Here is a 72,089-nt window from a genome sequence, read left to right as displayed (position 1 = left end):
AAGGCTTTGATACCACTAATGGGTTTTAGGCATAAGAACAATCCTATGTGCTCATACAAACCCTAATGCTTGGATCTAGGTTTCTCTATTATACATGCTTTGAATCCAAGACTAACAAACTTAAATCTAACATATTATAAACTGAATTAGGGTTTAGAGAATTACCTTTGATTGTTATATAGCAATAACAATCAATTCCTTGCTTGGATTGGCTTCAAAAGCTTAGTGCCTCAAATGTTGCACCTCTAATGGAGTCACAAACACCACTAAGCAACTTGGATGAAGAAGGAAGAGAGGGGAGGCACCAAAAACGGCTGGAAACCCTAATGGAAGTGTTGTCCATGTTTTTGGAGCCTAAGGGGTCCTTTATATACTTGTGTGGGCTGCTAGGGTTTCAGTCAAAACCCTAATGGACAGCTTAAACTCTAAGCAGCCCATGGAATCTTCTGGATAAGGCCATGGACGAAAATATGATGGGCTTCCATCATAATTTCGTTCACCCCTTGTTCCTTTAGTATTCCTTAGCCCAATAACTCAATTATCCAATAATTGCAGTCCAGTCCCCTAAGTTTAATTAATCTCTTTTAGCCACAAAATTAATTCTTAATTAATTCTTGACTAATATTAATTAAACAATATGATTTCTCTTTTAATATATTATTCTCATAATATATTAATAAATCATATTTAAACCTTTCTCTCCTTAATTCATCCTACAAATTGCTATGGTGAAGGCAACCCAAAAGGACCATGCTCATAATCGGGTCAAGTACATACCAAAACAGTTATGGACATAGACACTAATCCAACACTAACATCAATAAATTATGATTATAGTGTCTTGATTTTTAATTATACATTATAAAGAGTCGGTTAATATAGAGTCAATATTTTTGTATTCGTATCGTTTTTGAACTACAAAAACTATATTCAAATAATAAAAATGAAATGGAACATTTTTTTTGGTCCGGCAAATACAAATATACTAATCTACTCCTAAACTAACATCTAATTCCACCTATGTCCACGACGGGACTTGAACCCTCGACCTCAAAGAGGGAGGACACCATCTAATACCGCTGGGCTAGAAGCCCTTTGGTGAAATGGAACATATACAATGGTAATAATGCAAAAATGACCTTCAAATTTGGTCTGATACAAAAAAGTAGTCTAAAACTTATTTCTAAAAGCAACAAGAAATAACAACGATTTCAAAAAGAAATGAGAAATTGCAACGAACTTTTCAAAACCATCAAGAATGTATAATATATGATGATAATAATGCTAGAAAAACACCGAGTTTGGTCTCATGTGAAAAAAGTAATTTTATATGAAAGTAAGATTGTAGTAATACTAAAAGAACCTATATGTTTTTTATCTGATGCAAAAATGGTCGAAATATACTTCTAAATCGGAAAGAAATAGCAATTATGAACTTTTAATTCATCTTGAATAATCATTTAATAACTATATGTAAAAGATATAAATACTCAGCAGTTAAGACCATCGACCTTACTCAAACGTCCGCATACGTCTTGAAGTAAGCATTCTTTTGTCTATTATTTTATTATTATCATAAAATTAAAAAAAAAAAAGACATCATCATGTGTTTAAATTGTTTAATTTGTCTCATAATAACAAGTAAGTTGTGTGCCAATTATGTATTTTGACATTTTCAATGAGTCACAGGCAATATCTAAATCGAGCAAACATAAATGTTTTTATATTTATTTGTTAGAGGTTTTTTATATTTAATATTGTAAGGGGTTTATGTGGTTCCTTTCGAATAAACATAAATAAATTGATATTTTTTGAAATAAACAATTCTATTTTGCAATCTAACCATAAAATAACAATGTATTTTGAAAGTACATTGTCAATGTTGGATTATACTTGCGTAGACCCGTTTTCGCGTATGGTTAGCTATATATAGTTGTTTCCCATGCCACAAGTTAAAAAGGTTTGAAGATACTTTGTGACGAACAATGCCATTCAACTAATAAAACAAAAAATATTGTCTATGAAGAGGTCGTTCAACGATTATATATATTTACCAACTTTAATATACTTTTTACACATTTCAATAATACCAATAACCCTGATTTTCTTATAATTATTTTGCAATATCTATATACAATTATATTTTTTTATGCGCTCCCTGCGTTTAACGCGGGTCAAAATCTAGTAGTAATAACATAATCATTTTAAAAGGGATTATACACAAAAAAAAGTATAACATGGTATTTAAGAAAATGAGATAATAACGAAGCTATTTTTCATTTACTAAAATAGCCATTAATTTATAAACAATGTATTTTTGTAGTCATTATATTTGTTTCAAATTAGTTCTAGACAAAACTTCAAAAATGGTTCCTATGGTTTCCGAAAATATCAAGTTTAGTCCCTAAGTTCAAAAAACCTCACAGATGGTCCCTGTTGTTTCAAAACTTTTAACAAATGGTCATTTCGCTTAACTCCGTCAGCTTTCTACCGTTAAGTGAGGGGCATTTTCGTTATTTCAATACACAGGGACCATTTATGAGGTTTTCTCTATTTAATATATATATATATATATATATATATATATATATATATATATATATTTAATTAAAGGGCCCCACCCTCTCTCTCTCTCTCTCTCTCTCTCTCTCTCTCTCTCTCTCTCTCTCTCTCTCTCTCTCTCTCTCTCTCTCTCTCTCTCTCTCTCTCTCTCTCTCTCTCTCTCTCTCTCTCTCTCTCTCTCTCTCTCTCTCTCCGATCATACAACATCAACAACATTTCGCCTCATTCAGCCTTCTTCCTTCTTCTTCGTCTTCTTCTTCTCCCATACCAAAATCTCACTTCACCCTCCCCTGCAAACCCTACGTTTTTTCACCTATTCCCAAATACTAAAAACTCCAAATCGCTTCCAAGTCCATTGATGTCTCCAAATAAGACAAACCCATCTTAGATCCGCCAACAGAATCGGTAGAGGCCACAAAAGAATTCAATAAACGCATACTAGAAGAGAAATTCGCAATCCTAAACACCATAATTTTCGAGTGCCAATCGTGTGGATACTTGTACAAAGAAGCCGTCGGAGATCCATCATACCCGATAGCACCTGGTTTGTCGTTCGATAAATTGTCGAACGATTGGAGGTGTCCGACGTGTGGTGTGGCGTAGACGTTATTTCAGAGTAAGAGTGTTGGAGATTGCGAGGTTCGCTCAGAATTAACAGTTTGGTTTTGGGGTAACACGCTCACCTCTGGCCAGGAGGCGATTCTTATCTACAGTAGCCTTGTCTTCTTCTTCTTTGTATTGTTCTTGTCTGGTTATTTTCTTCAATGAAACACACATCTGGTGGTAACTGGTAATCGTATAGTTCTAAAGAATTTTTGTAATCTGTATACCCTTCTCATATAAGTTCTGAATCTATTGTTCAAAGGTAAATGCAAAATATTTTGAGTTTAGAAGGTGAATATATCATATATGTATATGTAAGTGATGTGGGTAGGATTTTTTGAGGTTTCTTGATGATTAATATGATTGTTGATATTGTTTTTCAATTTCTTGATTCAAGAATACGTATGATTGATATTAATGTAACAAACTATGTTTAGATAATAAAAATCTCCTCAAGCCACAAACACTTGCCTTTAATTGGATTGATTGGAGGGTTATGGTGAAAATAAACTAGAAATTGATTGGAGAGAGAGAGAGAGAGAGAGAGAGAGAGAGAGAGAGAGAGAGAGAGAGAGAGAGAGAGAGAGAGAGAGAGAGAGAGAGAGAGAGAGAGAGAGAGAGAGAGAGAGAGAGAGAGAGAGAGAGAGAGAGAGAGAGAGAGAGAGAGAGAGAGAGAGAGAGAGAGCCTTTAATTAAATAATTATATTTTTTTCTTTTTTTTAAATAGAGAAAACTTCATAAATGGTCCATGTGTATTAAAATGACGAAAATGCCCCTCACTTAACGTTAGAAAACTGACGGAGTTAGGCGGAAAGACCATTTGTTAAAAGTTTTGAAACCACAGGGACCATCTGTGAGGTTTTTTGAACTTAGAGACTAAACTTGATATTTTCGGAAACCACAGGGACCATTTTTGAAGTTTTGTCTTAGTTCTATGTAATATTAAAAATATATTTTCTAATATAAAATAATTCGACAAAATTTATATTTTAGAATAGATATTTATTTATAACAAAAGGTGCATTTCGTATTATAAATTTCGGTTTTTTAAGTTGTTTTAAAATTTCTATGTCTTTCTTTGAATTTTTTTTGTCTAATTCATGACTCAAATGATTTTGCAAGAGTTTTGTGGGTTTAAATTCGGTAAAATAAACAGTTTATAGACCTTGATGAAAGCTTTTTTTTCCAGGTCTTGGTGCAAAACGAAAGAAAATTTCAAATTTCAAATTAGTTCCGTTCATGTGGTCATTTTTGTCTACATCTTAACACCTCAAACTTGAATAGTGACCCCATTCAAATCTTACATATGTTGATCAACTATTTACAACTACATCCACGGAAAAAGGTTACAAATTACAATGTTTTTTAGGAACTGATATTTAATTTGTTCTTAAGTTACGCAATAAAAATTAAAAATCATATATCAGTATTAGTTTATAACCCTTGAAAACCACGATTGGTATGTTTAAAATTTTATATAGAAAAAAATAGTAAAAAAAAATGTGATGTATATGATATGAAAATTAAACGTGATGTATATGATATGACAATTAAATGGAGAATCAAGTAAATAAGGTAAATTGAATAATGTATCCCATAATTGTTGGGATACAAAGGGATACATTATAATCTAAGAGATTTTCTAGTATTTCTAAAAGATAGTGTTCAATAATTTCCAAGATGTTATGTTTTTGGGATAGGATTTAGTTGTTTAAAATTTTAAATCAAAGTTGATATGTCATATGTTAAAAAAAAAAAAATCGGCAACTGAAGAAAACATAGAAAAATGCCATATACGCTTACTAGAAAATAGACGTGTCATTTTTTTGGTTTTCTTTATTAAAGAGGTAGATTTCTATCTTCTATTAGTTTTAACTTTTCATCCCTAAACACTTGGAAATTCATCCCTTTCAACCTATACATTTTAATACAAGTATACAAGCACATGTTACAACTAAGTGATGCATAAACTTAGAGGGTCGGACAAGTTCAGTAAACCGCAGAACTCACACATTCTTGTGACATCACAGTGAAGGTAATGATGTAAAACAAGTTTTTAACCAAATAATATATATATATATATATATATATATATATATATATATATATATATATATATATATATATATATATATATATATATTACGAGTTTAAACGTGAAACCCTTGGGTAAACATGTACACATATGCACATGATTTAAACTTGCCTTCTAAGTAAAAAAGTAATACATATCTCACAAAACTTGAGGCATATATATACGTCACTTTTCCCAATACTAATGACACCTTTCCCCTTTCCTTTTTCTTTTTTTTATATAACATAAAACACATAATATAAAGAGATCCATAATCCATTTCCATCTTCACCCATCTTCGTGTGTCTGTGTGTGTTTTCAAAAAGAAGGCATATGGATAAAGACGAAGGTTGCTGTTACTTCCATCCCGATGAAGTTTTCGTGGGAGTTTGTCCTTTATGCTTATACGAGAGGCTTATTGTAGTAGCCACAAAACGATGCCGTCGGCTGCATCTTTACAGAAGTAGCAGCTGCAAGTCCTCAAAGCCTCGCATTATGTTTGCCATCGATTCTTTGATTCATCGGAAAACCAAGAAACAACTTCACAATCACGACGCATCTCCCACTCACGATGGTACATATTCATATTCTTTTAACTATATCTCGATTAATTCTTCTAACTTTATTTGAAAGTATTTTTTTTACATGTTTTAATCGAATTACGTATGATTTGGGTGACTAGCTAACCATGAATCATGATATTGAATATGGATTAATAAATGGACATACGTCAAAGAACATATATCGACTATGATTTGGTGAGTTGTTTTTTTGTAAAAAATTCAATAATTTATTTATTTCATATATTATATACTTTTTATGGGGAGAGTGGGTTATGATGAGTTTAGCAAGATCCAAGTTTCGTATCTTGTAAATCTCGTAATCCCAAGCGATGATTACTAGACAATATTGGCTTTTGACTCTTGGATTTTGTAGAAAGGAAATGATGACTAATTTGGATAAAGATTTTATAATATATATGGTTTAATTTTATTTGTTGTTATGTTAAAATCAGCATAATGTATTGTTTGTTTATATAATTTGATGCTAAGATCATGTTGATATAATTTTTATTTTATAAAAAATAATTTAAAGGCTCTATATATGGTTTCCGTATGGAAAAGTGAAGAAAGTAACCATACAAAGTATAGTAGGTGGGTGATGTGGGGTTTGTATTATTTAATTTGACATAATATGCTTGTTCTATTTTCTTTTTCTATAAAAAATAAAAGAGAAAGGAAAAACCAATAAAAATTAAAGAAAAATGAATGGAAGAAAAATTGAAAATACCATCTAAAAGGAGCTTTTTAAGAGTTTAATGAGTCAAATAAGCTTTTAAAATTTTAAAAAAGCTATTGTACAGCTTTTCTATACAATCAATACAATGGATCATAGATGTGACATCCAGATTTAAACCAAGACATTAATCTATGAAAATTTAGGAGTTTATTGTTAAGATAAGGATTCATTGAGAAAAAAAGAAAAGAGAAAGCACATGGAGTATGAGGGAGATAGGAGTTATGGGTGAAAAGGGATTAATGGGGTTGGCTGGTGGGTGCAAGTGAGGGTGGGGCTACTCTAGAGATCTATGTTTGGAGCTTTTGGCTTAAGGTAGTATGGGGTTTTTTATATCTTGTCCACAATTTATGTTTATTAATAAAAAATAACTTCCAATTTCATATAGTTTAAGTTGGGGGTGGTAAATTGGTAATTATAATTACTTCGTATTAAATGGGTTGAGTTTTATTTTATTTTATTTCTAGTAAGTATAGCTTTCTTATTGCGTATAATCATATAATCGTTTAAACTGTCTTTTACATGTATGTTGTTTGTTATTTGCAGATTCGTTTATATCAATAAGATTCGATGATAACAATGGTATGGGTGCATGGGAGAAGGGGAAATTAGAATGCAATGATAATCAAAAGAGTGTTGTGGAACATGCAAAGCCACAATGGCCGTCGATGAGATGGCGAAAACGGATTGGTCACGTTTTCCAGCTCATTACATGGAAAAAGTCGAATAGACATGTTGTCAAAGGTAATCAGTGGATAAGAAACATAACGAAGAGAAAGGCTAGCGATTGAATATCATCACCAAAGTAAATTACAAATACATCTTGCCTAGTTTTTTGTATTTCGATTATGTGTTGATGGAATTGTAATGACTTCTTAACCATGGTTTATATATGTCTTTTACAATATTATTATTCTCTTAAAACTTTTTGAAAACACTTTGTAAAATATAAAAATGTGATATTCTAGCCTCTATCTATGGGCAAGATTTGGTACTTCTGTGTTTTAGGGATTGTATGCCAAATTTTTACAAAATATTGTAATCACGACTTTCTTTTCTATTTAGGCATTTTCTTGAATTGTTATTAGGGCTTTATGTACATGTATTGAGAAGAGATTAATTTTGACTGATTTTTATTTCTTTTTGTTTTAACTAATCATATTATCACCCAAAACATAAGTCATGTTATGTAAATGTACTGACCATGTAATTCAGTTGCAATTATATTTAGAATTACTTAATATATCAATATGCAAGTACGTACGTCTTTTATAATTGGTCACCATTCCTACATGAATAACTACTTGATAATCTATAATATATCTTAATAACTAATAATATTTATTCAAATATTGCTATTAACATTATAATTTTTTATTTAATTAATAAAATAACTATTATTAAAGAATAATTAAATAAAAATAATATAATAACATAAATAAGTATTATACAAAAATGAGTCCAATAATGTGGCTTGATATTGCAAATTCGTTTTCACTAAATGAGAGGATTTTTGTAAGTGATAGTGGCATTTATATGTCATGTCACTTTACAAAAAACAAAAAAGAAATAACAAGCCGACGAAAATACTATTATTCATGTTGAACTTGTTGTGGGGGAATATAAATTACGGATGGAGTATAATCATTTCTCATAAAGTGATCTTTCATCGGTGCAAATATCCTTAACTTTTTGGAGCTCGATATTAATGAATGGAATTGCGATATATTCAAACATTTATATGATATTTCGGATACATCAACGATTTATATAAAATTTCAAATATTTTGGGTGTGTTTGGCAATAAATTTTTTAGACTTTTTAGTTTTTACTTTTAACATTTAAGGAATAAAAAAAATCGAATTAAACAAAAAAGTTTTGTTTAACGGTACGAGTTTTTAACTTTTATTTAAAAAAAAAAAATTATAATCCAAAGCTATTTCATATAACTTTTAAAAAATTTTAACTTTCATTTTTTTATGTAATCTTATACCTTTTGACCATATAGAAGCTAGATTTGTCACAGTTTTAGGGTTTGGCCTTATTAACAAATTTTATGTTAACTTATTAGTATACATATATCTAGGAATTGGTGTAACCTAATACATCAACAAGGCATTCGGGAGAAATAATAAATTTTATATCTTATGTTTGTCCGTAGATGCAACGGATCATTTTGATCATGTGAACCACGTAAATTGATTTTGTTCTAATTTCCGTTTTACATTGTTACTATGTGTGAATCGATAATCGTTTGATGCATAGGTGGAATCAGCCGTTTATTAGATTTGTTGTTTCAAAAAAAAAAAAAAAAAAAAAAAAAAAAAAAAAAAAAAAAAAACCTTCTTCGTATATTATTATTTTGATATTAAATAATAACACAATTTTATTCAAATTTTCTTTCAAACATTTATATTAATTATGTAAAATCTATGCACATATTCAAATACGTAAACAATCACATGTTTCATAATTTTATTTAACAGCGCTCAAATAAAACAATGAAGACAATGTGGTTGTTGTAATAATCCAAATGATATTATAAATCATAAATGAAACTTCTGGTTGTAATGGTGGCTATTGTCAAAAAGGACCAGGGTCCATGCTTGAAGAAAATGTGTATAATACTATGCAAATTCTAATAACATTGTAGAGATATGCAAAATTGATAAACTGATATATATTGCTAATTTTGAATAGGGGACCATAATGGTTATGAAAGTAGAAGAACAGCTAAATGTTTTAAATTTAAATTCTAGTGGGAAACGTTTGCTTCACATATTGAAAATCACAAAAAATAATTCGTGATATACATGATCATTTTTATGAATATTGGAAAATTGGTTATTTTGTCATATCACACCTTTCATTTTTTTTCTATTATTATGATTATTAACCCCAAAATGATTTGGGTTGGGCCTGATTTTAAACTAGTACATGTAGAAGACATAAAAGTATGTTGGTTAACTGTGCAATTCAAGGCACCTAATTAAAGTATTAAAATTTTTTAGAATTTTATGCAATTTGTAAAAAATATAACCCAAATTAATCAAAACAAACCACAAGATGTCTTTCTAAATTGACATAAATTGATTACATCAATTTTAAACTCAAAATAACTACTAAAGCTAGCTGACAAGGACGATGATGATTCTAGGTAACAATAGTGGTTCATGTATTATTTAAACTATTAATTAGCATGTAAAACAAAAGAAAGAAGCATAAATACAAAAAAGAAAAGAAGAAACAAAAGTTCTCAGAACCTGACGATACTGTACCTCAATGGCTTGATCACACTTGACTTAAGTGGGCAATTCAACACTTTATCCTTGATGTGTCTAATTATAATAACCAAACATGTACATAAAATAAATTAACATGTCAATCACTTGAAAGTGCCAAATGTCTATTCAAATACGTAAAACCTCTTAAATCGATTCATTAGAAAAAAAAAATTGTTATTGCAGTAATACCATCTTTGTAATCACACTTAAGATATTAATTATTAATTTATAAAATTATAAAAGAGCAATAGGGTGTTTCCGTGTTTGGAGATCAACCCAATCCATTTTTAACCCATATAAAATATTTATCGTATCGACTCAACCTATCCAGGGATTAGGGTAAAGATTGCTACCAACATAAAAACTAATATACACATATACATAATCTTGAAACTGATATCTTACTTATGGATTTTCATCAAGTTTACATGTGATATATTCTAAGCAATAATTAAGAAGGTACCAAAAGATTAGTTAGAAAATATATATATATATATATATATATATATATATATATATATATATATATATATATATATATATATATATATATATATATATATATATATATATTAGAGACCACATACCATGTGCAAAAGTAACCTAGTGGTGTCCTATCTCGTGGAGGAAGGTGCATGGATGTGTTTGAAGGTTATTTTGTCAACAAGGGTGTCCCTCCCTCCACCTAAGGGACCATTAGCCAAAAGGACCACATAAAGTTTTATATGCTCAAATGGAGGGAATAAGAAGTTGACAAGCCATGTGTACTCGTCCCCAACTTCCTTGACATTAGTCATGGCCGAACATATGTCCGACTCGGAGTGGTCCAAACATACAAGTTCCAAAAACTACTCGACATTTGGACCCGATGATTCTTAAAGTCGTGATATTTAAGGGAAATAGTTACGAGTGAAGATGAAGCAATTGGGGAGATAGCGACCCTGTCATTTCAAGATTAAAAACAAAGTAGTAATGACATTATTTGCATGCTATGCGTATTGAAACACTGTTTCTTATTTACAAAACATACTTAAATTTGGGTTTGAACTTTTGACCTCTTGCTTAATATACAGGGGTCAGGGGTGTTTGCATGTGTGGTTCAGACAAGTATATATAATAATATAGAATGTATATGTAAAGGGTAGTGTTTGGATGTGTTTCTATTGTTTGACATTGTACTAAAAAATAAGTTTTCAAGTGTTTGACAAATTTTGTTTTCTTAAGTAACTGATCGATCCATTGACCGAGGAAACATTGTTGTGAAGAAAAAAAAAAACCGGATAGTAAGGATTAAATTAGTAGGTTAAGTTTATTATTTTATAATAATTATTATTATATAATTTTAAATCGTATAAAACTGTCCTATATATTAATATTATTAAAACTAGTAAGATAAGAACATATTACTACAGATTCAAATATCAATAATCAAACAATTAATTTTAACGTACATACATCCAAATGCCTCAGTTTTTAGGCATTGACTAGTGGTACAAAAAAAAATATGTGTACATGTTAGTGATTTTAGTGTGATATTTTGTGTAAATGGAACTAACATGTAATCAAAAAAGTTTATTGTTTGGTGAATGTGGAATGCATTCATATATAAGATCGAATTAAACTCAAAGCAAAGGGGTATCCCAACTTTTTTGGGGCGGGTCGGGTTAGTTTTAACCTAAAATCGAACCCAAACCCATCGGTTTGGTGTTTCGGTTTTCAGTTTTTTCCCATTTTGGTTTTAAACTCAAACTTTAATTGAATCCTTAGCTAACTTCAAGTCTTGTTATATAAACATGAAGTTGAAGTATCTTTTGATAATTAATCGATGTGAGACTCAAAGTATATATCAAATGAAGTATGAGGATAACAAGTTTATATACCATGTGAAAATAATTGAGTTTACATGTGTTTGACGATTTGGGATGGAATAGATGTGAAAATAAAATAATAGAATAACTGGAAAAATAAAAGAAATGTAAACAAAGAATTTGTAAGGAGTGAGAATTGATTATAAGACCTTTGTTTCAATAAGTCAAAACCTTAACCAGTAGATTAGCTATTTGTTTGTGTTTATAAGTAAAGGGATGCATATATATATACACTACATAAAACAAAAATTTTCTAAAAAAACTACACTACCAAAAAAAAATTTGATGGATATCCCACCCCGGGATACCCCTTAGATCCGCCTGTGTTATAAGCCATTACGACAGAAAAGTGCGGGTCAAGGGGTCGCATCCCTTTGCAGGGTCCAAGGGACAGCACCCCTAATGGTGGTCCCGTTGATTTCCCTAACTAATTTATAAGATTAAACATTAATATGTCATGCATATATACAACTCCTCTTTTGAGTCGTATATAGAACCTTTCTCAGCTCTTTTTCTTTTTGAACGAACTCAAAATTCTCTGGTAATTTGACTTGTGTTTCTGTGCTTAGATACACAAATGTCCTTTAGATTATTCTAAACTTGATTTTCTATAACACAAACATATGATGAAATAATCAGTTCGGAGAATGAACTTATACATTATCATTCTATTATTTTTTTGTTTTGTTTTGAGTTTTGGCTCGCAGCATTATTATTATTATTATTATTATTATTATTATTATTATTATTATTATTATTATTATTATCCACAGGAAACTATTAGAAAAGGTTGAGAGGATGTTTATAATTTAATCATTATTTGACATTACAAAATAAATTTTCAATAATTATCTTAGTAATTCTTGAAATGGTAAACGAATCATTATAGTATAAGGGTTATATATGAAAAATATCTATATATTTTTATTTATTTATGTATTGTTATTGTTTACTTTTACATTTTAACTTTTGAACTGTGAATACATTTCACTTTAAAGAGTTTACCTAATTATTGTATTTTAGAATATATATATATATATATATATATATATATATATATATATATATATATATATATATATATATATATATATATATATATAGGAGACTTGGTTTACAAAATTCAACTAAAGTGAATTATTTTGCATGTTAATGATATTATTACGGTTAGATTTTTTTTAAAATAAATTAAGTAGAACACAAACTTAGAATTCTATAATAAAGAAATCATCTAAAGCTATCCAAAAAATATAATTGCTAGTTGAAAAATTAATTGATAAATTTTTTTTGATAAAATAATTAGTTGAAAAGCTATCTAAAAAATATAAAATTATATAAAAATACATTTATAAAAATGATTTGATATTATAAAATAAATACATAATATATTTCATTAAACTAAAATAAATGTGAAATGGCAATTTTCCAATATTTATGTTTAAGTTGAAGAAATAATATATATTTTAGTTAAAATGCAGAAAAACACAATCATTTATCTATTATCATTTTAAAAAACTCTTATATTTTGTTTATATATATATATATATATATATATATATATATATATATATATATATATATATATATAAACCATTATATTTTTATTTACCTTTAACATAAATAAAAATATTTGATTTTTTTTTAAATACCGGTTGCTTTGAGGCATAACATTTATCTTTTCCGTTTTTAACTTAACATGAAAAACAAAAATAATTGATCTTGTCTTTTGTTTAAGGTAAAACATTAATGAAAAACGTTTCCTCAACGGCCATTTTCTCAAACAAAAATAAATGATGTTATTTATTTATTTTTTTCTATGTCAACCTAAAATAAAAAAGATAAATATCATATCACAAACAAGTCGGTAATTTCTTAAAAAAAAGATATTTTGAGAAATCTTAAAATGTAACCGAAAATGTAAGGTTTTTTTTATAGATAAACAAAATTTAAAAGTTTTTTTTGAACATTTGTAGATAACTAGTTATATTTTTTTTTTTTTTCCATTTTTGCAATTTAATTTATTGCTTTAAATACAAAAGGTTTAAAGAAAAACGAATGCATCATATAAAAATATTGCGACGGTATCACACTTACTTTGATAATCCATTTTATTTTGATTTAACTTTCAAAATCTATATTATATTACTATAATTTTTTTTTTTAAAATCAATTAAGTGTGAAAATAATATATTGGTATTTATATTTTATGTTATTGAAATTTTATTTAAACTAAATGCTTTAGTTGTATTAAGGTTTATATACTGATGATATTATGAGAATTATAAGTGACATGTTTAATGCATCTAATTTTAAGAAAATATATAATTATTATATGATTTTAGAAATAATATAATATCACTACGGTATAAAAATTAAAAACTTATGTTTTGATATGGATTGAAAGATTAATAAAGTTTTTTTTATCATAACAATCACTTGAATTATAGTAAAAACCTAATTTGAGTAGCTTTAAAAAAATAGTTTATAAGTTATTTTTTAGGGAGAATTTCATATATGTCACTCTTAAACATCAAAATATCATATTTACCCAACTTAATTTCTAAATATCATATTTACCCTTAATAAAATTTCTAAATATCATATTTACCATTCATAAAATTTCAAAATATCATATATGTCTTTTTTAAACATCAAAATATCATATATGTCCTGCTTAAATATCAAAATATCGTATATGCACTTTTTAAAGATCAAATATCAATGATAATATCTAAAATATCTTTCATCTACAACATAATCAACAAAAAAAACTAAACAATCAAAATATACATTTCATAGAGAGGGTTGAAGATGAATATTTTTGTTTGTCAAGAGGACGACATTCCAACAATTTAGTAGTTCACATTTCATTATCATAGACTTAAGGATAATATCGTTAAATTTTTTAATTATTATAGTAATTTTAAGTTATAAAAATGATTATAAAATATTAAAAACATTATAAAAAGGATTTGGGCAAATATGATATTTTGAAGGTTTATGAAGGGTAAATATGATATTAAGAAATTAAGTTGGGCAAATATGATATTTTGAGGTTTAAGAGGGGCATATATGAAATTCTCCCTATTTTTTAAGTTACCAAAACATGACACATTAAAGCCTCGAAAAATAAGATAGATACAACGTGCCAAACATAACATAAAACAAAAACTTAGGACAAAGTATCTTATGCAACACCCCTAAAGTCAAATACTACAAATGAAAATGACAAATCACTATTTTCATGTCATATTGGAAAGGAAGTTTGAACTTAGGTCGTTATATGGTGGGGTTTGGATGGCTCGTCGTTTTATGATTGAAGATTCATTAAGTGCTTAACATGATTGGTTTTAATAGGGTTTAAAGAAATGTTTTTTATGATTGAAGATTTCATAAAGTGCTTAACATGATTGGTTTTAATAGGGTTTAAAGAAATATTTTTGATGTGGTTGTTATCGCTTCCTTATGGGTGTTGTGGTGCTTTCGCGATAACTTGGCTTTCAAAACCATGGTTGTCAAAATCGCGATCTTGAAAGTAGGATCGTGAAATTCTATGATCCTAGGTGTGAAAAACGATCAGGATCGTAAAAGTGTCGTATTTGGGGTAAGATCACATGTAGGATCGTAAGATTGTAGGTATGATCGTAGGATCGAGATCCGATCCGATCCTACCTTCCCTTGATTATTTATTTATTTATTTATTTTTGCCAAAGAAATTTTTTTACCACTTTATGTCTTTTACCTTTATCAATTTACCGTTTTTCATTTTGTGTTGTGACTTATGACTAATATTTTGAAGTTTTTATAACTTTTGAATGAAAAAAAAAATGAATGTTTGAAATATTTTTCATGTTTAAAAAATATAAATTAGAATTATATTTTATCTTGTGGGATCTTAGGATCCCAATCCCAATCTTGCAAACTCAAAAACGATCCTACATAGGATCTCGATCTTGACAACCTTGTTCAAAACGGTAATACCAAAGAAGTCAAAGCTTTTTGACAAAATTATCTCTCAATCAATTTTTGGATTTTTAATAGGAGAAACAAGTACAAAGTTAATTTGTTTAGTTGGTTGTATAACCCATGTCTAGCTATTTTTACTCGGTAATATGTCATTGTAAGCTTGTTGACAAAATTATCTCTCGATTGTTTTTTTAGATTTTTAATAGGAGAAACAAATACAAAGTTAATTGTTTGGTTGGTTGTCTAACTCATGTCTAGCAATTTCTACTTGGTAATATGACCTTGTAACTTGTTCATTTTACTAGCATCTTGCTAGTTTCAATAACATTCATTGTTAAAGAAAAAAAGTTAGTTACTTGAACTCTTATATGGTTAAATTTATAGTTATTCAGTTTCAATGCTCGATCTACTGTTGGCTATTGATTTTAATAAATTTTGTATTTCCTCTATCTATTTTAAATATTGACATGTGTCATATAAATATATTAAAATATTATTATTTTTATTAAATTTGATACATGTCATCATTTAAGATATATAGGAGCATCTGTAGGACGAAAATATGAATGGATATTTAATTTCTCTTTTTTTAATATATGTGCATAATGGTTGTCATTGATCTAAAATTGTATGATATTATCATAGGCTTCCATTATATATATATATATATATATATATATATATATATATATATATATGTGCATAATGGTTGTCATTGATCTAAAATTGTATGATATTATCATAGGCTTCCATTATATATAATCTAGGTGCGGCTTATGAACGGTACTCGAGTGAGTCGGGTACTGTTCATCGACTTAGCCTAAAGATACACACACTCATTGGCTTTCTTTCACATCATCGATCTAAGCCAATCTACTTCTTCCACACATTACCACCTTCGGCTTCTCACTTCCATTGAACCGTACTTATTTTTCCATCTACCTTGAACTCATTTCCCTCAAAGCGATCGAACCTATATGTCACGAAGAAAACGTTGACTTCCATTACCTTTCACTGTAGGCGTTTGCCCTCATCTTCTGCCCCAAATATTGCCATCGACTTCTCTAACCTTAAAACAACGATATCTCACCGGCTAAAAGGGATGAACGCATCCATCTCTACCAACAGATGGTTTCCACATTTCTTCCACCGCATCACTCCAAATTCTTCTTCACTATGCAAGTTTGTGAACCAATTTTCTATCGTCCATCGTTGTCTTTTCTAGGTTTATCTTCTAACTTTTCCGATGGGGAGAGCTACGATTCAAGTGGCAATCAATGCCTAAGGGTTCAAGTGGCGATCAAGGTCTGAGGGTGTTTCCTGATGGGTTTGTCAATCTGAACCCTTTTTTTGTTTTGGATTTTAGAATCAACAATCAAGGCACTACAATCAATCATTGACAAAATCAATATCATTGACAAAAGCAATAAGCCAATAACATTCAGGTCAGTAATGTCCTCCTTTTGCTTATATTATATTTTGTTCAAACTTCTTCACATAAGAACATCTATGAAGGATAACAACATAGCATCACTCCCATATGTCATTACACTGTGTTTGTGTATCTACTATGATGAAATATTTTGTAGTGCACTTCATATTAGCTTTGTCTGGAAGGCGTGTAATTTAGTCTTTTCCATAAAGTTCAATTATGTAACAACTTATTAGCCATATTCACAACATATTATCATCAAAGTTGAAACTACTCTCACTGAGCACCTACAACCATCTCAAGAACCAATTTAAATTCAAAGACATATAAACTATCAATATTATATTCTTAGTTTTCTTTCTTTGATGAAATTTCAGTTAAAACTACAAATCCAAATAAGTATTATGTTCGTCATAACATTGTCGTTGTGTTGCCTTACTCCTCTTGTGATGTTGTAGGTTTCTGTTTACCCTTTTACTTTATATATAAAAGCCTTTCTTTTCTTTTGCCTATATAATTATCCAATGTTTAATATAAACTCACTATGATATGTTTATAGTGACAATGCAAGATCAAAAGGAGGTACCCCCTTTATATACACTACAGGAAAAGTTTTTGCTTCAGAGTGCAGTTGCAAGTCCTAGAATTTCCCCTAAGGATACTAATACAGAAGTGGTAATTATGTAACTTAATCAGATTGTGTTCAAACTATTGACTCCATGAATGGAATTGAAAGTTGTACATTTATTTTGCAACAGCTTAGCAAGGACGTTGAGGAATGTAAATTCAAATACACAAATGACTGTGCTTTTGTGAGTTTTTTTAATGTGTTTTGGTGTTTCAGGTTGTGTTTGGTATGATGAAATGGAATGTTTCACTCCATTTGAAAAAATAAAAACCTTTTATCTTTTACCTATGGAATGGAATAGCCCATTCATGAATAAACATGATTCAACATTGTACTTGCATATAATATAAGAAAATCATATAAAAATTTATAGATTTCTTAAAGGTCAACCAAACATGATCACAAAATGTAATTACTCATTCCATTCCATCCAGCGACGTGGATAATATGTATATTTGTATTTTTAACTATTTTATGTAATTGACATAAAAATTTATCAATATTTTGTAGGTTCCATGAAGATTTGTTGAATCTAACGAGAAGTTATCAGATGTCATTTTCCAAGATACTTTATAAATTTTGTTATATATATTCTGGCTTTTCAAAATGATTAAATTTTATTTGTATGCTTCAAATATGCTTTTATTCAATGTTTAATTTTTCTATATTTTATTGTGATCTCCTTCTTACATTCACTTCATCCTTCATTGCCAGACAATGTCTCTTATATCTACACTGACCGAAGATAAGAATTCTACAATTCAACAAAAGAACCTTCATTGCCAGACAAGGTCTCTTATATCTATACTGACCGAAGAGAAGAATTATACAATTCAACAAAAGAACAGGGAAATCTATATTAGATCAAATGATTGGCTAATAATAGTGATTAGTACCCAAAAACTGTTGCAACCTATTAATATGATTTTATTACAATTATATGAAGATCTCTATTACATACAATCCATTGGCCCCTATTTCTATATGTTGGCATGCTTCTTTTTCTGTTGCTGCTTTCTCATGCTATATGCTTTCTCATACATAGCATGCAATTCACTTATATTGTTCTTTATAGAAAAAGAATTTGCTTCTTTTACCTATATAGGCACACTACAAATAAAACGACGTTTAGTGGCATAAAAAAGTGCCACTGAAAACAAAAAAAATGTCACTAAAGACCCCATTGGCAATAAGTGGCACAAACAAAAAATGTCGCTAGAAGCGTTCCCACTAAAGGCTTTTAGTGATACTTTTTCGCTGTGTCGCTGCAGACCTTTTAGGTTTTAATGACATTTTTTATGCCACTATAATACTTTTAGGTTTTTGTGGCACTTTTTTTATGCCATTATAACACTTTTGGTTTTGGTGGCATTTTTTTATGTCACTATATCATTGTTTAAATAAAAGCAATTTTTATGATTTTAGATTTTCTTTACCATAAAACATCTATATTTAAAAAATTAGGTTTTATTTTTTAAAAATTTAAATGTAATATAAAATAATAACAAACAATCAAGATAAAAAATGTAAAACACAAACATTATCTAAATTAAATTTTAACTTGTCTTACATAATCCTCTAATCTAATAAATAAGTAGAATTTGTACACGTGGCAGTCACATAGCACCCCCCCCCAATCGAATTTTCCCACTCTTTTTGATAATGTTAATTTCCGATATTGCCCTTCAAATAACACATCGATTGCTTAATTTCTAGACGTCATTTTGACTGTTTCCTGCAACATTCAAACAAATGGAAAGTAAATAATCATTATTTAATTGAAAACGATAAACGTATCTTTCAAATATATCATGCTTATCAATTCCTAAAAAATCGTAATTACCTAATCAATTTATCTTAAATACATTGTCACGGTTATTTTCATTCACAGCGAATCCAAAATTCAGAGAAAAAGAGAATGTATTATCAAATCTTCAAGTCGCCTTCTGTTATTGCTTTAAGGTATGCTATTAAATTATTTTCTTATGATTATTCAATGTGTTCATCTTGAAGTCGCCTTCTATTTGTTTCTATCTGAATCTATTTGTCACTGTTATCAAATCTTCAAGTCGCCTTCTGTTATTCTTTTACGTAGGCTATTAAAAAATTTTGTTATAATTATTGAATGTGTTCATCTTGAAGTCGCATTCTATATGTTTCTATCTGAATGTATTAGTCACTGTTAGTGTATGTACATATTTGCAATAGCGATGTAATAAATTGTTTATAGTCACTCTTTATGTCAATGGTTTAAACATTGTATATGTATCTGTTACCTTGTGTGTATATGTATATCTATTTGTTTGTGTGTGAATGTATTTGTCCTTATTTCTTTCTTCCCTGATTTCTAATCAGTCATGGCATGTCATTATTAATGAAATCAAAATTCTGGTATGCTTTGTTAATTTGATATACTGATTTATTCATCAAATTAATATATTTTGTTGTCATTCCTTGGGTTATTAATTTATATCTGGAAATGGATTCAATGACATCCAAACAGTCAACTTTTCTTATTAAGTCTGGAAATGGTGTACTCATGTTTTATAGTGTGTATATATACATCTATCTGTTTGTATGTTTGCTTATTAAGTTTGTTTCTTTTTTCCCTGTTTTCTAATGAGACATTTCTTTTATTTCCATCTTTATCTACAAATTATTCTTTTGAGCCACTGTACATTGTTTTTGAGAAAAAGAAGAGTTGAGAGGTCATCAGATTTACCCTTGATGAGTTCAAATCAGCCATGGCATGTCATTATTAATGAAATTGAAATTTGGGTATGCTTTGTTAATATGATATAGTTTATATCTCGAAATGGATTCAATAACATGCAAACATTGAAATTTTGCAAGAGTTTTGTATTAAATTTTTATCAAATTAATGAATTTCGGTGGAGTTATGTATTCACTTTTTATCAAATAACGAATGTTTACAATTATACGAAAGGATAGCCTTGATTGTATATACATGTACTTTGCATATTTCGATAAACAGAAAGTGAATGTATATGTAACAGTATGTGAAACGATAATATTTTCCATCTATATATGTGATGTAATATGTTTTTAATTTTTTGTGTTTAATACTAACTGTTTAATTATTAAAAGAATTAATACTAATTAATTTTTTTAAGTGTTTAAACAGTATCTATATATGTTATATAGTACATTGGTATTCAATCATATGCTTTCAATTTAAATGAAAAGTGCAAAATCGATATTAATTTCAATATGCTATCAATTGTTTGCAGGAAATAAATATAGGCAATAAACTATACCTAAAAAACATTGAACATATTGTTGATGATTCACATCTCAAACTACGGGTGTTAAAGATTTGAAATTTTATAAAAAATAACCATGTTTTATCGATTGAAATGATCGTCATGGACGAGGAGGTTGGTTAACTTTTTTTAAACCCACTAAAGATTACATATGTTTCAATGAATAATTTTTTTATTTGTTTTAACAGGGTACAAAATATCATTCTCGTGTTTTCAACCAAAATTTTTCCAAATTTCGTGACCTTTTAAAGGAAGGTGAAAGTTATATCATTTTAAAACCAAACATGGCGGCTGTTAGAAATGGTTTTAGTGTTACCAGTCAGAAACAAACCTTAACTTTGGATTGGAAACGTATTGTAAAAAATGTGATGATTTTTCGGGTCCAGTTAATGGTTTTGTGTTTATTCATTTTAACTCTATCATTGAACAGAAATGTCCAAGAGACTCATTCTTTGGTTAGTTGTTTAATTTTATTTCATTCACTTTTATTACTTGTGTAATTTATTATAAATGTTAATATGTTAGTATTTAACTTAATCTTATATATTATTTTTTATTAAAATTATGTAGATGTTATTGGGCAAATTGTCTCATTTCGGCCACTTGCGACAACCAATCCTAACCCATCAAGGCATTACATAAAGATGATTATTAGCAACTTACAGTGAGATGATACTTATTTCATTTATTTATTATTCTTAATCATATTTTTTCATACTATTTAAATTAATTTTTTATTTAGGCCTATACACCTCAATGTCACTATATTTGGAAGTCAGGCACACCAAGTGTCATAGTACCTGAAAAGTGACACCAAAGGTACTTGTGTTGTTGTAGTGATGCAGTTCGTGAAACTTAACGTTTGGGATGGTTTGTAGTTTATTGTCTAATCTGTTTTCCAATCTACTTTTATTAACTAATCTGTTTTTACAGGAATTTGTCAAGCCCAAAGTCATTTTGATGTAACCAAAATATTCATTAATTCTGACATTGTCGAAATTAATGAGCTTAAGAAAGAGTTAGTTTTTTTTATTTATTTAAACTTATTTATATTATTAATTTTATTTAAATGAATACAATTTCTTATATTTAATAAAATTATTTTAAACATTACAGACTGAAAGCTGATAATAATGGAGGTATGTTTGAAAAAATAAGATTTTAAATATCTTCATTTGTAGTTAAATACTTACCATTTATTGTGTAATTAAATACTTACAAATAAAAAAGTTACTAAAAAATACTATATAAGTTTTCTAACTTAATGATATATTATTTATTACATAATTAAATTTTAAATTCAAATTAACGTTAATACCTGTGGGTCCCATGGGTTTTCACCTAGTATTCTCAATATTTAAAACAAAAATATCTTCCATGAGGCTTAATAATTCTAAAATTTTGCTAGTAATTACTTAAAAAATAAAACTATCAAACTAAATACACTAACAATCTCAACACACATAAAGAATCATGCATCACTTGGCTATCCTAGTTGAAAGTACATCTCATTGTTATGATGACTTTCACTCACCTCATGAGCTGCCATGAAGAAAAAAAATATAATTTTGAATTTTTTTAATGTTATCTCTTCAATAAAACAGGAAAAAAGTTACAAAGAGCACTTTGTCCAACTATATTAGCATGACCGACATATTTGCAACAAATATAAATGATGTACATTAGGCTACAAGAAACTATGCATTAAATAAAGCTCTTCCATGAAAACTATCTTACCATAAACCATTTAAATACCAATATATTACCTTGACTAATAGGAAATTTTAGAGTTAAATCAATTACTTCACTAAAATTTTGAATAAAAAAACAAATAATTGGTCACAAAACAAAAACAAAATCCTAAATTACCTAACAATGACAAGAATTTGTATGTTTATTTGATAACAAATTGGGTCTAGTCCCAACCAACTTATTTATCTATATGAATTTGAGAGTGAGGACATGTTTTCTAAAAATGATTGTGAGTTGTGACTATTAACACCAAACAAATGGTAAATTGGTAAATTTTTCGTTTGGTCACTCAAAAGAACAGACCTGATGAAGATCATTTATGTAACAATTTCTGCAATATGGACGATTTATGTAATAGTATCCTCCCACAAGGGCCATTTATGTAATAGTTTTTGCCACAAGGACCATATATGTAATATATTCTACCGACAAAACTGCAAATTTGGTCCCTGTGGTATTCAAAAAACTTTGGATAGGGTCCAAAAAGTTTTCAACTTGCATGGATCGTCCAAAATCAAGAATTTACTGTGATTTTGGTCCAAAAAAACTTGAAAAGACGGTTTTGCCCTTTTATATTCTTTTTTGTATTTTTTATAATCATTCTAATACTTTTTAGTTTAAAAAAAAAGGAAAATAAAAAGAATTATCCCCCACCCCCACTTCTCTCTCTCTCTCTCTCTCTTGGTCGTGCTTTTTCTCAATTTGTTTTGATTCTCGTCAATATGAGCTTTCAAACAAGAACCAGTTGTGTAATGATTGTTAAAATCTGGAAGAAGTAAGAAAATCAAACCCAATTGTATGTCTGTTTTCGATTTTGATATGTTGTATGTGAAAAGGGTGATGTTTCTGGAAAAAGGTGTGGGTCGGAATCTAAGGGCAAAAAAATTGAAGAACAAGAAGTTCAAAAGTGAAGCCTACACTAAGATGAAGCATCCCACCATCTCCTATTTCTTTCCCCCATCATTTTTCATAAACCCATATCTACAAGCTTTTCTTTCAATTTGAATCTGCATTTGGATCGAGATCTGTAGGGTTGTGAGTTTTTCATCATCAATTTCTGGGTTTTGCATCATTGTTTGTGTGTTTATTGTGTTGTATGTGTATGAATGTGTTGAAGAAGATGAAGTGATTATTACAGGAACCCATAAACGATTATTACATCAACAGGGGTGAAGAAGGCTCTGTATCCAGAGACGGTTTTTCTTTAGAAAGAGGCGAGAGAAGAAACCCATAGCATATGGTCATCGATGACTACTTCATGAGTGTGTTCATGTATACGATAATATGTGTGAGAGAGAGAGAAGGGAGGGTGACTAGAAGCTCTGATTGTGATGAAGGGATTGTTCCGATGATGCTTAAGGTGTGATTAGGGCTTGGAAACCCTCAATTGGACCTTAATTCCTCACATTCGATGTCGTGTCCGTCATTAATAAACGTGGAAGGTAATATTATCATTTCCTGAAATCTCTCTTCTCTTCTTCTTGGTTGATTGCTCATGTACGACATCCTCCTCTAACTACATTTCTGGTTCTGAAGATGATGTTCTTGGGAAGAAGAGACATGTAAATGAAGAGAATATTAATAAAATGTTGGATTTCATTTTCACCACCACCGGTGATGATAAACAGCAGGCATGGACAAGTCTAATGCCCCGAAAGCCTACTTGTTCGTGTCCCTTTTCTCAAATCAAGATGACAGATGGTGTTTATGAAACTCATATGCAGGTGACCAAGGAGGTGTCGATATTTCCGATTCTAATTATATTATGATGATTCATGGTGCCATGGAAGCTTCAATGTTTCGTAAACAATGTGTATATGCAGTTTAAATTGCAGGTGAAGTGAGGTGAGGTGAGGAAGATGGGAAAAAGAGAGAGAGAGAGAGAGAGAGAGAGAGAGAGAGAGAGAGAGGGCACAGAGAGAGAGAGAGGGAGAACGGTGGGGGTAGGGGATAATTCTTTTTTTCTTTTTATTTTTAAAATAAAAAAGTCTTAGAATGATTATAAAAAATACAAAAATGAAAATAAAAGGGCAAAACCGTCTTTTCAAATTATTTTGGACCAAAATCACAATAAAATTCTTGATTTTGGACGACCCATGCAAGTTGAAACTTTTTGGACCCTATCCAAAGTTTTTTGAATACCACAGGGACCAAATTTTCAGTTTTGTCATATTCTACCACTGGAGCATTTATTTAACAAATTTTGCAACATGGACCGTTTATGTAATAGATTTTGCCATAGGGACCATTTATGTAACAATATCTTGATACAAGGATCATTTATGTAATAGTTTCTGCCATAGAGACCATTTATGTAACATATATTGCGACAATAAAAGATAATGAAGGAAAAATGTAAAAGAAGAATAAGAGAAAACAGACCTTCTGGTGGTGTCTTAGATTTAACAAGTCTTTTAAGTTATTTGTAGTCGCGACTCGAGAGGTGGTGAAAAATCAACCTCACAATCTGTCCCAACTATATAAATATAAAATTTATTACAAACCATCATGTGTTGGATTGAGTGTCTAAGCCCATAACTATAATTGGTATAAACTTGAATTGATTGTAGCACAGTCCTTTTGGGTTGCCCTCAAACCTAACAATTGGACAAAATGACTTTTAGAGAGAGATTAGTTTACTATGTGAATAATAAATTAAATAAATAGTTTATAAATGTATTATGAAAATAATATATTAATTAGAAATCATATTATTTAATTAATAATTAATCAAAAAGTAATTAGAGTTAATTTTGGGATTAATTTGATTAATTTAAAAGTGCAGGGACTGTTTAATATTTATTGAAAGTTGAAGGAAGAAGGCCCAAGCATCTCATTGGATGAGGTGTATGAAAATCACTTGGACAAGCCCAAGAGTTTTCGTCCAAACCCTTTGGATAAGGGGAATATGTTGCTTGGTCACCAAGCAATGGAATTTAGGGTTTCCTTCTTAAACCCTAGTTTTGGCACCAAGCTACCTTAGCCATATAAAGGTCATAGCCCTTCATAATTTCATGCACGCCTTACCTCAAGAAGACTTGGATGAATTTGGCTATCCCTTCTCCTCTCTCTATACTCATCCTCTTGCTAGCTTGGGTGTGATTCCATTAGAGGCACGACAATTGTGGTGCTTGCTTCCAAATGATCAACAAGAAGGTTTCTTTGCTATTTGCTACAATTACAATCAAGGTATGTAATCCTTAACCCTATTTTGGTCTTTTCAAAAATATTCTAGAGTTCTTAGGGTTTTCCTTTTGATGTTCATAGTAATAGATTCAAAAGAGAAAACATAAATCTTTAATAGGGTTGTATGCACACTTAAGAGTTTAAGTTTATTTGTTTTGCATAAAACCCATCAGTGGTATCAGAGTTTGGCATGTTTTCTATTGAATTTGCTATAATGGTTGAATTGATCAATTTGGGTTTATGGCAATTAAACCCTCTAGGCCAAGAATTTCAAATTAGGGTTTCTTGGGCCCTAAGTTTCGAAAAACTGTGTAGGGGTTGTTGTTGGATTAGTGTCTAATTCCATAACTATAATTGGTATGTACTTGACCCGATTGAGCATGGTCAAATTAGGTTGCATGGCATCGGAACAATTTGGATAGACTTTTGTGAGAAGAGGATATTTATGATTTATTAATATATTATAAGTTCTAATATATTAATATTATTTAATTAGTATTGATCAAGAATTAGTTTGGAATTAATTTTGTGATCAAAAGAGACTAATTAAATAAATGGGGATTGACTTGGTAAATCATTCATTCTTATAAAGTGGGCTTATGATCCATAGTTCTTCATGTTGGGCTAAACTCATGTGGTGACCCTTGGATACTCCATGGAGGTTAAAACCCATGGATCATGAGGAATATGGAAAGTCATGAGTTACATGGGGTAACCCTAATGTACACACTATATAAGAAGCCTCATAGCTCATGAAATTGGAACTAAGGAGTGACTAGTGATAGACACATGAGGACTAGCCGATTTTGAGTGTGAATAATCTTCTCTCAAGTTATTCCAATTGTTGGTGGTGCTGTGTGAATCATTTGAGGTGCAAGACTTGGGGCACTAAGCTCTTTAAGGTCCAAGGAATCAAGCTACAACAAAAGGTATGTCATTCAACTATATTTCATATTATATATACTCCATAATATGCTAGTTAGGATGATACCTTGGAAAAATTGATATTTGCATGTATAATCGAGAAAACATAGATCCAATGTATATAAGGTTGCATGTACACCGTAGGAGTGTTAGAATGTTCAAAACCCAACAGTTGTAACGCCTACCTTGCCTCCCAAGTAATTGATTTTAGGGCAAGGTTTCTTGATCCCTAAGTTTTCGATTTTAAGGTAAGGAATGAAACCCTTACCTTCCTCCCAAGCAAGCCATTTTTGAAAATGATATATGTGGTTAGGGTTTCCTAATTTTGGTAATTGTTAGTTTATCTAATTAAATAGGATGATTATAAAATTAGATAAATCCTACACCCTTTTTTTCGAAAATTAGGTGTGAGGATTAAATTAAATTATTTGATTAATTTAATTAGATAATTCTTACATGATTAATTCAATGTTTAATTAATAGATAATTATTTGGTTTATTTTAAATTTAAATTAATTATTTAATTTTCGAAATTTTAATATAAACCTAGTATTTTGAAAAGTTTTAAAATACAGCTTATACTATATGTAAAATTAGAAGTTTAATTATTACTATATGTATAAGATTAAGTTGGTCCTTCTTTTGTAACTGGGATGCCGATGATCACAAACGAGATGTGAATAACCATGCGAACTCGCTTGACAACCTCGATGCCATTTATCATCTCACATTGATGTGTCGGTTAACCACACGCGCTTCATCTACAATGATAATTTTTCGAGATGTCCATCGTATCTCTTTATAGTCCCTATTAGTGTGTCGGTTAACCATATACGCTGCACTAACGACATATAAAGTATGATGTGCATTTTTATGGATTAGCATACAAATTCATATTTTCCTAGAGTAACTAAGATTGAGATTTTAAATAAAAGGGTTTAGTTACTTTTAATATCATTATACTTTTAGTGATAATTAATTTATCCTATCAAACTCGTTCAGTTAACGACCCTCCACCATACAAGAGAGCGGTGGGTAATAATGGATACCCAATGACAGTCATTTTATAGGTCGCTTCCTTAAACTCCCCTTATAGTATGGCTTTGTGAATGAGGCGTACTAGCGGTTCGACTGACTTAGTCTTATACATATATTAATAATTAAACTTTTAATTTTACATATAGTATAAGGTGTATTTTAAAACTTTTCAAAATACTAGGTTTATATCAAAATTTTGAAAATTAAATAATTAATTTAAAATGGGTGTTGTTTTCCCAAGGGAGCAAGCCATTGATTTGGCACTCCTTTCACTTCCTAAGTCATATGATCAATTCATTGAGAATTTTCATATGAGGAATATCGACATGACCCTAATTGATCTGAACCAAATGTTGATTGTTGTTGAAGCATAAATTCTTAAGAGAACAAGCGAAGCAAAAGTGCTTGAAGGGTCTAATTCTAAAGTGTCCATGGACATTGACAATGGTGACAATGGTGGTCCAAAATAGATTTCTCTTCCCAATGGAAAGGGATCAGTCAAGGTCAAACTGTTTGATCGTATGATAAAAAGAAAGGCTAGTTCTAAGATAGTTCCATGTGTTAACCTGAAAGAATCCATATGTTTCTATTGCCAATTGAAAGGACATTGGTTACAAAGCTGCTCAAAGTACATGAAAGATCTCAGAGATAGTGAATTCAAGTTGTGTGACTCTACTTCAGGTATATCCATTATCTAACTCCATTGTCTTAACAAATTCCTATTCATAGACTCTTAATACATGATGTGATGATCACATTTAGATGTTGTTGTAGGATCTAAGAAGGAAGATTAAGAATAGTAAGCTAAATCTGATAGTGAGAAATGGACTTCAGTAGCATGGTTTGATGATCAGAATTTGGAGCTATTGCTTAGGAGTTGTGATAACTTAATAGATTGCTATTACTCTTCGGAGATGTCTCGAAACATAGTTTTCATTTTATGCATTGTAAGGACAAGTTCCGATTTTTCGTTTATTTTCAATAAAAGTGAAATTTTGGTTTATCTAGTTGGCTTACTTTATATTTTATTACAATGACATTTATGAAAGTGTAGGTTACATTTCTATTATATCGCTTATGGTAATGTCCTAATTAACTAAGTGATAAAGAATTCTCATCACCCAAATACACTTTAAATTGTGTGATGTATGGGAATCTTGATCATTGAAAAATTATGACTAATTCATTAATCACATATTTCTGTGAATCAAGTGAAAGACTAATGGATCTAGTACATGTTGATGTGGACTATTCAGATCCACCACAAAGGATGATAACTCTATTTGCTATGATTTACTTATGTTTCAGTAAATATGATTGTGTTTATAAGATTAAGCATAATTATGATACTTTGAAAAGATTCAAAGAGTAGTAAAACGAATTAGAAGAATCTATTAGGCAGAAAGATAAGAGTTTCTCCAATCTGAAAGGAAATGGGAGTACTTTAGTCATGTTTTATGATCATTTTAATGATTGTGGAACTATATTACAATTGATCCTCGAAGGACATCTTAGGGAAATTGTTTGAATAAGAAGAGGAATCAGATATTGTTGAAATGGTTCAATCAAGAGATGAGTTATACTTCGTTTCCAATCAAGTTTTAGAATCATACTCTAGTAACTACGAATCGTATCTTGAAACTTATTCATACTAAGTAGGTTTATAACACCTCATGAAATGTGGAGTAAATTTTTTTCTTACTCTAGCATATATAGAATTGGAGGTGTGATGTTTTTGTTAATCAAGAAACAAAGGATAAACTGAAACCTATTCCATGAAGTGTTTCTTGTCAGGAATCCACACTAACTTTTGAATATTTGTTTTAGCTCACCAAGGAATGTTCCTTAAGAGGGAAACTTATATGTCAATAATTTGGTGGAAGTCTTATTGATCATGAGAGTTTCAGGAGTCAGTCAATAATAATTATGTTTGTTATCACTAGCACACGACCTGAGGTTGATAACCTATCGTGTTCAGTTGACACATTCTTGTTTATGTGCACCTTCTAGTTGAGTTGGCAATGATTATGAGTTCTATGGTTCTCATTTGACTGCAAAAAGCAAATCACGTTGGTGAGTGAAAGTACATTGATCAATATGAGTGAACTACTTAACAACACGGAAACACTAATAGGCCCTTGTGCTACCAGAGGGCAAGAAATTAAGAATAAGCTAAGTTCAGTCCATCAAAGGAAAGCTAAAACCTTGTCTTATGATTTTAGGTTAGAAATAATAGATTCACATGGATGGGAACCAAGGTTGTAAAAATCGCTCGATGATAGCTCGACGATCGACTTGGGTTAAGGGATTAATCGGTCTTAATGGGGATTAATTGGGGACCATAGATTATTAATAAAATATTAAAATTAATCAAAGATTAATATATCTTAAGAAAAACAAGCATTTCAAACTTAAAAAATAAGAAAATTTGTAATTTGAAAATTTGAAAATTCGAAAATACGAACATTTTTAGTATAATATTTGAAATTTTAAAAATTTGAAGATTTTGGAGTAAAAAAAAAGTTGATATTTTGGATTTTTTCACTTTTTTGACTTTTGTTGACCGATTAATCCCGTCAAACCCGATTAATCTCTAATTTCCATCAAGCACCCCTAATCTTAGTCGGTTGGAGACCGTCAAACGATTAATCTCAATTTCTACCACCTTTATGCGAATGTATACACCATAAAATCTTGGTGGCAAAAGGTTTCGCTCTAATTTATGAGAATAATTATGAGAAAACACTTTCCCTAATAGATTTTAAAGATTTGATAAAGATCAACATGGTTAGTGGTTATGTTAATTGCGTTCTCAAATTCATAATATGATTACGACATCCCTCATCATAGTTTGAATTGTGATAAATAGCAAGGAGTTGTTTGAACTTTCAAGACATATATCTATAAGTTTGGAAAGGGTTTATGAGATGTCCCAAAAACACGGTCCAAAAATTTTGTTTTGAAAATTATTATAAAATCGTAAATCACCAATAATCATAAAGAAAACCATACATCATGTATCTCAAAACGTCGTATCAAATACTGTGACAGAACATATGATAAAATATCAGAGTCTCAAAACAATCCCATGATGAATACTGTGGTGTGTGTCATGTGATCACCCCGAGCCCTTCCCCTTGCTACCGGAGGTACCTGAAACCAAAAGTGAAGTTGTAAGCATTAAGCTTAGTGAGTCTCCCAAAACTACCACATACCATACAATAACACATATAACACATATTCGGCCTTGCCCACTACATCGGGCCTCGCCCGGCATTGGACCGAGGTCCGGGATAATTTAGGCCTCGCCCACTGCACCGGGCCTCGCCCGGCATCGGACCGAAGTTCGGAATACTTGGGCCCCACCCACTGCATCGGGCCCTGCCCGACATTGGACCATAATCCGAAACATATAACACATAACATAAATGTGCATAAATCACAAAGACATCAAGCATACATAACTACTTCTCGGGACCACCCCGGCATCGGACCGAAGTCCGGAAACATATAAACTGCATCGGGTTATCCCCGAAATACTGAAACTACATAAACGAGCCGACATTGGTGCCTTAGACTCGTTCCTACTGGAGGAAAAACTCACCTCATATGACTGACTGCTAAAAATTTGGGTAAGGAATCCCTGTCTGTTGCTCTGGTGACTTTCCGACTGTAAATTCCATAAGGAGACTTAGTCAAAAACTAAGTCAACTCGTCGAGTCCCTTAACAGACTTGCCGAGTTCTTCTTGTCATAAGGATCAGGACAACCCACTTCAACTCGTCGAGTCCTTTCCTGGACTTGCCGAGTTCCCCTGTCTGATTGAGCGATCTTAATAGATTAAGCCCCTATCTTCTGGATCCAAAGTCCTTAGTTCGTTTTCTCACTGGAATGGCCTTTCTAAGGGTAAAGTTTCCAACTTTACCCATTCATAACTCTTCTTAAAGGGTTTAGATAAAACCCTAATTCCTTTAGGACATGGATCTTGTCCAATAATCCATATAATCTCAAATCCACACATGCAAACCTAGATCTAGGGTCTAGCTATCAGATGATCACTAAAAGTCTCAAGCTTGCTTCCATGCATGGCATTTTTGGGCTCAAAAGGCCATAAATACTTATTTAGCACTTGCATGAGGACTTTAAGGGCATAAAGTTTGCACCTTTATGTCATCACGGCCTCTCAAGGCACTAGATCTGGAAGAGCAACTCATGGGTCAATCCTTACCTACAAGCAAGCAAATCTTGGACCAAAAACCCTCAAAAGAGGTCCTAAATAGATCTAAGAAGAGAATGATCAAGTTTGAGGCTTTATTACCAGAAAATGTAGCTAAAGGGATGAAACTTTTGGATCAACAGTCTTTCTCTTGAGTCCTCCAACTTCTTATTCTTCCACAAGCTTCAAAAGGCACAAATAACACTCAAAAGTGGCTCACACACTCAAAAAGCACTCTAGGGTTTCATAGTTGATGGTTTAGGACAAGGAGGCTGTAAATTAGGCTAAGGGGAAGAGGGGGATTAAGGTGTTTAAATAGGGTGCAAAACCCTGAAATTAGGGTTTCACCCTGACTAAGCTACTCGCCGATTCAAGGACTTGACTCACCGAGTAGACAACTTAAACTCCACGTATAGTCTACCTTCTACTCGACAAGTTAGGGCTACCAACTCGTCGAGTCCTTCTCTCAAAATAAATAAATAGTTAAATTAAATGCGTACCAGGGAACCAGGCGTTACAATATCTTTGGCTAAGTCTCTGTGACTTTGAAGCCTCGACGTCACAGAAGGACAATGCATGTAAGTTTGGAATTCTAACACGTTTTCAGTAGTGACAAGATTTTGGAATCGTGAAATGAGCATCATTGGAATAGTGTCTCGCCGATCTATTCACAAAGCAAGGTGCATGTTCATAACATGGCATGATTGATGTTTAATTCAAGTGTTTAGTTGATACTCGAAACATTATACAATGAATAAAGTCTTAACTATTATGGTAATTAAATAATAAGAGTATTATTTATATTCAATAGTTTTGAGACCATAGTTATTTAGGTTATTATTCTGTTTCACTTTGCATGTTTTACTTCCCGAATAATTTGATTATTCGAAATTCCACAGTCGCTCATACTTTTGGAAGTAAGTAGTGAATTAAGGTTGTCATGAATTGAATTGTAGATTGTCTATGGAGATTATATTGCAATGATTGCTACAATGTTCATGAATACTTAGAAAATGGGGATTTTGAGTATTAGATAAACCTATGCTTAGAGAATTACTTCATTGATATTTTCACGAGTAATTCTGAGATAATAATATCTTATATTCTTAAAACGGAGATATATGAGTTGTGGTTTACAAGTCAGTTGTGCATTGATAATACGTCAACACATCAGTAACTTGATGTTATACAATGTATTGTTGTGCATGATTTGATGAGTAAATAATGCAAGCATATAAGTTAAAGTTTATTTGTTCCTTTTGCCATAACAGAAAAAGCGATATCTTTGGGGCCCTCAGTGATTTGGTGTTGACTTATATGTGTTAGGCCTAACCAAAACTAAATTGATGTGTCGATTAGAAGAAGTCTTATGTCGTCATCATAAATTAGAAATCATGAAACAAAATTTTTGACAATGAGATTGATTATAATCCATGTCTCATGTCCTACGACATCTTGTAAAGCGGAGGGATATTTGATCACTTATCTTAGGACACGTAATTGATGGGTTCAGAGTTCGACAACAGTTTTTGGAAGCTACAATTTTATGATCAGTTTGGAAGTTATAATGGCAATTATAGTTACAGACTTATCCAAGTGGGAGACTGTTGAATTGGGTGTCTAAGCCCATAACTATAATCGATATAAACTTGAATTGATAGTAACACAATCCTTTTGGGTTGCCCTCAATCCTAGAAATTGGACATGATGACTTTTCGAGAGATATATTAACTTATTATGTGAATAATAAATCAAATAAATGGTTTATTAATGTATTATGAAAATAATATATTAATTAGAAATCATATTATTTAATTAATAATTAATCAGAAATTAACTGGAGTTAATTTTAGGATTAGTTAGATTAATTAAAATTACAGGGACTGTTTGATTATTTATTGAAAGTTGAAGGAAGAAGGCCCAGCCACCTCATCGAATGAGGTGGATGAAAATCACTTGGACAAGCCCAAGAGTTTTTGTAACATTCCAAAAATCTCAACAAATTTAAACTTTTCAAAACAACCAGATACTAATATAAGTAATTACAAAACCATTGTTTCCAAAACATGATTTAAAATCAAAGTCTCCCAAGATCCAATCAGTAGTAAAACCAAGGATGTGTAATTGTGTACGATCACGCCTTCGCTTTGCCACATACCTCTGAGCACCTGAAACAATAAACTAAAACCGTAAGCACAAAGCTTAGTGAGTCCCCCAAAATACTAGCACACAAACAAATAACATATACAAAAAAAACATGTCAGGTCCAATCAACCATTGGGTTGGAATACCCCTGGCCCAGTCAATCATAGGGTCCAATCATCCTCGGGATGGAATACCCTAGATTGGAATGCCAATACATACATAACTTGGGTCCAGTCGACCATCGAGTTAGAATACCCCAAGCCCAGTCAACCATAGGGTCAATTCATCCTTGTGATGGAATACCCTAGGTTGGAATGCCAATGTCGGGTCCAGTCATCCTCAAGATGGAATACCCTCAGTCTGTTGGCTCACACACAAAGCTATAAAGCCTCAACCACCAACCAAATAAGTACACATATACAAATAAACATATAATCAGTCAGAAGACAATCATATAGATCTACAGATCACAAAGCATAACATCATACTGTCACATATCAAGATATCTAATCCAATGGGTCGGACTTGGTGCCTTCGACCCATTCGCACAGTGAGGAAACTTACCTCAATCTGCTGATAATCAAATAACTGTTTGGATCGTCGAACCGGATAACCTCACACCAACTAACAATAAATGTAATCTTAATCAATAATTAACCCCATTACCCAAAATTCGAGGCCCACTCCATAAACTAACTTCCTAAAGGGTAAAAGACTATTTTACCCTTTTCATACTTGTTCCATAACCAAGGCCCATCCTAAAATGTATAAAAAGACCAAAACCCAAAAGAGCAATCCAAAGCCCAAATCAAAAGCAACAAAAGCCCATTATGGCCTAATAACCTGATTGGGCCCCAAAACCATCATGGACCCACTTCCAAGAAAACCCTAAGTCCATCCATGGCCCAAAGTCAAAAGCCCAATGGCACAACAAGGCCCACAAAATCCCAAAATGACCAGCTGGGGAGTACGCCCAACATACCAGAATGGTACGCCCAACATACTCACCCTCTATGCACAGAGTACAAGTCCCTTATGCATAAAATCAACATTACATTGAGCGCACACTTGCGTACTCCTCCAAGGTCCAAAAATCCAAATAAGCTCTTAATAGTTAAGTCAATGACTTCCAAACTTGGATATGACCCTAATGAGATATCTTAACACGTAAAGTTGGCAACTTTACTCCTATGCAAGGCTTAATGGGACCAAAACCTTAATAAAAGCCATAATAATCACCCAAACTCATGCATGCACCACAATAACTCATCAAGATACCATTTTGATGAACAAGGGACATCCCAAAGGTCAAGATCCATCATTATAAGCTCTTGGAGTAGCTCATACTCACAAGGATGACTCTAAAGACCAAAAAGAACCCAAATTACTCCTTAAACTAAATATAACACCCAGATTCATCAAGATTGAAACTTTATACCTCCAAAATGTAGATCAAGATGCAACAAGCCTGGATCCATAAGCTTCAAGCAACCTCACACTTCTCCAAGAAGTTTCTTCGCCTTTTATGAACACCAAAAAGCATGAAATACCACCCCAAACCTCAAAAACCAATCAAATGGGGGCTAGGGTTTCGTTTCTAAGGTTAAGGGGGATGGAGGCTGAATATAATAGGGTTTGGTGGTGAGTTAAGGAGCTTAAATAGGGTCTAAGACCCTAAATTAGGGTTTGGGTCTGACTGAAGTATGCCCAACATACTCCATAAGGCATGCACGATCATATGGCTTAGTACGAACAACGTACACCATTATACGCCCAATTTACTGACCTTAGCACTAGCACGCCATGCGTACACATGTGTACGCCTCGCATACTTGCTTTAACCCTAAAACGACGAATCTTCTAAAGGCCATAACTTATTCATCATAAGTCCGTTTCCAACGATCCTGATATCCACAAAGAGGTAATGAGAAGCTCTACACTTATATCAAGTCATACCTGCCTTAAAACTTCCCGAACAAAAATCCAATTTCTATAAAATCCAGAACTGATACTTTACCGAAATACCCCTTGGCTCCAAAACACGAACCAAAACCCCAGATCATCCAAATTACATTAACTACACCCAAATGGGTCTAAATCTCTTTTCCTCAAAGGCCCTAAGTTTGATGATACTCGGTCTTTAGGTTACCACCCTGCATTAGGAAACGATTCGGAACAGGGCGTTATAGTTGTCGTCCTTGCCCCTTGGATAAAGGGAATGGGCTGCTTGGTTACCAAGCAAGAGAATTTTGGGTTTCCTCTTTAAACCCTAGTTTTGGAACCGAGCTATATATAAATGTCATATCCCTTCACAATTTCATGCACTCCTTCCCTCAAGAAGCCTTGGACGAATTTGGTTATCCCTTCTCCTCTCTTTATACTCATCAATTGCACTAAAAGAATCCATAGGCTATCCTATGGTTCCACACTTCTCTGCCATCGGCTTCTGAAGAACTCCTCGCAATGTCAATTAGTCATTCCATGAATACAGTCACATGCAACAAAGATCAGATAATCCTTTGAGTAACAAATTCATCCCTACAATGGTTGGACTCAGACAAGAGATGCACAGTACGGTCAAATCTGTCACACTGAGATTATCCAAAAAATTTCACGTGTGACTTGGCATATTCACTTAATGGCTAACTCACATCACTCATGAGTTCCAAAAAGCAAAAAGCAAGCAGCATTCATGCAAAGGAACCGACTGACACTAAAATGCAATAAAATCAGACAGATCCTCATATAAAATCCTCAATCTTCAACTCCCCGCACCATAGGTGTACCTTCTCCCTGTACTCACTCTCTTAAGAGTGACTAATCATTCCTCACGCTGACCCGCTAAACACTGTGCCCACTCATGAAACTTCCACCAACCCTGCAACACTCGTGTATGCTAGCCATAAATAACACTGGATCATATAGACAGTCGAATACCTGATCCTACCCTAAGCCCTTCATCAAACAAGAGTAGGAAATAAGGTCAAACCAAACATTCTCAGGCCATAGAATATTAGTTATGTACGGCTACGAGGCATACACTAAGCAACTACAGTAATGATGTCAATTTCATATAAAGAAGAATCATGGGCTATCAGGCATCATATAAACAAGCATTTCTATCATGCAATTCCTGACGATCCCTAGCCTATCAGTAGCATGTTGTTCTAACATAACATAACATAATCTTAAATAATTGTGTGGTGTTTTGGGGTCAACTTACTGGCTTCGGCTGATTGTACACATCACATCTTCCTTGATTATTTTGAAAACCTTTTGAAAATTGTTTTAAAAACCCTTTTCCTTAGTTTGAGATTAGATTCACATGAGTGTTCCTCCAATTCACTCCAACCAATGCTCTGATACCAACTTTTAACATCCATAAAAATTCATAACATTTAAACTTTTCAAAACAACCCTTTTTCTAAATAAGTGTTTACAAAAACCATTGTTCCCAAAACATTATTTAAAATCATAATCGCTTTCGACATAGTTTTCAAAACATTTACATTGTCAGAGTTTCCCAGAAATCATAAGTCCAAAAATGTGATGATCTGTACGGTCACGCCTTCACCTTGACATGATCCACTGAAGTACCTGAAACCATAAACCAAAACTATAATCACGAAGCTTAGTGAGTTCCCCCAAAATACTAATCATACAAACGATCACATATATGAAATAACAACATGCAATGAGTCCATAACTAAAAGACCGGATTGCCCATGAGCCCACGGTATGAGTCTAGCTTTTCTACTGGGCCTATAGCTCACATATGGCTTACTCTTGAGCCCACAACATAATTCTAGCTTGCCCTCGGGGCCCACAACTTATGTCTGGCTTGCTCCCTGTACCGATCAATCATCGAACTGAAATGTTAATGTTCATCCCTCAATACGAGTCTGATATACCAACCGGGTCCTCAGCTCGTATCTGGAATGCTATTGAGCCCTCAATATGAGTCTGGCATGCCCTACCTAACCCTCAGCTCATATTTGGATTGCTCCAATGCCCTCAAGCCCTCAGTACAAGTTTGGCATATCTACCGGGTCCTCAGCTCGTATCTGTAATGCTATTGATCCCTCAGTATGAGTCTGGTATCCCCTACTCGACCCTCAGCTCATATCTAGAATACCCCATGGTTTGTTGGCTACAACACGAAGCAATACAACCTCAACCCAACACAATATGATGACAAATAACCAACATACGCAGATAATCATGTAGACAGAATCATAGGTAGTCCTATAGATCTAACAGACTATCATATCGGCAACTAACATTTCATGCATATCTATTCTATACTCAACATATCAGCAAATAACAAGATATCAAACCAATGGGCCGACCTTGGTGCCTTCGACCCGAAAGTACAGTGAGGAAAACTCACTTCACACTGCCGAACCATAAAGATGATCCCGACTGCAGGCTGCCATATCCCCGAATCGCCAATATCAAGAAAACACCCCATCAACAGCTAATCCCATGAATAATCTCTAACTGCAGATCCACTATGGCTCGCGCGCTATCAGGTACCAAAAAGGAAAACCCATCAACATCTAGCCATTGACTCACACTATGAGTCTAACTTAGGGTAAAAGACCTTTTTACCCTTCCTCAAGCTTAGTCGAAACCCAAGGCCCAAACTAGATAACAAAAGGCCTAAATCCGAAATAAACATCTAAGGCCTAAATATGGCCCGATTTTCCAAATTGGGCTTAATTCCTTTCATGGGACCTTGCCCAAAGAAGGCCCAACAAGATACAACAGCCCAACAATGAATTTCAGATGGCCCAACATAGCCTAGCCTAAACCGAAGCCCAAAATGCACAAAGGCCCAATTCTGCTGAGTACGTGGGGCGTACTCAGCCTGTACGCTCAACGTACTACTTGGGAGGCTTGTACGTGCAGCGTACATTCTTGTACATGATGGGTATTATACAAACAATCGTATGTGTGCATGCAATCCTATATTGGATCTATGTTTTCTCTATTAGACATATAAGCATTGAACACAAAATAGAAAACCTTAATATGCATCTAATAATTCGAAATCTACATATGAAAGATTAGATCACATACCTTTGTCGCTATAGAGTAATAACAACCAAAACTTGAAGATCCTTCCTTTCGAGAACAAATACCACAAGCATAGTACCTCTATGGTTCACAAACACACTAGGGAAAGAGGATGAATATGAGAGAGAAAGAGAGAAGGAGAGAGGAGTAACTTAGTCAAGAATTCGGCTCTTCTAGGGTTTCAAGAGGGTGCACGAATTCAAGAGGCCAAGGGGTTTATTTATACTTGAGGCTAGCTAGGGTTTTGAGGCAGAAACCCTAATCTCTTAGCTTAGAAAAAGCAAGTCTATAGACTCCCTTATTGTAACACCCATAAAAATCAAGCCAATTTAAAACTTTTTCAAACATCCAAAGCCATTAGTTATTACAAAAGGTTTTTAAAATAGTATAATATCAGAGTATCCCAGAAACCATAAGTCCAAATCACAAGGATGTGTACGGTCACGCCTTCGCCTTGCGAAAATCATCAGAAGTACCTGAAACAATAAACTAAAACCGTAAGCACAAAGCTTAGTGAGTTTCCCCCAAAATACCCCAATACATAACAAGCATAAACACAAATACTCATGCCTGGCCCAATCAGCCTTGGGCTAATATACCGGTATGTTGGGTCCAATCAACCATTAGGTTAGAATACTCAGGGTTTGTTGGCCTACCGCCTCAACCCTACCGCTCCTCCCGAGCCTCCGTGCCTACGGCTTACAACCGGCCCACACTAGGTATCTTGGCCTACCGCACAAAGAAGGACCGCCTCAACCCAACCAAACACAATATGTCGACATATAAACAATCATGATCAAGTAGGCACATAATACATGCAACAACAATCCGATAACTCACTACTGTCTACTAATCTTCTCACCACATACAATCCCGCCACCAGCTATCCCAATAGCATGCATAACCATAAGTAACCAGAGGTGAGATAGCCACCCGAACAGATAGTCCTACTCTAGAGCCACAACCAAACAAGGAACAAGCAAGAGAGCCTAGATCAAGAGTTCTCAGGCTATCCAACATAACCACCGACAGTCCCTAAGGGAACTCCATGGATGATAACCAACAAGCCCAGATAACATACGGTTCTACAGGTTGTTACCACAAAGCAACATACTCAATACCATGAGACAGATCTAACTGATCACTACAACATATCAGCATACTCAATACTAGGACACAAATCTAGCAGATCACTACAGCATAACAACATACTCAATACCAAGACACAGATCTAGCATATCACTACAGCAAAACAACATATTAAATATCAACAATCCAAGGAATGCATAATAGTATATACTCATAGGTGAGATAGTCACCCAGACAGATGACCCTACTCTAAAACCACAACCAAACAAGGAACAAGTAAGAGAGCTTAGATCAAGAGTCCTCAGTCTATCCTACATGACTATATACGGTCCCTAGGGCACCCCTCTAATAGCAGATAATCAATACTAGTGGGTTGGCCTTGGTGCCTTAGACCCACGAGTACAGTGAGGCGAAACTCACCTCGCAAGTAGTGTCGAAATACCGAAAACCTCTGATCGTTTTCTCACCGGAAATCCCGAACTATCACATAATAAATACCAAGTCATTACACAACATAACAATCTTAACTAAGGGGTCCACACAATCCATCATGTCCATTCTCTTTATTGGGCCAAGGCCCAACACCAATTCCATAACCTTGAAAGTCATTATGCAAAGCCCATTATTGGCCCAATTTACCAAATTGGGCCTAATTCCAAGATCCATTATCATAACTTGTTCCAAAACATAATATTCATAAAGTCCAGCAAAGGCCCAAATCCAACTAGTCCATAAACGGCCCAAAACCCGAAGCCCAATTGTCAAAGGCCCAACAGAGGACGTACGCGGGGCGTACTCCTCTGGTACGCTGGGCGTACTCATCCTGATGTTGACCACCATCGGGGTAGTTGACCCAGTACGCTGGGGGTACTGGATTTACGTTGGGCGTACGTAGTGGTTTGCCAAAATTTGAATAAGTGCTTAATGGCTTAAGCGCCAAACTTCAGATCCAGTGACCAACTGTGCCTAGGAACCATAAATTCACGAACTTTATCACTTTGGACGTCCAGAAAGCTCTTAATACTTGGTCTTAATCCATTAATACCTTCCTACTCCATGCATGGGACATCTTAAGCCATTGGGGCCTCATTTTTATCACTCAAAATCCCTTCAAGAGTCTACAAGGACAATTCATTTCGTCCCAATCACATCATGTACCATCTTCAGACTTTTTGGGACAAGAAATGGTTCTTTAAAGCAAAAAATGGCTAGATCTATACATATATGCATAAAGTTTGAAGCTTTTTACCTTTTGGAGCTTATAGGGCACAAACCAACTTCAGATCTACAAGCTTGATCTTCTTCTCCAACTCCTTGATGCAACACCTTATTCTTAAAACAATCAAGAAACACTCAATAAGCTCAAACACTCAAGGAAATGGCTAGGGTTTGGGGAAAACAACTCTAAGCAGTGGAGGCTGGGGAAATAGAGGGTTTTGTGCTCATAATGTTGCTTATATAGCCCCCAAACCCTAAATATTAGGGTTTCCTTCTGTCATGAGTACGCCCGGCGTACTAGGGCGCGCCTAGTACGCCCAGCGTACTAGGGCGCGCCTAGTACGCTCAGCGTACCCTTATGTATGTGCAACGTACTCCTCCTGATCCCAAAATTGCAATTTAGCCCTTAGACTTTTCATGGTTTCACCCTTCCATCCATAGGGACTATAAATAACAAATCTTGGGATGTTACACTTACCTTAGGGCTTGGACGAAATCTTTAGATCCTTCTAGGGATTTTTGGCTCTCCCTAATAAGGGTGATCCAATGGCCCAAAACCTCAACTATCAAGTATATACAAAACAACCCCTACACTTTCAATCCGTTCCTTTAATCCCAAAATTAATTCCAAATTAATTTATGATTAAATACTAATTAATAACATGATTTCTAATAATATATTAATAAATCGTTTTATGCACCAATTTATTATTCCAAATAATAAACTCAGCCTCTCTCTCTCTCTAATAGTCATCCTGTCTAGTTTCCAGTATGAAGGCTGATGGGTTTTGGTCATAAGACATCCTATGTGCTCATACAAACCCTAATGCTTGGATCTAGGTTTCTCTATTGTACATGCTTTGAATCCAAGACTATAAACCCTAATTCTAGCATATGGAAATCAATATTAACATATAATTAGGTTTAAGAACATACCTTGATTGTTATATAGCAATAACAATCCAATTCCTCCTTGAATTGACCTTGGAAAGCTGAGAGTCACAAGTGTCACTCCTCTAATGGCTTACAAACACCATAAGCAAGTGGAGAAGGTATAAAGAGAGAGGAGGGAGGTTAGAATTCGTCCTTAGGACTTCTTGGGAAGGGTTGGACGAATTCCTATGCCTTAGGGGGTTTATATAGGTGTAAAGATTAGGGTTTTAGTCCTTATCCTTATCTAGTTGCTTGTCCACCAAGCAACCATAAGATAAGTCCTAGAAATCCTTATCCTAGTCGAATTCTAAGAGATTTACACCTCAAATTCGTTCACCATATATATAAATCCTTACCTTATTTTGTAACTATCACATAATTACAATTCAGCCCCTCTAGTTTAATTAATTACACTTGATCACAAAATTAATTCTTAATTAATTATTGACCAATATTAATTAAACAAATATGATTTCTCCTTTAATATATTATCCTTATAACATATTAATAAATCATAATAACCTCTCTCTCTTTATTTATTTCTCCAATCAAGTTGCTTTGGTGAAGGCAACCCAAAAGGACCATGCACCATCGGGTCAAGTACATACCAAAATAGTTATGGACTTAGACACTAATCCAACAAAGGCAACCCAAAAGGACCATGCTACTATCAAATCAAGTACATACCAATTATAGTTATGGTCTTAGACACCTAATCCTACAATACATGCATGAACCCATAACCACCATAAAGATCACATTGTTATGCCTCTGGGACACCTAAAACATCCAGATCTACAAGATCAAGCCTCTAAAACAACCTTAGCTCACAAGGACCAACCAAAGGGGCTAAAATGACCATAACCAAACCCAAAAGAAGATCTAACCAAGGAGATGACAAGATCAAAACTTTTTACCTTTAATAGATTGCAAAAGATGGAAAACCTCTGGATCTACAAGCTCCTTTCTAGGTGGTGTTTCTTCAACAAGCTCCAAGCTCTTCAAAGTGCACAAAATACACCAAGATCCTTCACAATGGCATAAAAGATCCAAGATAAAGGTTAAGGGTCGACTTCTGGGGTTTAGGAGGCTTAGATGTTGATAAAAGATGAGGCTTATGAAAAAAATGAGGTTTAAATAGGGTCAAAGACCAAGAATTAGGGTTTTAAGGTTGAAGAGAGTACACCCCGCGTACCCCTTAGTACGTCTGACGTACTCAAGGCTCACCCGCGACCAATTAGCTCGGTACGCCCCGCATACACATCTAGTACGCCCCGCGTACTAGATGGCCCTCCAAACTCCAAAACTTCGCTCGACTCTAACTTCTCCGTCCCAAGTCCGTTTCCAACGAACTTTATATCCACGAAAAGGTGACGAGAAACCCTATGCTTATAACAACTCACCATTGCTTTAAGAATTTCTGAACAAGAACCCAAAGTTCATAAAGGCCCGAACTAACAAATTACGATTATACCATCGAGATCTGAAACGCCAATGAACACTCAGATTACTTAAACTATAACGCCCGCACCCGAAAAAGGGTCAAATCCTTTCTTCCCCCGAGACCCTAAGCCTTATGATAACTGATGATCGGGCCGCAACCCCGAAATAATGAAGCAATTCGAAACCGGGTGTTAGACGATGCATGAATGACTAAAAGCAAGAGGAGACTATGTTTTAAGGACAAATACATTAACAACCAATAAGGACTAAAGTAGTAATTTAGCAAATGTTTTGTTGACAAGCTCCAGCTGCAGAGGACCGAAACCGGGATCCTAGGGCTGGGGACAATCAGTCTACATTACTTGAGTCGGTTCATACTGCTTCTCAAGGAAACCAGCAGCATATCCCCGATTCTTCTTTAACCATAGAAATCAGCCAAAACGTAGTCGGAATCAGAAGAATGAAGGAGGAGGAGAGTATCGAGTCTCGCGTGCAGCAAGCTATGCACTCTCGCGTTCAACATTTCAGAGACCTAGCCGAGTATGTCCCCCCCTTTCCTCTTTCTTATTGCGCATGTTATGTGGGTGTCGCCCGTCTCTTAAATGCTCTGTGCCTGTCTCCTTCTCCGTCACTTGTGTTTTAGCGTGTGTGATTGGGCTAATTTAGTAGAAGAAATGACGACTGCACAAGTAGCTATGAGGTCTAAATTGTGTCCTCCAAGGAGACAAATATGTTGCTTCTGTTAGCACTTAGGTCTTGCTATTTCTTTTACGCATTTCAGTGATTCAGTATTCATGTTTGCTTGCATCAAGTAGTAGCGACTCTGTACTTTTGTGCTGTTTCATGACTTGACTTCATAGTTTTAATATTAAGAACATTAAAAGAAGATGTTGCAGTGCAATGGTAACAAAGTCACATGCTAGAGTTTGGTACATGTTCTTCGTCAAAATTGATGGGAAATAAGTTGTCCTTCTAGGGTTATGTGGCAGATACACGTCTTCTGTTAAGAAAAGCTCTATGTTTGATGAGAAACCCTTTTCAATGGTGATTGCTTTAGCCGTTGTACACTTAATCTTCCTCCCTATACTAGCATCATAATAATGGAGGTTTGTCTAATGAATTTCATGATTAATGGGAGCATGGGAGTAATTAGTGTCATACAATTAGGGGTGTGCTAAAACCAGAAAACCAAAGAATTGATTTTTTGGTTTAAAAAACCAATTCTTTTTGTAAAGAATTAGGTGCCGTTAGGAACTGACTACTGAGTAACCAAGTCTTTTGACAACAAGTGAAAGCTTGTAATGTTTTCTTTTAGAAAATACACCAAAGTCTATCGAAAACAATCACTAATAAAGAGGATGAAGTACTTACCTTTACAACTAGAGGGTGGAGTAATGTGTCCATATAAATCTATATGAATAAATTGTAAAGGCTCCTTACGTTGTGATGCTGCTTATTTGGAAAAACATTCCTGACATGCTTCCCAACTCTATAAGATTGGCCTTCATTCTCTTTATTGACATGTATGCGGGCTACCTTTTCTTTTCATTGCTCTTGCCCCCAAAAGCACTACTAGCTCGTGTACCTTTCTTTGAATACAAAGCTTGCTTCAATGGTTATTTCTCTCTTTTCTTCAATTATTTTATCAATTGGGCTTCTAAAGAACCCATGAGTTGATCACTGTCCATAGAGTCTATCTCTTTTCTATGGCCACTATGATAGAATCAAACCCTTGTGCCAAAACGCAAGTAGCTTTCTTCTATTACCCTTGTGCAACTCAAGCTTTCACCTTTTTTTAATCAACTTATTAGGAATTCCCAAAAAGCGAGTGAAATAATCCGAATTGGAAATGGTTGCATTTGCTACCTTCTTAGACATTGCATCATTGAGAGTTGATAGATAGGCATGAGAGCATGTTGGTCCTTTTCTAACAAGTTTTATAAACGAAGACACGGTTGAAAAAACATAGGATTTTGAGTCAGATGCATGAATCTTTTGAAAGATATCGACTTCACAAAAACAAAAAGGATTGCATGTAGACATCCAGAGATCTCTTGAAGGAGTTCTTGATTTTGACTTGCTTATACATAAAATCAAAAACCTAAAGGAAAATTCTGCATGGGTTACAGCCTTGAGTTTTTTTTTTGTTTGTTATTTGTCTTGTATAAAATGATAAGTTCTGATAGCCATGAAATGTCTCTAATATATATTTTTCCTTTTTCCTTTCTTGAGACAGCTCTTTAACTTTTGAGGGAGCTCGAAGATTATTGGAGAAAGATCTGGCTTTAGATACATATGCATTGGATAAACATAAGAAATATGTTAAACAATTGTTGGAGAAGGTACCTACCTCTTCTTATAAAGTTATAATTTTTTGTAATATTCACTTTGGGTAGGAATAAATTGTAAATATGATAACTTATTCCAAGTATTTTTGTGTTTAGACTTTTCCTATTTTCTTAATGTGAAATATGGTACTTCATCCATAGTGATTTAATATGGCATTTTAGAGATATCTTATACTATATGTTTTAGGGTTTCATAGTGTGATTTGCTTTTTACTGGTAGTTATTGAGTGACACAGAAGCCGAGGACAATGTTTCCAAACAAATTAAATCAGAGAAGGTTAAAAAGGAAGAGGAAGTGGAAGTGGAAGAGCAAAAAGTAACAGTTGATGATGAAGATAAAGTTGAAGACTCCCCTGTAATGGGCCTCTTATCAGGAAACAAATCAGCCAAATCTGAAAAACCTAAAACTCAGGACAAAATACCCACTGAGGACATGATAAAGAAGGCCATTTGGAAAAAGGCAACATACTTTCAATCTAAATCCGAGTAAGTAACTTATATACCAAATTATTTCGCTTTATATTTTCTTTGTGGTTTCATTTCCAATGTGGATTGGGCTCTTTGTAGGCCCATATATACAGTGTGGGCCACTCAAAGGTTGCTTTTTGCAAATCATTAACTGACATCTGACATAATAATTATTTTTTTCAGGGAACTTACTGTGGCGGGTGTACGTCGGCTTATAGAGGAAGATCTTGAACTAGAAAAATTCTCTCTTGACCCTTTTAAGAAACTAATAAGTAAACAATTAGACGAGGTTTTAAATTCTCAAAATGACACACCAAATAAATCAGATGATGCTGATTCTTCACATAGTGAAAGTGAAGAGAAAGAAGTTGAAGTAAAACCAAAAAAGAAATCGGCTCCAAAAACAAAACCCCAAAAATCTGAAGCACCCAAGAAACGTAAAAAACCTGCTCAAGAAACCGAGCAACCAAAGAAAAAAAAGATGAAGAATGCTGAAGAAACATCTGTTAAGAAGAAAAATGTAAAAGATGCCGACGGGGATTCTTCGGGTGAAAAATCCGAATCCTCTGCTGAAAAAACTGAAAAAGTCGGTATATCATTTTCTTTATTATAAATATTTTGATTTTTTTTTTCCATATTTATTAAATTGAAATCTTGTAACTAACAGAAGGAAGTGATAGCACCTGTTTATGGAAAAAAAGTGGAGCGACTCAAATCAATTATTAAAGCTTGTGGGATGATGTAATTTTATTTCCTCTTTTAGACATATTAAACAAGATAATTGCATGTTTATGGGTTTTTTCTAACTTTTTAAAAAACTTTTTTTTTTTTATTGACAGTGTTGCCCCTACAGTATACCGGAAAGCTAAGCAAGCTCCTGAGGAGCAACGTGAGGCGATCTTAGTAAAGGAACTGAAAGAGATTCTGTCAAAAGAAGGGCTATCTTCAAACCCTAGTGAAAAAGGTTTGTGTTTAATTATTTAAGGTTTCTAGGGCTATTTTTGATGACGAGGATGAGAATGAGGAGGGTATTCATGTCTTTTTCACAGACAAGATCACAAGAGATTGAGAAGGAGTCCTTGCCCCTGTCCCACCTGTTATGTTTTGTCTTGTTATGTGTTAACGGATATGGGCCTATTGACATGACGCATGTTGATGAAATATTAATGTATGAGAATGGTTATTTGTTTGGTTAGAAATCAAAGAAGTAAAACGGAGAAAAGAAAAGGCGAAAGAGCTGGAAGGAATTGACACAAGCAACATTGTTGTGGGTTCACGCAGAAGATCAACATTCAATTTTGTGGCCCCACCTAAACCTAAAGTAGCAATCGAGAGCGATGGTGATGAATCATCAGAAGACTCTGATGATGATTCAGAAGACTCTGATAATGAAGATGCTGATGGCGATGATCAGGAAGAAGGTGATGACAAAGATGGCGATGATAAAAATGATGATGAGGAAGGTGGTGATGATGACAAGGATGATGCTGATGATAAAAATGATGATGATCAGGGAGGTGATGGTGATGATGATGATGATGGTAAAAATGAGGATGAGGATAATAAGGTGGATGAAAGTAAGAGTGAAGAGGTAACAGGGAATGATGAGATGGTTTAATATGGAATCAATCATTATGATGTTACAAACATTTATAAGCGGTTGCATTGCAGTAGCTTTTTTTATTTTATTTTTTTCTAGAGTCCCCATGTTTTTTTAGACCGGTTAAGTTTTATAAGTATTTAGAAGTACTAAGAACCATGTATTATTTATTAATGTGTCTGCCTATATATTCTATACATTAAGACTAATAATTAATTATTTGCCCCGAAGGCGTAGCACAATTGGTTCTGCGGTGGTACACATGTAAAAAATCAGTCAAGGGTCCGTGTGTGTGTCAGTGTGTGTAGTGGGCTTCTTGTATAAGTCACTGGTAAGTGATTCCATACCTGATTTACATCTTCAATAATTGGGTTTTGTTGTTGTCTGTCTGATTTGAAATCATAGAATCAAATAACTAGATCTCAATTAAATATTATTATTATGGGACATTTAAACGATATGAGCTCTTTGGGGTCCCATCTTTAGACATTCCTGTCGGTACTAATGGCTTGTTTCAAATTTCACAATATAATACTAATTGCTCAAAGTAGGTATTATAATCAGGGCCAACCCATATACATGGGCGAATTGGGCCGTCGCCCAGGGCAGCAAAGAAAAAAGGGCAAAAATTTGATCCGGTAATTAATATTGTATATATAGTTTGGCCCACAGTTTAGTCCTGGTTCAATTCAAAGGCGTTTGGGGGCGTCATCTTGAGCGTGCAAGCATCTTCTTGAGAAGCCAATCGTCGTCTAGAAAAACGTATTGTCCAGATCGACGAGCAGAACCTTTAATCGACTGAAGAGTCTATCATTCTCGTTATAATTTCTCTACTTCTCTCTTAAACCTAGTGTCTACGACATAGAATTTCTTTATTTCTCATTCCAATTTAAGATTTCTCTATTTCGATTTTTACTTTCTCATTCTTTACTTCGCATAACCATAATCCGGTAATATTATTTTTGAAGCATAGTCACCAAAAATATGAAGAACTATAAGGTTTTTGATTTCTAAATTGGGTTTGTGTGAGGTCGATTTTTGAATTCTCATCTCTTTCATTCTGTTTTCTTTTCTCATTCCAATTCCTGAAACCTACTACAACCAATTTCTCTACTTCTCCTAATTTCTTTCTCAATTTCTCTACTACTCATTCTACTTTCTGACTGGTTTCTGAGTTTGATTTTTTTTTTTTCTGATTTCTGAAGCACAGACCACAAAAATATGAAGAAACTTGAGGTTTTCGATTCTAAATTGGGGTTGGGAGAGTTGGATTTCCGAATTCTGGTATCTCATATTCAGTTATTTTTCTTATTCCAATATCTGATGTGTTTTAAATGTTTTTGTTTGTTTGTTTCAGGACTTGGACTATTTGCTGTTTGTTGGACGTCGGACGATGATTACAGTAGAAAGAGTGAAAATTGATTTCATTTTTGTAGCTATAGGTTTGATTCTGACTTTTTGTGGTAGTTTCAAATTAAATTTCGAGTAAATTACACGAATCGTCTCGTCCATGTGCCAAAAAGCACGTTCAGTCCCTATTTTCAAAAATTAACTCGGATCGTCCCTCATTTGGTTAAAAGTTGCACATGTCATCCCTCGTTAGTTTAAATTTACATGTTTCATCCCTTACCAGGCATGAAATGACTATTTTGCCCTTTTTATTTAATTTTTGATTTATTTTATTTTTCTTACAATTAATAACAATATACAAAATAAAAGAGTAAATTACACGAATGGTCCCTATGGTTTGGGGTAATTTGCACGTTTGGTCCCTAACTTATTTTTTTAACTCGGAAGGTCCCTACTGTTTGCTTTTATTACGTGTTTGGTCCCTACTGTTTGTTTTTGTTACGCGCTTGGTCCCTATCTTACCTAAAAATACTATTATTTAAATAGGAAAAAATGGTGGGGTACGTAAGGTAAGGTGAAGGGGGTGGGGTTGGGAGTGTGTTTATCTAAATAAATTAAAAAATCAAGGGCAAAATAGTCTTTTTAGCTAAGACAGGGACCAAACGCGTAATAAATACAAACAGTAGGGACCTTCCGAGTTAGAAAAATAAGTTAGAGACCAAACACGCAAATTACCCTAAACCATAGGGACCATTCGTGTAATTTACTCAAAATAAAATAAAAACTTCATCCCTCCCACCTTATCTAACCCCTTCCCTTCTAAACCCACTTTCCCCTAAAGCAAAATCATCACCACCACCGGACAACTGAGCACCACCATTGATCACCGCCGGACCACCACACACCACAGTTGACTACCACTTCTTTTTCTTTCAAAAACATTGTTGATAAACCCTTATCCCCCTTCTTCCCAAGGGTCCTTAAGCCACCACCGTCAACCACTAAGCCTTGTAGAAACACCAGTCGAAGGAAGAGAGGCGGAAACACCAGCCATCACCACCTGTTCGCAGATCTACACTCCAGGTGGTGTTAGATTTGATTTTTTCCAAAGATGGGAGTAATGGAAGACTCGATTTCTTTAAGGTTGAAACTCTGTCGAGTTTGATTCAACACAGAACCCTTTCATATTACTCCGGCGGAATGTACCTCCGATCTAGGGTTTCAAATGGAGATAGAGGCGAACAAAAAAGTAGATTCATTCTTCTGTTTCTGCCAGGCGAGGGGTGAGGGAGAAGACGTTGATGGTTGTGCGCAGATGAAGGAGGTGGTGGTTTCGAACACAGATGGAGGCGATGATGGTTGCTACAATGGTGGTAGAGAAAGAAAGAGAATAGATGTGTGGTTGTGGTTTCCGGCAACTTCATGGTTGTCGGCGACTTCGTGAATGGTGTGCAGATCTTAGACGGTGGTGGACAGGCGGTGAACGGAGAAGCAGAGATGGAGTGGTGGATGGTGGTCTTCATCTTGAGACATGGTTTCAATGATGTAGAAGGAAAAGGGGGAAAACGAAGGGGAAGGGGGAGCCGGGAGGGGTGGGTTGATTGGTAGGGTATTTTTTTTTTCTAAATCTAAAAAATGATAAATACATATAAAAAATTAAAAAAGAAATTATTAAGGGTAAAAATGTCATTTTATGTCCACAGGGACGATCCGAGTGAAAAAATTATTATACAGGGACGGTTCGAGTTAATTTTTGAAAATAAAGACTGGACGTGCTTTTTGGCACCTGGACGAGGGACGATTCGTGTAATTTACTCTTAAATTTCTAGTCTTGTAGAGTTTATTTCTAAACTTTTGTGTTCTGATTATCAGATATGAATCAATAGGCATATAAAATTTTCTATTGAACTTATGTTTAGGACTTTCCAGAGGCAACAAAAGGTATAATTGTATAAATTGATTTCATTATTCCTAGGAGAAAGTAATTTTAAAAGTAGATGCTTATTTCTGATTCTATTGTGAGGTTATAATAGAAAAGAAGTTGTTCAAACAGAACATGTATCCATAAACTACCATGATATAAGAAATATGGAATGGATATGCAATTTTTAGCATCCAAATTTTATAAAATATTGATTATTATAAAATAAAAGATGTTTTTGCTTCAAAAAAAATACATAAAGATATCGTTTTAAATTATCTTTGTTGGTTTTTTTTCCATATTATTTGTTTGATTATAAAGTTTACTGTATTTATGATTTAATAATTTTTTTATATAAACGTTTTCTTTATCCAACGACATATACAAAAGGGCATAAAATTCTATTTTCGCCCCGGGTAGTAAAAACCAATGGACCGGCCCTGATTATAATGTCCCAAGCTTATAAATTGCTCAAACAGCATACTTGGAAATTGCCATGTTAGATATATTAGTGAGCATAATTTAGAAATTGAACATACTATAATTGCCTTTAGGGCTTTCAGACATTGGAACTCCATATCTCTTTACCATAGAGGCTTCACCTTACTACCTTACATCGTCCACACACTTGAGGGGCACCGACAATGTGTGCCTAAGCATCCCAACATCCCCACACATAGAGAGAACAAAGAAGGAGAAAAAGGCTTGAAGTTGCACCACTTGAGCAGCTCTAGCTCGGTGCACGAGCAACCCCCAACCTAGGCTTGACAATTGTGTCGTGTTCGATTTGGCGGGTCGCGGGTTGGCGGGTCAAAATATGTCAACCCAAACACGACCCATTTAAATATACAGGTCACGGGTTGGTGAGTCACGGATTGACAGGTTTGGAACATAAACCTATATATGACCCACGAACCAATTTATTTATATGGGTTCGCAGGTTGGCAGGTTTGTGGGTTAGATTTGGGTTCGTGGTTCAAATACCATAAATAAAATTAACAATCAAACAAGAATCAATTCTTGATGGTTGATGCAAAAATAGGGAAAATGGGGCAAAAATGGTTCGTGGGTCAGATTCCATACGCCGATACGCCATTTGATTTAGGGCAAAAATGGGGAAAATCAATTGGTTACAAACTTACTTACGACCTTATGAGTTAGGACCACAAGTCAAAATATCAATACATTTAAAAATAAAAAATATTTTTTTTTATTAAAAATATAAACAAGTTGGCGGGTTGGCGTGTTGGCGGGTTGAAAAACTCAACCCAAACCCGTTTATTTTGTGTCGTGTCGCGGGTCGTGTCGAGAATTGCCAGCCCTATCCAACCTCCACAGTAGCCCACGAGCTTGCTTGGGTGTGCTATGTCATAGCCTAAGACCATAGCCAACATAATACTATTTTATTTTTTGCACTAAAATAAAGTAATATTTTGTGTATAACTATTAAACCTATATTTTTTAATAACTTAATAGCATTCCAAAAAAACACCCTTCTATTTTATTATATTTTTAAAAATTTGTCTTAAATCTTCTTTATTATAATATTCTTATAAATTATATAGAAAAAGACAAATTTAGCCTGATCTTCTAAACCCTTTTCAAAAAATGACCCATATAGCAATCGAAATCGCAAATGAACCTACATGGTATGAGATTTCGTCATTTGGATTGTTATTTTGGGTTAGAATTGCGATTTCAGTAAAACTAGATAATATTTTTATTCTTCAAATATTTCAATTTTGGCATGTTGAAATCGCAAATGGCATCTTCCCAATCTGAGATTTTCTCTCGTCGATCTCATGTATTTTCTTCTCGAAGTGAGATTGTATAAGTGTCTAATACATAAGGTTATTCAATAAACACTTATACAATCTCAGATGTGTAAAAATGAGGATAAGTTGCTTTTAAATCTTAAATATTATGGACTCATGAGCTTTGCTTATGACGAAATCGCACACCATTAAGTGCCACATGTTACTTCATTGGCTATTTGGATAAATTCTTAATTTTTCTGACTATTTTTTAAAAACAATTATCTAATTAGGTTAAATTTATTGTTTTCTTTAAATTATATCATTAAACAGTTAAAGTAAATTAATTGTTGGTATATAACTAATTCAATTTGAACTTAAAATAAATGAAAATGTGGTTAGTTAATATCAATTTAAAATATAACATAATATCTCAAGTAATTAAGTGAGGTTGGAATAAAACATAACTAGATTAGACGAATTGTGTTTTTTGAACACTTTTGTTTCTCGTTGCATCAGTACTTGGTAAACATCAGAAGAGTATCACACTAGACTTATTGTATACACTCAAATAAATATACCAACATAAGAATTGTTATATCTATTTTACTTCATATACTCAAATCAAAATGCCAACAATAGGACCGGAGTTATTCTTAAAAGTGGGTTTAAAATACCCAAAAAAAATATTTGTAATTTTGTAGTGCTCAATGCATTAATATTTAATTTTATTTTCCTAGAACTAAGTCAAGGGTTCAAATCAAGTATGTCTAATAATTATAATAAAAAACAACAAATGTAATAAAATACTCTTGTCCTTTTATGTTAAGAAAATTTACTTTGTAGATTTTTTTTTTCGTTTTGTTTATATTTGGGTATCTTTTTTTTGTATACATGTATGCAACAAACTATTTGGAAGTGTTCACATATAACCATTATAATCGGCTGTAGTTGAAGTCGGTAGTTGGTTTTGTTCATATCTAGACAATTTCCTTTTTTTTTGTTCACATTACAGTTCATTTTTAATCTTCTTATCGAATACATCTAATTTGTCGACATCATCAAGGTAAAAGATATGTTTGTCAGGATAGGTCGGACACCCATATATGCTTGACAATATATGATTATGTGGTATGATGGAGGAACTCACTAAATTTCGTGTTTACGGTTTTCAGTTTTTGATTTCAGGTGCTTCTTCTTCAAAAGGAAAGAAGTCGGCATGATCGCAACGCATCACACTATGATTTCCGCATTATGAGATCTTCGGGAGTTATACTTTGATATTATTTTACTATGATATGTTATGGTTACTCGACGTACAGATTTTGATTATGAAATGAAGTCTATTGGTTTTATAATTACTTAATTAAAAATGAAATTTTCGGTCATGAATTTTGGGATGTTACATAAACACGTCCAACTCTTTGTGTTCTTTGTGCTATAAAGAAGTGAATCGCCTTACATGTGATTACTCTAGAGTGGTGCTGCATTGGATATTCAAATGGTGTGAAATTGCGAGAGTAAATTCTCAAGTGTTAGAGAATTCATCGACTTTGCTGCTACTTAGGGGAATTGTCCTAAGAAAAATGAAATATTATTCATGGTGTTCTATTGTCTTATTTGGAATATCTAGTTATCTAGAAATGATAAGACTTTCAAACGAATTGGTGTGAATCCTACAAAAGTCAATGACAACACAATTTCGCTCTCATACATTTGGTACAAGCATAGAGGTGGAGGTAGTTGCGGTGACCGGGCTACATGGTGTGTATCACCATTCACCCACCTTTTATCTTAATTTTCTCTGTATTGTCTTTTATGTTGTATTTAGCCTTGCTAGGAGGGTGTCATTTTCAATGATATCTGTTTTTTCTAAAAAAAAGACATAAAGAACCCCCAAGATTTGTTGCTCGAAAGCCAATAAATTTTGTTTGTGTGTTTTAATATGTGTTTTTTAGGTTAAGTGTAGAATTTGTGTGAAACAATTGATCGATGGGTTGCATTCGCCGTTGATTTAAAAAAAATATACAGAAATAAGGTTGGTGTCGGAAGAGGCATAAGAGGAGAAAGCACGTGATAAACATGAGGATTATTATTATTATTTTTCTTTTTCTTATTAAACTTTGAAAAAATTAAATTAAATAATATATCTTTGTGCACTCCAGAGGGTCCCACCCTCCCATTTTATGTGTTTGACTTGTAAATTTAATTATTAATTTTTTTTATGTGTTTGACTTGTATTTTTATATCATTATCTATTTTTCTGATTTGTATTAAAAGCTGGAAACATATAGAAATTTTAGAAAGATAGATCGTAATATTTAAAAAATCTGCTAAAAAAAACCTCCCAATGAAAAATAGTCAAAATAGACTAATTTTTTATAAGATGAAATGTATAAAAAAAAACACTATCAAAACATTTGAGGGTGAAACCAGAAAATAAAGATTACATATTTTTTTAATAGGTCATTCGTTAGTTTGATGACCTGAAATGAATGCATTAAAAAAGTTATCAGATTAAATGAAATCAAAAACAATAGTTGGTCAACTCTAAAAAATATAATAAGATTTTTTGCTCGATCATAATATAATATTTATTGTTTTGATCATTTTATAATTGTTTTTTTACATAACTGTAAGAGGATCTGTAGGAGTGTTTTCTTCACACATTCTTATTTGAACGAACTCATTATTTTAACAGAAAGTGTAGAATTTTCTAACCTAACCATTTCTTATTTCTTAAGACACCAAATAGACGTGTTGCGTTCATCACGCGTAAGAAATTTCAACAATCTCCCGAGTCCTGCCTCGCCCTCATTCTGTGTGTGGAGATTGTAATCAAACCAATTTGAAAATTACAGTTGTGTGAATGGACATTTATATACAAAAATTATTCACCTATTTCGAGATTGTTTGGCGATAGTTTTTTTACGTGAAGGTACGACGGCTTAGATGACGATGATACGAGAACCAGGGTCAGGGTTTCGCGGTGGTGCTGGTGGTTGATTGTATACCATGGGCTGCGGAAGTTCTAAAGTCGACGATTTACCATTGGTGAAACGTTGCAGAGCTAGAAAGGAAATGATCAAGTCTGCAATGGACTATCGGTATGATTTGTCTTCTTCACATGTAGCTTATTTTCGCTCTCTTAATGACATCGGCTATGCACTGTCTCGATTTGTTGATGAAGAGCTTGTAGTCTCCTCATCCTCTGCGTCTTCCCCTGTACTCACATTGCCATCTGATGAAGGTAGTAAGACCGACACTTCCATTTCATATATTCATTCCATTGATCGTAACAACGACTCACATCTCCAAATATCTTCTGATTCTGAATCGGATTTACATTCCTCTTCCGGTGGTCATATTCATATCCACGATGATGATGATGATGATGATAGTGTTCCAGGAAACAATAGCAAATCGTCATTGTCATCGTTTTATCCACCCTACAATCACAATCACAATCAAACCAACTGGAATGACGTTGATCCTTATCGAAGAAACTTAGCGCCATCACCATATCAATTTCCTAATGGTCCTTCGTATGAATCAGCTTGGGCCCCATACGGAGGGGTTTTTTATTCTTACAGTGGGAATTCAAATATGTATTATATGAAAAAATCAGCTCCAGCCAGGAATACTGTTGTTCATAAGGAAGAAAGGGGGTTTCAGTCAGATTATAATTCTAATGTAAATGCGAATGGAGGTTTTTCTGGATTTACCAAACACAATCCCACCGAAGCTCCTTCACCTCCTCCTCCACCTAAAGTTTCTGATTGGGATTTTCTTAACTTGTTTGAAGGCTACGAAAATGGGTACCCGAGTTATGGATATGGGCATGGGTATAGTAGTCCAGATACAAGTGAAGTGAGAGAACGAGAGGGAATTCCTGACTTGGAAGAAGAAACAGAAAATGAGTCTCACAGTGAAGAAGTTAAGTTAGATACAAAGAGAAACAAAAGAGAAGACACAACAAGGTTTGTTCCAAAAGAAAATATTCAAGTCAATTCATCTCAAAGTAGTGGGGGAAGTTCTAAGAGAGTGCCAATGCCATCAAGAAACAGTGAAGGCACTTCAGATTCAGTACCCTCACACTCCATAGATATTGAAGTAGATACCAGTATCCGTAGTACTGTTTCAGAAAGTGTGGGGGAGAAAAAAGAGGCGAGTGTTGATGCAGATGAAGAGGTCGAATCATCAAGATTGAGTAGTTTAAAAAGATTATCTCCTCATGGTTCTTTGGGTCTTGAAGAGGTATTCAATGAAATCAAGAATGAATTTAACATTGCTTTTGGTTATGGGAAAGAGGTTGACATGTTGCTTGAATCAGGGAAGGTTCCTTATCACCCAAAGTTTGCACTTCTTAAAGGTGAAGAAAAATTGATCTCTGTTGCCTTCAATATTTTCTCACTATTTAATATGATTGACAAATGCTAGTATATGATTGTCACTTTGCAGTGGCTTTATCTATGATTATGTATCCTTTCTCATCCTCACTCAATCCAAAACAATCACAACTCTCACGTTCTCAAACAACCAAATTAGCAAGATCTTATCATCTTGATGCAGTTGCATCCATTAGTCTTTCTTCTACCTTGGAGCAGCTTTATACATGGGAGAAGAAATTATACAAGCAAGTTAAGGTAATTAGTAATAATATATCCTTAAGGCCTTCAATTTTATACATAGGAGAAGAAATACTTCCATTTTTTTTATAGTAATCTCAAATTGATACTTCAGGTAATTGCACTGATTTTAGGATGAAGAACGTTTAAGGCTGAAATATGATAAAATGTCGAAGAAGCTGAAAGATTTGGATGCACGTGGAGCTGAATATACTAAAATTGATGCTGTACGCGCTTCTGTAAGAAGAACAATGACTAAACTTGATGTATGCATCAAAAGTATTGATGCTATATCTAGCAAGATACAGAAGGTGAGAGACGAAGAATTGCAGCCACAACTCAGTGAGTTGATCTATGGGTACGAAGTTGTTCTAGTTAATTACAACATCAACTAATTGTTAATTGCGGAATTGCATCAAGTAATTATCATCCATATCATATGTACAGATTCGTAAGGATGTGGAAGTTGATCGTGAAATGTCACCGGAAGCAGTTTCAGGTCGTCAGTTCAAGCAAAACCTGGAATCTAAAGGCAAACATGAGTCCCCGAAGTGATAATGCAACAGTCGAGCTCATAATCGTCGTTCTCAGTTGGTGCAAACATTTTGAGGATTGGATTAATGCTCAGAAATCTTTCGTTAATTCATTAAACGCGTGGCTTCAGGAATGCATCGATCATGAATCGGAAGTAACAATCGACGGAAATATCCCGTTTTCACCTGGTCGTATCGGAGCTTCTCCGATTTTCATGATATGCAACGATTGGCACAACGGAGTAAAACGTGTTTCAGAAGAACACGTCTCGACGGCGATACGTGTTTTTGCGTCAAATTTGAGGAAGCTGTTGGAGAGACGAGAAGACGAGTTGAATCAACGGCTCAAAACCGAGCAACTTGCGAAGGATTTCTCGGAAAAACGTCAGAATCTTCGAATCGATGCGTTGGAAAGGGGATTTTTGGAGGCGGATGATCGGAAAATGGAGTTGCGATTGCTAAGAAAGAAGACGGAAGAAGCACGGAGGAGACATAAGGAAGCGGTGAAATTAGTTCATGATGCTGCTTCCAGCTGTTTAAAAGGAGGTTTGATTCCAGTTTTCAAGGCTTTACAGGATTTTAGCTGTGATGCATTTAAAGCTCATGAGCAAATCAGATTGCAAATTCAGGGGAAACTTACTTAAAATAGATTTTTTTAGGTATATATATAAAGAAGTTTTTTTAGGGTAAATATGTTATTAGCTTGTTCATCTGAAAATTTATAATTTTTGGAAGAAATAGTAATCATATATAGCTGTCTAGATTAAGTGCTTAACCCATTAAACAATTAAATGAAAGAAAAGAGCCCTTTGCATATCCTAAATGAAAAAGACCATACGGATATTTGTTTGAATTTATTCATTATTTTAGACATAGGTGTGCATGAAAAATTCTATAATCAAATTCATGTACCCTGTTTGAATCGATACCCAATAATGGATATTGGTTCAGAATATGTAACAATGGGTTTACTCTGAAAAACAATGATACGCAGTTTATGACAGATTCTAATCAAGATTTCAGTTTTCACTCTTCAACGCCTGAAATCAGCTTTCTTGCATTGTCAGCAATCTCCATAACATGTTCGTCCTTGCATCCTAAAAAAAGAAGAAGACAAAATTACCCTTAAAAAGATTTACATATATCATCAAGCAACTCAACAGTCAACAGGTTTTTACCCATCTGTAACAATGTCTTCTCAAGGTTGAAAAGGTAGTCTCTGTTGGGTCCTGAGGGTCCTTCTGCAAGGACAATTTGCCTGCAATATCAAACATAATTCAGAAATCAAAATAAGAGACAGATGATTGAATAGCAACCTACTTTCATTTATATATTCGTGTAGGATTGAAATTAAAAATATAAAAAAAAAAAAAAAAGATTTAAAAGAGTACACAAACTTGGCAATCTCTTCAACTGTAGCAGGTCCCAAGTAGTTTTTGTTGGATTTGTCTGGAGATGCTATATATCTGGATAGGAAAAATAGCAGGTTATGATCTCACATTATGTCATGTCATGTCATGTCATGATGGGCATTTGCTTTAAGGGACTTACACCATTACCCCAGTAACAGCGGGTGATGAAGCTGATGGTTCCTGAATGCATAAATGACATGATATTTGCGTCATGGCTGTAACAACATATGATATTTATATGAACATCTACAAGTAAAAGAAAAGTAAATAACCTACTGTGAAGAAATCAACATATGCCTTCTTGTCATATTGTTTTTCCCTCACTTCAAGATACTGAACAACAACAACATGGAATTGCAGATACAAAATCAACAACATTTATCCCATAAATAAAAACAACACAGCTGAAGACTAGAAACTATTACTAATACTTAGCAATACCGTTAATGCCACTTCTTCATCTTCCTTCCTCGACACCTTGTAGGCAACACCCCACTATAACAAGTTGGAAATTCATCAACAAAGAAACTAAATATTTTCAAGACGATTGTGTATACTGTGAAGATAAAAACAACTATTGTGTTAATTATAAGATTAACTACACATGTTCATAGCTTCAACCGATTAATTGTATGTTGAAGACTCAATAATTACTTTTACAACGCCCATCCGGAAAACGGATTTTAAGTCCAAGTATGAAACGACTTCACTGAAAAAAGTGGAAATGGAATTGGAATTGAAGGGACTTACGCAAACCTCCCCCTGCGCAGGTTCCAAAGTAACAGTTCTTCCCGGAAACTCTGGCGTGCCTCTGTGGTCAGTACTTCCTGCCATAAATCATAATCACATTCACATCAATAAATGAAGGCAATAAGTTGAATTGAAAAAGGAAAAGATCAAAATAGAAGGAGAGTGGGACCTTGATAGAAGACGCGACGATAATCTTTGATGAAACCAACAAGGCGATCATCGTAGTGAAACCCTGCTTTCCAGATCAATGAACCGTACCCGAATACCCACATCACCATTTTCACCCGATGCCCTGCCCCTGCTAGAACAAATTTGGGGGAAAAGTGCCTTTTTGTCCTCCATATAACATGTAAACCAACTACGTTTCTATCAAAACATCTAACGATGAATGAGATTTTTCTAATAATTAATGTTATAAATTTTACTAATATTTTATCATAATTTACCACAGAGTCATGAATTAAAATGGTCTCTAATAAATGAAGGTTTTTTTAGCTACTTGTTAATGTCTCATGAATTTTGATACTTATTATTTTATTGTACTAGGTGTGAAACCCGTGTATTACACGGGTTGATTAAAAAAATATATCAAAGTTTAAATATTAAAAAAAAATTAAAATAAAATTTCAAAATAAATAAACATATTCAACTAATGAATAAATAGAATCACGATTAAGAAAATCATCCATAATATCAATGATTGTTTTGTCATATTCATTAAATTTATTATTATATTCATTGTATTTTAATATATGTTATATATTTTTTAAGATTCTTTGTATTTATTATCACATTAAAATATATTTAATACTTTACGTATATAAATTTAGTATTATGTGGCATATTGATTGATTTAATTCAAAAAAACCACAAAATGATATGTGGATTTAAATTTAATTAAAAAAATTACAAAATTACATGTGGCAAATTTAATGAGAAGATGACATTTGGCAAAATGATTTTCATTTATTAGGATAGATTTTTGAAACAAATATTATTCACCTGTCAATTTCTGGTTTGTTTTAATTTTTAAAATTAAAGTCATATATTTATATATATGTAAAGTATTAGATATAATGTATATAAAATTAAATTGCAATGAATACGTTTCTTCCATTCTTATTTTAAAGTTTTACATTAAAAAATATTTATTGTTTACATTTTAATGTTTATTTTTTTTTTAAATTAAACCGTATAATATACAGGTTTCATATCTAGTTTATTTAAAAAAAAACATTAATTACCATTAAATGACAATTTGCTCATTTTTTCTGGTTTATCAGTTTTATTGCTAACCTGGTTCCATTAAAGTTCAATTATTTTACAATAATCTATAAATATGTCTCAAACTAAAATTAAATGGTGATTTTGCCATTTTCTTCCTGCAACATACATTTTACCGGTTTCATTGCTGACCTGGACGTTTAATCATTAAATGAGTTGATGAGATGGATACGATAAGTTATATAATGTTACATTTACCATAAAACTTGATATTCATCTTATCAGCTCATACAAACTATGCATCCATGTCAACAATGAAACCGGTAAAATGTGTGTTTCCAAGAAAAAATTGTGGGAAAGGAGCTGATGAGATGGATATGTCGGGTTACATAAGATTAAATAGACAATTTGACATTTCTAATAATGTAGAAAATACCTTAGACTCTGATTTGTTATTGTAAACAAACCCTTTGATCAAAGTAGATCAATCCAATAGTCTCTTGAAAACTAGCTTCAATTTTGTGCAAACCTCTAGTGGTTTACACCCACAACACAAAACCTTAGAAGATTTAAGAGAGAGGGGAGGGAAGCAAATTTTCGGATTTGGTCTCTTAGAAAGCTTGGCCGAAAATCCTCAAGTATTAGGTCCTATTTATAGCTGATTAGGAAACACCTAAAACCCTAATTTGAACATAAAATAATATTATTTCAAATAAGGTTATTATCTAGTTTCTTAATTATCTTTATGAAGGCTTCCAAAAGGCTCCAAAAGGAGCCTAAAAAACATCTCACACAAGAGGGTTCTAGAATTTGTCATCTGCTCAACTTTTGAACCATTACAGTTATAGTCCTTCAACTTTTAATTAATTCTAATTAACTCATAATTTATTCCAGAATAATTCAGATTAATTATAAATTAATTATAACTATTTCTAATTAATATATTAGTCATATAATAAAACATTTATCTCTCTTTAAAATCAATCTAAGCAATTATAACATCCTGTTTCCTGTCGTTTCTTATTTCAGGGTTGTGGGCCGGAAGTCGATTGTGTAAAGGATTTGGGCCTTAAGGTGGCAAATGTAACACTTGATTCATTGTACTTTTCAGTTTAGACCCTTGGGGGTGTAATGTTTTGCAACATTGTTCCCTAGGAGGCAAAATTGTCAACTTCGGGAAAGTTGGAGTACGTTGGGTGTTAGGTGCTATTTGTGCACCTTTTTGCACACCTTTTAGTCCTATTTCATGCATCTATTTAGCACAATTGTTCTTCCTTTTTCTTGCATTTCATCATATTCATGTTAGTCTCTAGAACAACCTTATTTGCACACTTTTATGTCTTTTTCAGGTAAACCGGAGGTTGGAACGCGCTTTGGGAAGTGCCGGGAAGCATTGGTGAATATTTCAGGACGATCGGGCGAAGAACGAAAAAGTTGGAAAAATCAAGTTTGGAATTGGAGTCAGAGAGGTACACGGGGCGTGTTGAATTTACACTGAAAAGTGAGCAGGGGCGTGTTTGACCAAAATAGGAGTTGTTGAGCATTCTGAACATGGGGCGTGTCAGTTTAGTGCAAATCAATACGGGGCGTGTTGCTGAACACGACCCGTGTCAGTTTAGCCTATTTTAACACGGACCGTGTTCGACCCAAAAACCAACTTTTGGCAGTTTTTCCTATCTTTCATATTACGGGTTGATGGTCATTTTTACACACACACAACATATCAGAGCATATTTTGAGAGGGGATTTCGAAGGTTTTTGCAAGGGTTTGATCACTAATCATTTGGAAACATTATTTCTAGTATTTGTAAGTTGTAATTGCACTCTAATTCCATCTTTTATTCTTGTGATCTTGCTCTAGCCATGTGTGGCTAGAACCCTAGTTTCTCCAATTTCATGTTTTGACTTCTTGGTAGTGACTTCAATCATATGACATGATGTTTGTTCTTAATTTCTATCTAATGAATTTGATTTAGCTTTAATCGAATGTTTGATTCTAATTGTGATTCTTATTGGCCATTTGAATTAGGGTTAGGTCATTCAAGTTATCTCTTTTACAAAATCCGCAATTGTTTTGTGAAATTGAACAGGTAACAAGCACTAAACTAATTTCCATTGAATGAATTTAGTGTAAATCTTATTCACACACTCTTACGCTCCCGAGCTTGTGAGGAGTATTGGGTGTTGTTGGGAACATTCACATAAATTTTAGTGCAATCTTTCAACCTAATTCTAAGAGCGTGTTTAGATTAGGTTAGTAAGGTTAGGGTTAATCAAAGAGCTTGTTTTGTTTAATTAATGTGGTGAATGGGAAGTGTTAGATCTTGTTAACACTTTCAAGTACCAACTTAAATAGAATTAAACAAATATCATGTTATCTTGGAATCACATTGCTAAGTTGTCATACATGAGGTTGGAGTCCTTACCTTTTTTGGATTTAATTCACTCTTTCATTTGATTACTTGTGTTTTTAAGTGTTTGTTTTAATTATTTTATCCTAAACCCCCCTCTTTACTGTTGGTGACCATAGTACCTTACGCAAAGAGGTATAGACTAATTATCCCATGTCTTTGTGGATCGACCCTGCTTGCCTTGTACTACCTTTTAGTGCAATATAGTGAGATTCTTTTGGAGTATATCGTACCCCATTATGTGTTGGGTTTGACACGCCTAACATTAGGCGTATGTGGAGCACCTTGAGCGTACGTGAGCAGTCTTAAAACCCTAATTTTAGGGTTTTTATCCTATATAAACCATAAGATAGCCTCTTTTGGCCTTGCTTAACCAGCCTCCATACCCTTGAAAACCCTAGTTTGTCCCTTGCATTTGTGTGGTGCTTTTGAGCTATAGTTTTGATCATTGGTGGGTGTTGTGCATCTTGAAGTGGTAGAAGAAGAAGCTTGAAGACTCATTCTTAGGAGGAGAGCCTTGAGATCTAGCTTTAGCACCTTCATTTCGTGGCTTTTGAGGTATAAAGTTCAAAGCTTGCCATCTCATTTCATAGATCTATTCCTTGGATTGCTTTTGGCTATTTTGGTTGGTTTTGTGAGCTAAGGAGGTTTGTGGAGCTTATCATTGTTGATTTGGGCACATTAAGGGTTTCTTAAGCATAAAGGTGCAAACTTTATGGTGGTGTTGGTTTCATTCATGTGTTAAGTCATTTATTAATCTCTTTAGAGATCTAGAGCCCCATTAAGCCATGCATTCACATAAAGTTGGCAACTTTACATGATACACCACCTTCAGGAAGTCAGATCTAAGTTTGGGTTGAAGTCTTAATCGATTAAGAGCTGAATATGGGAAGTTGGCCAAGTTGGTGGAGTACACTGGGCGTACAAGCAGGCATGCTACGTGTACAAGCCCTAAAGCGAGTACGCTAAGCGTACAAGCTAAGTACGCCCCACATACTATACAAATTGGGCTTCAGACTTTTAGGCTCTTGGTCTTGGGCCATGTTGGACTTTAGTTTTCTTGGGCCTTATTGGGCCATCAAAATTCTTTTTTTGGGTTGTTGATATTTTATTGGACTCTCATGTATGAAGGCTCACGAAAGGCATTGGACCCAATTTGGAAAATTGAGCCATATTTGGGCTCGAGTGATTATTTTGGAATTTGGGCCCTTTGGACAATTGGATTAGGCTTTGGACTTGGGCCAAGTTGGGTAAAGGGTAAAAAGGTCTTTTACCCTAGTTTGGACACTTAGTGTGAGTCGGGATCCAATTGTTAATTGGATGTTATTTTGTGATTGATAACGCGGGATTTTTGCGGGCCACCAGCCAGAGATTTATCTGTGAGATTCAGCAGTGTGAGGTGAGTTTCCTTACTGTGTTTAGTGGGTCGAAGGCACCAATTCCGGTCCATGGTTTGATATTTTAGTATGCTAGTTGTCTGCGTGACTCTTGCATGTGTTATGTGTATATGTTTACCGGGCGAGGACCGATGACGATACTGTACGCTATTATCTTTGTGATTATCGCATTTGTTGTATGTTTATATGATTATATGTTATATGTATACCAGGATAGGCCCGATGACAGGTGAGGCCTGATGACTGACAAATTTGTATACCGAGTGGGGCTTGGTGCTGGGCGGGAACCATTATGTGTTTATTTATGTATGTATGGTATGTGGAATTTTAGGGAACTCACTAAGCTTTGTGGTTATGATTTTCAGTTTATGTTTCAGGTACTTCTAGTTTCAAAGAGAAGAGCATGGGATGATTGTAGAACACACCCCACTTGATTCTGCATTTTGTGATTTACTATGATAATGATGATGTATTGATAAAATTTGATTACCTTGGTTTTATGACAATGATATGGTTTACTGTTTTATAAATATAAAAATGAAAAAATTTTGGGTCTTATTTTCGAGATGTTACAAGTTGGTATCAGAGCCTTGGTTTGAGAGATTCAGACATACTCTCGGGTGTGTCTGAACTCAAATTGAGGGTTTGGTAAAGTTTTTCAAAAAGAAATTATTTAAAGAAAATGGTTTTCTAATACAAGAAAAGGTGTGGTGCATGCAATCGACCGAGGTCAAGTAAGTTTTTCCCGAAATACCCATACATGTTATCTGATATGATTTGCATTATGAATCTATGAATCGCATGCTAGTTAGGGCTAAGGATCTGCTCAATATTTTCATGATAAAATGCTAGGAGATATGCCTTGTATGCATATTGTATGAGCTTGTAGACTTGTATGCTAGTTTTGATCAATCAGTGATAGATTGGCCTGATATGTGATGCCTTGTAACCTAAGAAGCATGAGATGCTAGATTGGGTATAATTTGTATGCGTAAAGTGGAAGTTCCTAGCAGGAGTTGTGGTATGAGGGATTGGATGTTCTTGATTATTCTATGGATTGGAATGTTACTGCACAAATGTTGTTTGCTTTGTGCTTTGTGGAACTCCTAAATGATGTGAGTTAGTTATTAAGTGAATATATCAAGTCACATGTGACAGAGGTTGGATAAACTCATAGTGACAGATTTGATCGTATTACATAGCTCTCTTCTGAGTTTAACCATTGTATGGATGAGTCTTTTACTCAAAGGATTATCTAAGCTTTGTTGCATGTGATTGTATTCATGAGGTGGGCAACTGACATTATGGGGAGTTCTTTAGTAGCTGATGGCAGGGTGAGATTGGAAACATAGGAAAGCCTAGGAAGTGCTTCGGTGGGTTTAGTTGCGCTGTTTAGCGAGCATTACAGTATCGGTTGAGAAGTCATAAAATGGCATAACTAATGTTTTTTAATTGAAGTGGTTAGTTGATTAGTCGAAACTTTATACAATGAATAAAGTCGTAATCATTATGGTAATTAAATAATAGAGATTATTTATTTTCAATTGGTTTGAGACCATAGTTAATTAGTTTATTATTGTGTTTCACTTTGCATGTTTCACTTTCTGAATGATTTGATTATTCGAAATTCCACATTCGTTCGTACTTTTGGAAGTAAGTAGTGAATTAAGACTGTCATGAATTGAAATGTAGAATGTCTAAATAGTTTTAAACATAGAAATGGTATTGCTGCAATGTTCATGAGTACTTAGAAATGGATATTTAAGTATTGGATAAACCCACGCTGAGCGAATTACTTCATGGAATTTATCACGAGTAATTCTGGGATGATAATATCTTATAATCTTAAAACATAGATATATGAGTTGTAGTTAGAAGTCGGTTGTGCATTGATAATGCATAAACACATCAGTAACTTGATGTTATAAAACGTATTGTTGTGCATGATTTGATGAGTAAATGGTGCAAGCATATGAGCCAAAGTTTATTCATTTCTTTTGCCCTAACAGGAAAAGAGATATCTTTGGGCCCCTCGGTGATTTGGTGTTGACTTATAGTGTTGGGCCTAGCCAGGATTAAATTGATGTCTTCAATTAAAAGTCCTATATCATCACAAATCATAAATCGGGAAACAAAGTATTAGACAATGAGATTGATTATATTCCATGTCTCATGTTTGAATGATATCTTCCAGAACAGAGTATTATATGATCACTTATCTTAGGACACGTAACTGACTGAGTCAGAGTTCAATATCAACTTTTGGAAGCTACAATTTGTTGATCGATTCAAAAGTTATACTTGAAATTATAGTTATAGACTTATCTAAGTGAGAGACTATTGGATTAGTTTTCTAATCCCATAACTAAAATTGGTATATACTTGAATTGATAGTAACATAGTCCTTTTGGGTTGCCCTCAAACATAGCAATTGTACATGATGATTTTTAGAGAGAGAGAGAGATTAATTTATTATGTGATTAATAAATTAAATAAATGGTTTATTAATGTGTTATGAAAATAATATATTAGAAATCATATTATTAAATTAATAATTAATCAACAATTAACTAGAATTAATTTTGGGATTAATTGGATTAATTAAAAGTATAGGGACTGTTTGGTTATTTGTTGATAGTTGAGGAAGGAAGACTCTAGAACCTCTTGAAAGAGGTGGAATAAAATATCTAGGGAAACCCTAGGAGATTTCGTCCAAAGCCCCTTGGAAAAGGGGTTTGGGTTGCTTGGTCACTAAGCTAAGGATCTAGGGTATATCCCTCAAACCCTAGCTTTGGCACCAAGTTTCCTTAACTATATAAGGAGCCTCCTAGCCCCTTGATTTCATGACTCCTTTTTTTTTACCAAGTCTTGGACGAAATCTTGCCTCCCTCTCCTCTCTCCTATATTATCCTCTTGCTAGTTTGGGTGTGATTCCATTGGAGGCATAAAGCTTGTGGTGCTTGCTTCCAAAAGATCAATAGGAGGATTTCCACTTGTTTTCTATAACAACTAAAAGGTATGTAACCCTAATCCTTTTCTTAGGTATTTCGAAAATACCTTCGGGTTTCTAGGGTTCTTGTTTGATGTTCTTAGTTATATGTTCAATAGAGAAAACATAGATCCTATTTAGGTTGCATGCAAACTTAAGGGTTTTATTTTTGTTTGTTAACCTAAATTCCATAAATATAGATGGATCGCTCTCCTAAGCCTACAACATTGGGTTGGACCGCTCTCATTGGGCCTATAGTATCAACTGGACCCACCGAGTATCTTGGCCTACAACATAGAGCAAGACCGCCTCAACCCAACCACAACATGTCAACATATGCAAACAAAGAAATAATAACCAACAAACACATGTAATCATAACAGATCTACCATACTAACAAATCACTACATCATAACAATATCTTACACACAAGGATACATATTGTAGTAAAAAGTATAGTAATAAACTCACTTCGCAGGCTAGCAGACAACAACACAGCTCTCATGGAACAAAGACTGGTGCTACAAGTCACCTATACAACAATCATAGTTACATACTCAATCTATAGCCTAAAAACCCTCAAGTTGAACAAAAGTCAACTTAGTAAAAAATTCAATGCTCAATGGTCAAAGTCAACTACCAAAATTCAACTTAGCTGGCCACCACGTCGTGGCCAAGCATCTGCCACGTCGTGGTAGCCTCACGACAAAATAATCGTCAGATTACCTATCGCCACATCGTGGTGGCCAAACCACCACGTCGTGGAACCTGTTCTGACCAACTTAATGTATTAAGCTCTTAATCCTTCAAGATACCCACTCATACTTTCCGGAACACTTTCTTGCACCCAATGAATCATAAAAATGTTGTTTTATATACATGCATGTCCAATGCATGTCTTTCCCAAGCTAGGTCACAAAAATGGAAGAAATGAGCTCAAACTTATACATGAGATCCATTCTTCATGAAACACAAGATCTAGAACATATGACCTCAAAGGGACCTCAAGGATTCATAAAGTTAGCAACGTTATGGAATCCATCCATTGATAACACCAAGAATCATGAAAGATAAGCTTCTAAACCTAGATCCAAGGGGATAGCACACAAAAGATAGAAGCAAGTGGACTTACAAGGGTCCACAATGTGTGAAATGAGATGATGGAGAGGCTAGCTTGTTAGATCTATGCACCACGAACACCTTATTCTTCTTCTTCTTCTTCTTCGAGGCACCACAAAACACCAAAAGAGCTTAAAATGTCAACATTAGAGGCTAGGGTTGCTTTTAGGTTGAGAGGATGTGATGGAGGCTGAGGGTGAGAAAACCCTAGCTCTCACATCCATTAAACAGGGGCACAAACCCCATAAATTAGGGTTTTACACAATAGAAGGTTGCCACGTCGTGGCAACCAAAAGATGGTGTGATTCACATCGGGTGAGCCCATGTCGTGGTGCCATCCCCACCACGTCGTGCCCACCCAAAACCCCAGTTTTAAAGTCTTAAATGCCAAAAAACACCAAGGAAGAATTTACCTAAAACTGGTGTTACACATAAGAGAATTTTAGATAATTGATCTTTGTGGTATACAGATTTTCCTATTTTTGGAATGTCAATGTTCCAGATGGTAGTATGGTCTTCAAGCACTTTGTAAGACACAAAAGATTTGTCCGATATCGTCTTCATTGATACAATTCGTTCCATTCATTTTAACACAATGTTTTAGATTCCATCATCCTTCCATATCTACACGGTGTCTTCAAAACGCAAAATATTGGTTTAATTCCTATTCAATTCTCTTTTAGTTGGCCTTGGTGCACCAACTGTTGAACCTGCACCTTAAATGGATACACTTATGAATAGTAGTGCTTATGTGTCTATTTATTAGATTTTGGTTTAAGTGTCGTTTGTTTTATCTGTTGTGGATTCAAAATGGTATCAAGAGTAACTGTTGTTGTCTCCTTATCTTATGGTTTATGTTGATTGGTTTCTTCAACATCAGTTAATGCACCATCTGTTGAACCTTCAATCTCCTTTAATGGTCGTGCACTTCTAAGTTGGTTTGATTTTGAGTCCGTTCCTAAGATGCTGGTTTTAGCTACTTCTTGTTTAATTTGGGTTGGATTCAGAATGGTAGGTTGAGTGACTATGGTATATGTGTAACGCCCGTAGATTAGGGCTAGTCAATTTAGAGACGATAAGCGTCAAAAATGACTTTTTGATAGAAGATTATTTAGAATGAATAATCTTAACTAAGTTGTAGTATAGGTTACAAGGATTCCATACATATAAAGAACGCCGAAATTCGAGTTATAACGAAGAAGTTATGACCTGTTGAAGTTTCGCGACAGAACCGGTACGACACAGCGTGACGTAAATCGTGAATTTATGTTAGATCGATATTTAGCCTTAGCAATCTAAACAAAAGTCATAGAGTTCGTTAACCATGAGCGTGCATAAAAAGAACGCCAAAATCCGACTTCGTATGAGGAAGTTAGGATTTTTCTAAGTTCCAGGTTAGCAGTATGCAACCCGAAACTCGAACTTGAGATCGAGTGATTTTTGGTCGAAGCAATCTAAACAAAAATCGAAGATCTCGTTATTAGTAGTGCAATGATAAAAAGACAAACGAAAACGGACGTCAGATGAAGAAGTTATGAATTTATAACGGAGTTTTCCTGTCCCGGCCTACTAAAAATAAATAATAAAAATAAATTCAAAATTAGCCGACGGGGTCTAAACGAAAGTTGTAGAGCATAGTCTCACGTACGTGGGAATATAAAGAACGTAAAAAACATAGCTCTTATGAGGAGGATACTAATTTTTGAAGTTTATAAAATAATTAAAATATTTAATTTAAATATAAAATCCGATATTATCCGAAGGGGGGGAGTCATCGGACTTATCTGAGTTACGCACAGCGTAACTGGAGAATTATGTTTAGCGTAATCCCAGTTTCAGCCCCTATAAATCCCTTGCTAGGGCAACCGAGTTTCTTTGCTAATTTCTATTCTCTCTCTCTCTCTCTCCCGTTTTGCATCGATTTTCGTGCAAGAGATACCCCGAAGCCTCGATATCATTTCTAAGCCCCGAAGCAAGTCCCGAAGACCCGAAGATCCTAAGAAGTGAAATTTCCAAGTCGAAGCTCTGCCCGCGAGAAGCCCGGTTTTTGTGAAGATTTCTTGGTTTCACCGAAGAATACTACTTCTACAAGCCGTAGTGCTGTCCAATCATCTTCTGATCAAGTGAGCGTGTAGTTACTTTCTTCTAACACATAAATATGAAGTA

The 72,089-nt window shown here is 33.8% G+C and overlaps 4 protein-coding genes across 5 annotated transcripts; 3 read left to right on the top strand and 1 right to left on the bottom strand.

Annotated features, from left to right (window-relative positions):
* The first annotated feature begins 5,459 nt into the window (after positions 1–5,459).
* LOC145102794 (uncharacterized) lies at positions 5,460–7,470 on the top strand. Its single transcript, XM_079040304.1, has 2 exons — positions 5,460–5,813; positions 7,082–7,470. Exons 1-2 carry the CDS (start codon positions 5,573–5,575, stop codon positions 7,324–7,326), a joined length of 486 nt encoding a protein of 161 aa, XP_078896430.1. The 5' UTR covers positions 5,460–5,572; the 3' UTR covers positions 7,327–7,470.
* A 36,846-nt stretch (positions 7,471–44,316) lies between these two features.
* LOC145102712 (translation initiation factor) lies at positions 44,317–48,677 on the top strand. Its single transcript, XM_079040201.1, has 7 exons — positions 44,317–44,559; positions 46,256–46,361; positions 46,588–46,853; positions 47,019–47,421; positions 47,503–47,576; positions 47,675–47,799; positions 48,032–48,677. Exons 1-7 carry the CDS (start codon positions 44,480–44,482, stop codon positions 48,451–48,453), a joined length of 1,476 nt encoding a protein of 491 aa, XP_078896327.1. The 5' UTR covers positions 44,317–44,479; the 3' UTR covers positions 48,454–48,677.
* A 7,533-nt stretch (positions 48,678–56,210) lies between these two features.
* LOC145102487 (uncharacterized) lies at positions 56,211–59,716 on the top strand. Its single transcript, XM_079039923.1, has 4 exons — positions 56,211–57,832; positions 57,922–58,106; positions 58,223–58,446; positions 58,536–59,716. The coding sequence occupies exons 1-4, from the start codon at positions 56,476–56,478 to the stop codon at positions 59,263–59,265; spliced, it is 2,496 nt and encodes an 831-aa protein (XP_078896049.1). The 5' UTR covers positions 56,211–56,475; the 3' UTR covers positions 59,266–59,716.
* On the bottom strand, positions 59,501–61,114 carry LOC145102571 (ChaC-like family protein). Of its 2 annotated transcripts, none has more exons than XM_079040037.1 (8): positions 60,953–61,114; positions 60,784–60,860; positions 60,475–60,528; positions 60,310–60,366; positions 60,173–60,213; positions 60,013–60,087; positions 59,800–59,879; positions 59,501–59,718 (listed from the first exon to the last, which is right to left on the bottom strand). In XM_079040037.1, the coding sequence occupies exons 1-8, from the start codon at positions 61,059–61,061 to the stop codon at positions 59,648–59,650; spliced, it is 564 nt and encodes a 187-aa protein (XP_078896163.1). In that variant the 5' UTR covers positions 61,062–61,114; the 3' UTR covers positions 59,501–59,647. The 2 variants fall into 2 exon arrangements, with proteins under 2 accessions (XP_078896163.1, XP_078896232.1); XM_079040106.1 differs by having other exon boundaries at positions 60,019–60,087; positions 60,953–61,113.
* Between the last annotated feature and the right edge of the window lie 10,975 nt (positions 61,115–72,089).

The sequence above is a fragment of the Lactuca serriola genome, chromosome 1 (genome assembly GCF_051521515.1).
Source record: "Lactuca serriola cultivar US96UC23 chromosome 1, Lser_US96UC23_V15, whole genome shotgun sequence".
Taxonomy (NCBI): domain Eukaryota; kingdom Viridiplantae; phylum Streptophyta; class Magnoliopsida; order Asterales; family Asteraceae; genus Lactuca; species Lactuca serriola.
This window is presented reverse-complemented; position numbering and strand designations above follow the sequence as displayed.

Excerpts from the sequence above, each read along its gene's own strand:
- LOC145102794 (XM_079040304.1), top strand. The coding sequence starts at position 5,573 with ATGGATAAAGACGAAGGTTGCTGTTACTTCCATCCCGATGAAGTTTTC. Across the intron at positions 5,814-7,081 it reads CGCATCTCCCACTCACGATG|ATTCGTTTATATCAATAAGA; the intron begins GTACATATTCAT and ends TGTTATTTGCAG.
- LOC145102712 (XM_079040201.1), top strand. The coding sequence starts at position 44,480 with ATGAAGGAGGAGGAGAGTATCGAGTCTCGCGTGCAGCAAGCTATGCAC. Across the intron at positions 47,422-47,502 it reads CTGCTGAAAAAACTGAAAAA|AAGGAAGTGATAGCACCTGT; the intron begins GTCGGTATATCA and ends TGTAACTAACAG. Across the intron at positions 47,577-47,674 it reads ATTAAAGCTTGTGGGATGAT|TGTTGCCCCTACAGTATACC; the intron begins GTAATTTTATTT and ends TTTTATTGACAG.
- LOC145102487 (XM_079039923.1), top strand. The coding sequence starts at position 56,476 with ATGGGCTGCGGAAGTTCTAAAGTCGACGATTTACCATTGGTGAAACGT. Across the intron at positions 57,833-57,921 it reads AAAGTTTGCACTTCTTAAAG|TGGCTTTATCTATGATTATG; the intron begins GTGAAGAAAAAT and ends GTCACTTTGCAG. Across the intron at positions 58,107-58,222 it reads AATTATACAAGCAAGTTAAG|GATGAAGAACGTTTAAGGCT; the intron begins GTAATTAGTAAT and ends CACTGATTTTAG.
- LOC145102571 (XM_079040037.1), bottom strand. The coding sequence starts at position 61,061 with ATGGTGATGTGGGTATTCGGGTACGGTTCATTGATCTGGAAAGCAGGG. Across the intron at positions 59,880-60,012 it reads GAAGAGATTGCCAAGTTTGT|GCAAATTGTCCTTGCAGAAG; the intron begins GTACTCTTTTAA and ends TTGATATTGCAG. Across the intron at positions 59,719-59,799 it reads GAAGACATTGTTACAGATGG|GATGCAAGGACGAACATGTT; the intron begins GTAAAAACCTGT and ends TTCTTTTTTTAG.